This window comes from Oryctolagus cuniculus, chromosome 19, assembly GCF_051225735.1.
Source record: "Oryctolagus cuniculus isolate XC-2025 breed Fujian yellow rabbit chromosome 19, ASM5122573v1, whole genome shotgun sequence".
NCBI lineage: Eukaryota > Metazoa > Chordata > Mammalia > Lagomorpha > Leporidae > Oryctolagus > Oryctolagus cuniculus.
The window spans coordinates 6763340-6832085 of NC_142885.1; the positions used below are offsets into that span (position 1 = coordinate 6763340).

Genomic DNA, 68746 nt, shown 5'->3' on the forward strand with positions numbered 1-68746 from the left:
CTGCTGCCTACCTACCAGCCACAGGGGCGCCATCTTGGTCATCAGATGGACCATGGAGGCTCTGTACAAGTACAGTCCAGTGGCTGGCGCTGGGGCGCAGCGGGTGAAGCCACAGACTGCAGTATCAGCACCCCATACGGGTGCTCCATCTCCCATCCAGCTCCCTGCTAATGCACCTGGAAAAGCACCAGTGACAGCCCAAGTCCCTCGGCCCCTGCAGCCATGTGAGACTGGAAGCAGCTCCTAGCTTCAACCTGGCACAGCCCTAGCTGTTGTGAGCACTTGGGGACAAACCAGTGGATGGATGATCTCTCTGCCTCTCATTCTCTAATTCCACCTTTCAACTAAGTCAACCTTGGGGAAAAAAAGAAAGCTCAGTACCACCCACGGCTCAGGCGTCCCTCAGGGGTGTGGGATGTGCCCCACCAGGGTAAGGCAGGCGACGATTGCATTTGCAGGAAGACTGGAACTGGGGATACCGCCTGGGCCTCGTCACGATTCACCAGCTCTGTGTTGTGAGAAGAAATGGTCAGTGTCCAAGCTCTCCCGGCAGGAACTGAGAAGCGAGGCGTAGAGTCTTCTAGAAACGGACTAGTGTGTTCCAAAATACCGGGGAGAAGGGGCAAAGAACAGAATAGCTTGGCATTTATAGAAAATAAAACTGCGCGTGACATCTCCGAGTTGTGTAATGCTGGCACTTTGTAGGCTCAAGCCTACGGTTTAAAAACAAGCGTGGGTGAGAGTTGGGGGCAGCTTGAAGAGTGTAAATAGTACACCTGTTCTCTTTCATCGAAACAGACGTACACAATTCCAAATTATGCTGTTTATCAAAATAGTATTTTTAACTTTTTAAAAATCTGTTTTTTGCTCAGGTGAAGTTTAAACTTCACAGAAACCACTGCCTCGACTGATGAGTCGTCCACTGGAAAGCCACTTGGCACCTTCCTACCTAGACAATTATGTTTCACTATTTATCAACCCCTACCTCAGCACGAACCCGTTAGTGCCTGTTGCCCCCAGCAGTCGAGCAAGAATACTGCCTCTCCACAAATCACTCGAACCCTAACTTGCAGCGAATTGCATAGTTACAGTGAGACTGCACTCAAGGACGTGGGAAGGGCCGTAACCACCCAGCGCCCCACGGCTTCGGAACAAAGGCTTAGTGACCGTGACAGCTCTGCGCTCCCCTGTGCCTGTCCCACGTCACGTCAGAAATATGGCTTTTAGCATGAACGTGGCCCAGACAATATCCTCTGCACATTCATCAAACGGACAGACCTGGCCTGGAGTCCCTGATACGGAAATACAATCGGAATCCAAAATAAATATTAAATATCTATAAATCTTCTTTCCTGTATAAACCGTCTCGTGTCCAGCGAGCCGAGGCATTCACGGCACACTCTGTGCAAGGCCGGAGCAAGGTGAACCCGGCTCACGGACGCTGCTCCCCCGGGGACCCTGCTGGACGTCACGTCCCACTGCGTTCTCCGTGCAAGGCTGGACCAAGGGAAACCCAGTGCAGGGCGCCACTCCCCCGGGACCCGGACCCTGCTGGACCCCGCGTGGGTGCCGCCTTCACAGGCCTCCCGCGGCAAGCCCGCTCGCGCTCCCGCGCCCGTGGATCCGCCGATGGCTGTTGAAGGCAGAGCGGTGGTGGAACCGCTTCCCGCACTCGCCGCACGCGTAGGGCTTCTCGCCCGAGTGCGTGCGGTAGTGCACGGTGAGGTAGGACTTCTGCGAGAAGACCTTGCCGCAGGCGCTGCACTCGTACGGCTTCTCGCCCGAGTGGCTGCGGTAGTGCACCGTGAGGTTGGACATGCGGGAGAAGACCTTGCCGCAGGCGCTGCACGCGTACGGCTTCTCGCCCGAGTGGATGCGGTGGTGGATGGTGAGGTAGGACTTCTGCGAGAAGAACTTGCCGCACTGGTGGCACTCGAAGGGCTTCTCGCCCGTGTGCACGCGCTGGTGCCGGAAGAGCGAGGAGTTGTGCGAGAAGCTCTTGCCGCACTCGCGGCACCCGTACGGCTTCTCCTCCACGCGCGCCCCGCGGAGCGCGCCGCCGCACGCCGGCTCGGAGCAGGGCCGCCCGCACGCGCCGCACTCGGGCGCCCGGCCCTCGGCGTGCAGCTTCTGGTGCCTGAGGAAGGCCGAGCTCAGGTTGAAGGTCTTGCCGCACTCGGCGCACGCGTACGGCTTCTCCTCCAGGTGGCTGCGGTAGTGGATGGTGAGGTAGGACACGCGCGAGAAGCGCTTGCCGCACTCGCTGCACGTGTACGGCTTCTCGCCCGTGTGCGTGCGCTGGTGCGTGATGAGCGTGGACTTGCGGTAGTAGGCCTTGCCGCACTGCTCGCACTGGTACAGCTTCTCGCCCGTGTGCGTGCGCTGGTGGTCGCTGAGCGCCGACCTGCGGGAGAAGGACTTGCCGCACTCGCCGCACGGGTAGGGCCGCTCCCCCGAGTGGTTGCGCAGGTGCAGCGTGAGGTGCGTCTTCTGGCAGAAGGTCCTGCCGCACTGGCTGCAGGCGTAGGGCTTCTCCCCCGAGTGCGTGCGCAGGTGCTGCGTGAGGTGCAGCTTCTGGCAGAAGGTCCTGCCGCACTCCGCGCACTTGTAGGGCTTCTCCTGCAGGTGCGACCGGCGGTGCACCGTGAGCGTGCCCTTCTGGCTGAAGCGCTTGCCGCACACGCCGCACGCGTACGGCTTCTCGCCCGTGTGCGCCCGCTGGTGGATGATGAACTTGGACTTCTTGCAGAAGGACTTCCCGCACTCGGCGCACTCGAAGGGCTTCCCCTCGGCCGGCGCCCGCGGGAACGCGCCGAAGCCGCGCACGCCGAGCAGGTCCGGGCCGGCGCCGCCCCACGCGCCTGCCTTCTCCACCGCGCACGCCCTCCCGTGCGTCAGGAACACGGCGTCACCGTCCAGGGCTCCCAAGTACTCGAAGGGCTTCTCCAAGAGGCCAGCTGCCTGCAGGACGCGGTCGTCCTCGGGCGCACTGGCGGCCCAGGGCGCACCGCCGCCGGCACATGCACTCTCACGGCCCTCGCATGCGCCCGGGCGCGCTCCCGCATAGCGGCCATCACTGCTGATTAATTCCGAAGCAGACGTGAAGTCCTCTCCGCAGGAGACACGCTCGCGGCCCGCCACACTCGAGGGGGCCGGGTCGCTGCTTCCGCCGGGAGCCCCGCCAGCCGCGTTCTCCGCCTCTCCAGGCAGCCGCGCGCTGCGGGCGCCCCCCGCCGCTCGGACTCTCTCTGCCGGGGCACCAGCCTTCCAGGCCTCTTCTACAAAGAAAAAAATGAAATGACCTCGTGAGCCTGGAAGCACGCATGCCGAGGGCAGACCCAGGTGAGGCCAGGCTCCGCCGGCACGGAGAGGCTGGGCCGAGACCCGGCAGCAGGGGAAGGGGGACGCGAACTCGCACCGCACACAAACACCCTTGTTAACAGACAGGCGCAGGAGTGTGCGGAGGAGGGAGGTACGGCTCACTGCGCTGCAAAGCCCGCTGAAACCTGGGGGCCTCTCACAGGTCACCTCCACCAGGGCCAGGCAGCTCTGCGGGCCACGCCTACAGCAAGGGCTCCCCCCCACCTCCAGCCCAGACCTTCCCACAGTCCTGGTCTCCCTCTGGGCGTAAACCCAACTGCAGGCCCCTCGTCCTCCTGCTCAGACCCTCGCCCACGCCCCCGGGGGAGAGAAACAGGCACACACACACACACACACACAACGGAGAAGCAGCAGATCAGACCGGGCCATGCGTCTAGCACAGGGCCAGGTGGTGGAGGGGCGGCGGCCATATTTCGTGCTGGGGCCGGCCGGTTCTGCAGCTCCCACCTGCACCAGGTCGCCCGGCGTCTAGGAGCCTGAAGGCGGGGCAGCTCCAGCACTCTTCTCGGCTTCCCCACGCCACGGCACCACCCGTCTGCAGTGGGTCCCAGGGAAGAACCAGCTACAGTGTGGATGCCCATTCGCTGACCGCACGAGACTTTCCACTCCGAAATGACACCTCCTACACCCAGCCCGAGCCCATCACAGCGCCCTCACTCACCTTCAACACCAAGAGCACCACCCTGCCGGGAGCTATCAAACACCCAGCGCCGCCCCCACGACCTGAGCCTCTCCCACCTGGACCCTGGGTCACGCCCGCTGCTCGCACCCACTGACCCCCAGTGCAATGCCGGTGTTGCTGACACGTGGGACCACCAGCACAAGCAGGACGCTCACAGTACTGCCCTCGCAGACCTGGACCACTGGCCCTGGAAGCTGACGGCCAGCCTTGCTGACGGGCGGCTTTGCACCGCTGAGCAAACTTCCCGGGTCCCCGACACTCTCCCCTCCACTCCAGCACGGCTCTAACACACGGGGGTATAACACACATTAGGCACAAATGCCCAGGGAGGGTGACTGCGCCAGGCCCTCATCTCCCGACCGACCCACGCACCAGGAAGGTTCCTGCCCGCCCCAAGTCTCTCCGAGTACACGCGAGAACAGCAGCTCCCCTCACGAACCACACAGGTGCTCGGGGCTCCCAGCTCTCCCCGTCCCTGTCCCTCACCCCAAGGCTCGCCACCCGTGCCTCCTCGGCAGAGAACACGGCCGTCTCCGCTGAGCTGGCTCCCCGGTGACAAGCCCACAGCAGCCCGCCCCATTCCACTCCGCCGGATCACAGAGGAGTCTCGGCGCGGAGCCCCGCCCTGGCCCCGCAGTCACCGGGCAGACAGGGACAGAGGCGGTGGACAGTGAGGGCGACAGCCGGGAGCAGACACTTCCGCGCTCAAGTAGAAAGGCCAAGGTTCTGAAGATCTGTTACACGGGAATCTATTACACGCTGGAACACGGGCGAGGTGGTGAGTTACGTGTGTTTATTTTAAATTTTCCTTTAGGTTTTTCTTGGAGAGGCACCGACCAGAGACCTCCCATGTACTGGCTCACTCCCCAAACGCCTCCAACAGCCAAAGCCAGGAGCCCCGAACACCCAGGGCTCCCCCAAGGGCGGCAGGGACCCCAGAACCTGAGCCACCTCCTGCTGCCTCCTGGGAGCTCCTTCACAAGTGAGCGGCCAGGACGGGAACCGGGCACCCCGGTGTGTGACACGAGTGTCGCAAGCGACAACATGACTGCTGTGTCACACGCCAGCTCCAGCTGCACTTTTTTTTTTTTTAACCACATTTTAAGCCAAACAACTGGATGAAAGGGCAGGAGGGGGGCACGTGCTCCCTGGGCACGCAAAGTGCACACGAAGCAGGGGCAGTGATCACCCAGGGGGACCAGAGGGAGGGGGACGCGAGCCTGAGGAAACAGGGGCCTCGTCGCCAGGCCTGGAAGCCACAGAACAGTCGGGCTCATCGTGGCCACAGCAGGCCACCGAGCACCAAACCTGGCAGTGTGCAGACCGGAGTCTCACACCGATGGCAGGAGAGGGAGATCACGTGGACAACCTGTGAGGCCTTCACACAGACACAATCTGGGAGGAGACCGGCACAGGCGGATGCGGGGAGAAGGCAGGCCCACAGGCACCGAGAGAGACACGGGAGCGGGCCGTCCCCGTGCCGCCGCCAAACAGCCCGCAGACCACAGGCGAGAGGGGTGGGGGTGCTCTGAAGTCCGCAGCAAGCCCCCGGCGGTTCAGCCACCGCCTGCCACGCCAGCATCCCCTATCCGAGCAACGGTTCGAGTCCCGGCTGCTCTGCTGCGGATCTGGCTCCCTGCCGATGCAGCTCGGAAGACAGCAGATGCCTCAAGAGCGTGGCCCTGCCACCCATGTGGGAGACCCGGACGGAGTTCCTGGCTCCTCACGCTGGCCTGATCCAGCCATCTGGGGAGTGAACCAGGAGCTGGAAGATTTCTGTCTTTCCCTCTGTCACTCAGCCTTTTAAATAAACAAAATAAGGGCCGGTGCTGTGGCACAGAGAGTTTACGCCCTGGCCTGAAGCACCAGCATCCCATATGGGCGCGGGTTCGAGACCCAGCTGCTCCACTTCCGATCTAGCTCTCTGCTATGGCTGAAAACAAAGCAAGTCTCTGGCAACAGCACGAACAGGTCAAGGACTGAACGGGTCCCCGGCACTGCTAAGAACGGAAAATCCCCACCGCTGTAAACTGCGGAGGGACGTGGGAAGGCATGGCCCAGGCGTCCCGCTTGTCCCTCCACCCCAAGCACCCCAGGGACTCACCAGCATGGCTCCGACACGGCAGCTCGCCTTCCGGCACCCACGGCTCCTCCCCCTGCTCCAACTTCACGATCACGCGTGGTTTGGAGATGTCACCGCCTGTTTGCGAGAAGCGGAGGCCTTGGGTCAGGGTGCCTAAGACGGCGCTGCCCTCCACCCATGCAGTCCCCGGCCGCATCCTCACCCACGGCCACCAGGTGGCTGTAGTTCTCCAGCATCACCTCCCGGTACGTCCGCCTCTGCGCCGGCTCCAGCTGCCGCCACTCCTCCTGCGTGAAGCCCACGGCCACGTCCTTGAACGACACCGGCCCCTGCAACGGCACCGAGGTGGGAAGCGGGGGACGGGGAGAGACGCACGGGGACAGGACGTGGCCACGCTCGGTGGGTGGGCAGCCGTCCACACTGTCCCGATTCGTGTTACAGAGGGCGAAGGGGAACAGGCACCCTGCCAGCAAGAACTCCGCCTCGGCGCTCTTCCCGGTGCCGGACACAGACGGACAAAGCCGCCGGCGCTCCAGCCTGGTGACCGGACAGAAGCTGCGAGCCGGGCAGTGCCCGATGGGAACGCCCGCAGGTGGTAGTGCAGTGACGTGCAGGGGGGAAATGTGTGCAGGGAGACATGAGTCTGCCGGCAGACCAGCCTGCACAGACTCGGGTAACCTAACTCCCGGCAGAGGAGCCGCGGGTTCTCCGGTGCCAAGGCTGGAAGGCGACGCCAAGGCCCCCGGCCACCACCCTGGCCATGGCACCACAGCCTGGCACACAGGAGGTGCACAACTGGAACCTCTGTGATGAGGGTGCCTGCAGGAAGCACCTGTCCAGGACAAGCAGTAGACAAGGTGGGGAGCCAGGACACAGGTGCACCCAGGCTGCACCAGGACATGCAGTCAACGGCATCCGTATTGGACATGGGCTTTTTTAAAAAAATAATAAAAGCTTTTATTTATTTATTTGTGATGTAGAGTTCAAGGGGGGGAGGGAGAGGGAGGGAGAGAGAGGGAGAAAGGGGGGAGAGAGAGGGGGAGAGGGGGAGAGAGGGAGGAAGAGAAAGGGAGAAAGAGGAGAAGAGAGGGAGAGAGAGGGAGGAAGAGAAAGGGAGAAAGAGGGGGAGAGAGGGGGAGGGGGAGGGAGGGAAAGAGGGAGGGGGAGAGAATGAGGTCTTCCACCCGCTGGTTCACTCCCTAAATGGCCACAACAGCCGGAGCTGTGCCGATCTGAAGCCAGGACCTTCCTCTGGGTCTCCCACGCAGGTGCAGAGCCAAGCGCTTGGGCATCTTCTACTGCTTTCCTGGGCCATCTGCTCCTAGTTTTGGCCGGGCCCCACCCTGGGTGTCACAGGCACATGGAGGGTGTGAACTCAGGGATGGGCGCTCACTCGCTCGCTTCAAACACATCAAATAAATGAATAAATGTAAATTTAAAAGGAGACACATAGAGACGGATTTCCTTCAAAGTCAAGAAGCTCCCTGAACCCCACAGGAACGTGAGACCAGCAGGGGTCAGAGCAGGTCCCTGAGGTGCCGGAAGACCCGCGCTCAGCTGACCACAGCTGAATCACCAGTCCAGGGAAGCGCAAGAACCGAGGCCGAGAGCGGGAACACGGGCAAGCCACGAGAAGACTCCCCTTCAGGTCACCTGCCGTGCAGCCCAAGCACACAGCCAACACGGTCACTGTGGCCTGGGAAGGCAGTAGAAGATGGCCCAAGTCCTTGGGCCCCTGCACCCACATGGGAGACCCAGAAGAGGCTCCTGGCTCCTGGATCGGTGCAGCTCCAGCCATTACAGCCATCTGGGGAGTGAACCAGCAGGTGGAAGACTTCTCTCTGTCTCTACCTCTAACTTTTTCAAATAAATAAATAAATTTTTTTAAAAAAAGGTAAACATAAAAAAAAAAGTCTGCTTAGATCACGGTATTTCAGTCCCTGAAAATTCTCTGCACCGGCTTCTCCGGGGGCGGCAGGCTCTGTGTCACACAAGGCAGAGCCACGTGTGACAAGGACACACCGTCTGTCGCTGTTCAAGACCATCCACTATTCCAGCGGCTGCGGCCAACAGAGGCGTCCGAGCCCTGGACGTCTTGTTACAGCTGACCAAGAGCAACAGCGCCCCTTCCCGCGGCCAACGCTCGCGCAGGACTGTGGTTGCCCATCAGAGGCAGGGCTGCAGCCCGGGCCCTAAGGCACCGCCCCGCCCACGTCCACGTCCACGTCCACGCCCCCCGCCCCTGCACCCGCCCTGACCAAGGTCCACAGCCCCCGGGAGCTGCATTTTTAAGTGACGCTGTCTTTGTAAACCAGGGCGCCCTATAGCACCCACAACGACGCACTGCAAACGCGCGAAGACACGCAGGAAGTGGGCGGCTCACCTGCGCCGTGTTCATCTTGTGCAGCCTGCAGCCGGTGAGCCTGGGGGAGGAGAGGCCGGCGCTGAGCTCAGGGGTCATGCACAGGCAGCCATCTCCCGCCCAGAGAGGGGAAGCCGCACCGGGAGACGCACAGACCCTCACCATCGGGCGCGAACCCCCACGGACTTTCCCAAACAGGTGCAAACGTTAAATACGAGTGGCAAAGGCGGTGCTGCCCGGCCCACGGGCCCTCCACCCGGCACCAGGCAGGTGCAGGTGCAGCCCGCCCCGGAAGCGACCCCCCCCAGCCCCGGGACCCCCGCGCCCTCACCTACCCCGCCGGGGGCTCCGCGGGCGGGCGCTGTCGTCGCAGGCGCGCTGCGGGGCCCGGTCTGAGCCTACGGGACAAATCCGAGCGGGGCGTCGCTCCCGGGGCCCAACCTGCCTCCCCTGGGGCGCACCGTCCCGCGGGGCCTCGGGCTCCCGGGTCCCGCCGCCCCTCTGCCCGCCCGGCCCCGCGGGCTCCAGGGCTCGCGCTCCGAGGTCCCCGCCGCAGCCTCCGCCCCGCGCCCGCCCGGCCAGCCCCCCACCCCGCAGGCTCGGCGACTGTCGCCCACCGGAGGACAAACTGAGCAGCAGTGCGAGAAGCGACTCAGGGACGGACAGGAAGCGAGGGCAGCGCGGCGGCGGCGCGCATGCGTGGACACGCACACGGCGGGAGGGGGGCTGCGCGTGCCGGGTCCTAAGGCGAGTCCCCGGCCTCTATTTCCCATAAATCTGTGTGCCACTGGCTTTAGGGAACGTCGTAAATGTGTCTACCCAGTGTAGCCGTTAGGGCTACCCGGCGCTGTGAGCAATGGCCGCCTTGAGCTCTGAACTCAAAGTGCTCCTTAGTAAGGGCACGTCTCTACGGGAGCTTCCAGCCTGTGCCTGGCTTCACGCAGCATCTCCCCTGGTTGCGTCTTGACCCAGTGATGTTTACAAAAATCTAAAAATGGAGACCCCTACATACATGGTGTCAGCGTCAAGTTCCTGGCTGAATGTGGCTACAGCTGGGGACAACGTCGTCATGGGGGGAAACTGGGTCTGGGGTGCACGGAAGCGCCGTGCTCTGCCATAGCGATTTCCTGTGAGCGCATAGGCAAGTAAACCACGGGGCTTCCGTGGCCTCCGTGGCCTCCCATGTGCCATGGCCTCCAGTGACTCCCATGGTTTCTAGTGGCCTCCAGTGACTCCCGTGGTTTCTAGTGGCCTCCAGTGGCCTCTATGGCCTCCTGTGACCCTCCCATGGTCTCCCCCATGGCCTCCAGTGGCCTCTGCGGCCTCCCATGTGCCATGGATTCCAGTGTCACCTGTAGACTCCAGTGGACTCCCATGGTCTCCACTACAGCCTCCAGTGGCCTCCGTGGCCTTCTGTGACATCCCTATGGTTTCTCAGTGGCCTCCCATAGACTCCAGTGCCTCTGGTAGTTTCTAGTGGCCTCCATGGCTGCCTGTGACCCTCCCATGGTCTCCCCATGGCCTTCACTGGACTCCAGCACCTCCCGTGGTTTCTAGTGGCCTCCATGTCCACCTGTGACCCTCCCATGGCCCCCAGTGGACTCCAGTGGACTCCATGGCCGCCTGTGACCCTCCCATGGCCCCCAGTGGCCTCCAGTGGACTCCATGGCCGCCTGTGACCCTCCCATGGCCCCCAGTGGCCTCCAGTGGACTCCATGGCCTCCTGTGACCCTCCCATGGCCCCCAGTGGCCTCCAGTGGACTCCATGGCCGCCTGTGACCCTCCCATGGCCCCCAGTGGACTCCAGTGGCCTCCATGGCCGCCTGTGACCCTCCCATGGCCTCCAGTGGACTCCAGTGGCCTCCATGGCCGCCTGTGACCCTCCCATGGCCTCCAGTGGACTCCAGTGCCCTCCATGGCCGCCTGTGACCCTCCCATGGCCTCCAGTGGACTCCAGTGGTCTCCATGTCCACCTGTGACCCTCCCATGGCCCCCAGTGGCCTCCAGTGGACTCCATGGCCTCCTGTGACCCTCCCATGGCCCCCAGTGGCCTCCAGTGGACTCCATGGCCGCCTGTGACCCTCCCATGGCCTCCAGTGGACTCCAGTGGCCTCCATGGCCGCCTGTGACCCTCCCATGGCCTCCAGTGGACTCCAGTGGCCTCTGTGGCCCGGGCATCCCTCCCTTTTTCAGCTGACCAGTCTCCTCCTCCCGGCTCTGGCAGCTTCATCACCTACTCCTCAGCTGGGCCAGTCCTCAGCCCAGGCTTCTCGCCTTCTCTCCCCACTCTCCCCTGTGCCTGTGGCCTGGCCGCCTGCTTCCTCGCCTGCTGTTGCCTGCGTCCTGGGTCCGGGCTGACCCTTCCCATTCATCTCTTCCCTCCCTCAGCTGCCCTTCTTCCCCCCACCTGCCCTGTGAGACCCAGAGCTTCCCAGGTGCCCTTGAGTTGTTTGCAAGCCTTGCCCACTGTCCGTTTCTAGCTGGTTCCCAATCCCTGTGCGCTCTCAGTCCCTCCCCTTCATCCTGCTTCCCAGTGCTGATGCTGTGCCCTTTTTTTTTTTAAGATTTATTTATTTACTTGAAAGTCAGAGATACAGAGAGAGAGAGAGAAAGAGAGAGAGAGAGAGAGGTCTTCCATCCACTGGTTCACTCCCCAGATGGCTGCAATGGCCAGAGCTGTGGTGATCCAAAGCCAGGAGCCAGGAGCTTCTTCCGGGTCTCCCACATGGGTGCAGGGGCCTGAGGACTTGGGCCATCTTCCACTGCTTTCCCAGGCCACAGCAGAGAGCTGGATTGGAAGTGGAGCAGCCGGGACTTGAACCGGTGCGCATATGGGATGCCAACACTGCAGGCAGAGGCCCCACCTGCTACGCCACAGCACCTTAATCTGTGTTCCTATGCCAGGAGGGAGCCAGATACTGGAGGGGAGGGGAGGGGGAGGAAAGGAAGAGGAGGATGGAGAGGGGAAGGGAGAGAGGGAGGAAACAGGGCCAGTGTTGTGGGGCAGAGGACGAGGCCGTGGTGTGAGGACGGCGTCCTGCACAGGAGCACCAGTTGGAGTCCCGGCTGCTCTTGCTTCTGACCCAGCTAACGTGTCTGGGAAGGCGGCAGAGTGGCCCACATACCCAGCCCCTCCCGCCAACATGGGAGCCAGGGATGAAGCTCCCGGCCCCCGTCTGTGGCCTGACTCAGACTGGCTGTGGCAGTCATCTGGGGGGCAAACCAGCGGATGGAAGATCCTCTTCTCTCTCTGTCTCTCCCTCTCTCTCTCTCTCGTTCTGCTTTTCAAACAAATACACCTTCGAGAAAAGGAAAAGGGGTTTATTTAGCCCCATCTCTGGAGATCCAAAAGCGTGGCCCTGGTGGTTTTGTCGTGGCTGGGTGGGACACTGCAGAGAAGTGGGAAGGAAGCCAGCCTCGTGCTGAAGGCGCCAGCCCCGGGACAGCCTTGCTCTCTAGGAACCCCGAGAGCCGCTCACCCCTGGAGACCAGCGACCCTCCGCAGGGGTTCCCCCTCCCAAACTTCCATCACCCAACACGGCCACGCTGGGGACCAAGCCTGGGAACCCCTGGGGGTGACGCACTCAAACCACGTCCACACCCCAGCCGGCCTTCAGCATGGATGCTCGGGGCCCCGGCAGCCCTGTGGCTCCTCTGGGTCTGTCGTCGGCAGCTCTTCCACTCATCCACTGCTCTCCCTGGGTCAGAGCTGCGCCCTCCCGGCCAGACGCTTCCCATCACAGGCTGCTCCCGGGCCCCGGGTCTGGCTGGATGTCATTTCTGGTTCCTGCAGGGGAGGAACCAGGGGACCCGGCGGGGAGGCCAGCCCCAATAGAAAGAGCAGCCGCGTGGCTAGACGGTGACAGCCCAAACGCGATCCGGGAATGGGTAGGGCCAGAGACTGAGTTCAAGTTCGTGGGCAATGGCTGCATCATCATGGAACCCTGATAAAAGGAATCTGACCCTGGCCGAGCGTCCCCAGGACACAGGAACTCCACGCTGGACTGTGTCTTCCTTGGGCTGGGCCTGACCCATGTCCTCTTCTGCTAGGATACAATGGCCGTGTTAGGTGCCGTGCGAGTTGTTCTACAGAATCCGCAAACCTGAGGGGGGGTGGGGCGCCCCCTTTGGAGGCGGTGGATCAGGAACCTGCCACCTGGGAGCCTGCACCTGCCGTTGGCATCTGACCGCCACCTAGGGGGGGCCTGTGGCCATCGTCTGGGACACGTGACCTAACTCCGGATGGCTGGCGGCAGAACCGTATTGCAGAGCTTGTCCCCTGCCCGCCTCCCTGCTTTTTTTTTTTTTTTTTTTTTTTTAGATTTATTTATATAAAAGGTAGAACAAGAGAGATCTTCTATCCTTCACTCCCCAGATGGTTGCAACAGCCAGGGTTGGCCCAGGCCAAAGCCAGGATTCTAGAATTCCATCCAGGTCGCCCAGGCGGGTGGGCGGGCTCTCGGGTATCTGTCTGGTGCGTTCGCAGGAAGCTAGGTTGGAAGCAGAGCAGTTAGGACTCAAACCAGCACAGCACCGGGGCTGGTTGGCTTCTGCCCGTTGCTCCGCTGGGCCGCCTGTCCCAGCCCTTGACCCTGGCTCTCACTCTTCTCCCTAGCCCAGCCGCATCTCATCAGTGAGCCCACGGCCCCGTTGTTTGCCCCTCTTTAGTTCTGTTTGCTTCTGGCTGATGCTTTGCTTCCCGCTGCTCCCCACACCCCACTTCTCTGATTCTCCCAAGATCCTTTGCTCCAGGAATTCAGCATCCACGCCACGCAGCCTCAGCTCCTCCTGTTGTCTCGTTTTGCCCAGAGACCGCTCCAGCACCCTGGTTCCTGTTTCACCGCGTGTTGTCGATTCTCCTTCTACTTTACAAAGCTGGAGTCCCGGATTGTGGAAAGGCCTCTGGGATTCGAACATCAGTCGGCCTGTGGGACCACGCCCTGGCCCTTGGACCGCGCCTAGGAATCCACCTCCCGCCCAGCCACCTTGGCTTTATCCAGAGCACTTCGGTTCTCTAAGCCCTCGTGCGGTTTTCCCTCCTCAACCTCTCCCCCTCTTCCACCACTTTTTCTGCATGAAAAACAACTCAGAGTTATTCCTTGGAGTGAATCAATGTGGTCCGAGAACCACAACCTCAATAGGCATCAAGACCATCTGGCAGGGGCCGGCTCTGCCTGTGGCCGTCAGCATCCCATTCGGGCAGCGGTTTGAGTCCCGGCCACTCCACTTCCGATCCTGCTCTCTGCTATGGCCTGGGAGATCCAGGGAGAAGCTCCTGGCTCCTGGCTCCGGATCGGCTCAGCTCCAGCTGTTGTGGCCATTTGGGGAGTGAAGCAGAGGATGGACAGAAGACCCCCTCCCTCTCTCTCTGTCTGTCTCTCTCTGTGACTCTACCTCTCAAATAAATAATCTTTTTTTTTTTTTTTTAAGAAAAAGATAATCTGACAGCAGACAAGTGATCGGGATGAAAATGGTCACACACGCCGTGAGGAAGACTCCATTTTTATTACATTTTCCCCAAGAGATACACTGTGCCTTCCTCCTCAAAATTTGTAACCCACGTCCTCTTTCAGGTTACAAGGCGAGTTAAATATGACAACCGAATTCTTACAATTCAATAACAAAGACTACATCTCCACTAAAAAAATCATTCAAAACTTTGGCTGCATTATTATTGAGCTATAGGTAGATTCTATAGGTATAAAAGATTAAAAAAAACTCTTAAAATGAACAAAAATTATATTTATGTAATTATAAGTTATAACAGCATCAGAAAACCGTATAGGGGCAGTATGTCTTCAGAACTATGACTACTTCAAAGCTACTAACAATATAAAGTTTATAATAACTCTATGGCCAACGTTTTAAAAATAAATACAATGTATAGACTCTTATTAAGCACTCTATTACAATCTTATGGCTCTAATTTAATATTTTAAATGTAATTATCTTCCAATATGAGCCCACATGGTCTGCCATCAAGTGGCTTTAGCCTGTGGCGATCTCAAAAAATTAGAAAAACAAATGAAACAGGGCCTCGGGCTGCTACCTCAGGGAGATCTGAACTCAGCAACGGGGAAGTGGAGGGGGTGTCTCAGGCAGGAGGGAGCTGGATGGAAAACCCTGGCTTCTCACTGTCCCACAGACCCCCGGGAGTGCCCACCGCCCCCAGGAGCAGCTCGTGGTAAGTCCGACTCCTAGAAGAGTCTGGGTTTCTCAGGACGTCTGCACAGCAGGCTCCTGTCTTCCTCTCCCACGATGTCGTTGGTGTCTTGCTTCTTGCTGAGTGACCGCCTCCCCGAGGCCCTCGGGTCTGGAAGCAGAGACGAGGTTGGACGTGACTCGCACTCACCTGGCCCTTCCTTCGAAACCTGCTCGGGAGCCGTCCTCGCCCCCGACCCCAGCCATCTCTGACCGTGCCCCAGGCCAGGCCCAGCAGGCCCCGCGGCAGAGCTAGGGCCCGAGGCGGCTTGCAATGTCCCGGACCAGGAGACCGGGTGCCCGGTCCCTAATCCTACATCGAAAGCTGAGCCGCACCGCTTGGTCCCCAACTTAGGTGACCACACAAGGTATAAAGCGCATCTCTGCTTGACCCCGCCCCTCCCACACAGATCACTCCAGTGAGTCAGGGTGAGCAGCCACACCGCACTTCCTATCCTGACCTTCCCTCATTCTGGCAAATTCCGTGACCATATGAGCACTTCGAAAAGTTGGCGGAAAGATGCGATTCACTACGTTTATTGGGAGCCCTCGCTTCCGGCGACCCGGGCACAGCTTGCTCCGCCGTGTGCATTTTGCCACGGACTTTTTGCAGCCCCTGAGGAAGCTGGGGTGTCACCGAGCTACAGTTGTGCCGGAAGGGACACTGCTCCAGACGGGCACCCGCTGAGGGCTCAGCCGCACGTTGGAAGGCTCCGGAGTTACTATCCTCCAGCGCCGGACGTGCAAACCGCCCCGTCTAACAATGTCCCCGCTGTTGCAGAGAAATCTCTGTGCTTGGCGCCCGAGGCTGGCCCGGAGTTTTAAAGAGAACAAGAAAACCTCCGAGGGGAACTGGACGTGTGTAGCTAAGGGCTCCCCGCTTCGCCCAGAGCCAGCTGCTTTGGGTTCTAAGCCAGCGCCCCTGCTCCCGCGTGTCACCAAGGCTGCGTCCCTGTCCGGCTGTCACTCTGCAGTGGCCAGGCTGGCGGGGGAGGGCCGGCTTCTCTCACAGTGAGCACAGGGCCAAGGGGGCAGGTTCCCCCCCAGGTGGAGGGCTCCCCCAGAGCCCCGTGCCAGCCGCAGGGCCCCCAGACACACTTACCTTCTGCCCGGTGGCCTCTGGCCTCGGCGCGGCACTTTAGGGAATGAGGGTGCGATCTCGCCTCCACACCCACAGCTCCGGGTCGTAGGCCTGGATCTGGAAAGACGAGAGCCCCTGAGAGTCCCCTCCCTGCCGGTGCCCGGCCCCGCCCCTCTGCCCTGGGCCCCGCCCTGGCCACGCCCGCACCCACCTCCTCGCACTCCTCACGGGTGACCCTCGTCTGCCAGCCCATGGAGCGGATGAACTGGAGCCGCAGTTTATGGAAGAGCGGACGCTGGGCGCGGCTCTGCCCGTACAGGAAGGCAAAGATGGCCTGCTTGGAGGCCTGGTTGTCCTCCTCCATGTCGCTGGCCACGTAGCTGTGGAAGGAACCCCAGCTCTCAGTGGAGGCCACTGAAGGGCGGGGGCTGCCCCTGACCGAGGGGTGATGAGGAGGCTGCTCCCGCCACGCCCTCAGCACCTCGTCCCCCTTCACCTTGCTAAGGTGCACACCTGCCTCCCCCCACCACATCCTGGGCCGAGGCAGACCCTGGTTTATTCTGGGTTTGCTCTGCAGCCCCACAGCTGCTCCGGGGCTGGGCGTGGCCCAGTGCACTGGCTCAGCAGGCACCTGTCAGTCACCGGAGTCCTCTGGCACACAGGACAGACCCCACAGCGTGGGTGACTGACAACCGGAAGCCATCCTGACCGCCTCCCAGGCTCACATGGGCGGGGAAGAGGATGGCACCGAGCATCTTAAGGTGGCGGTGGCCTGGTGACCAGCAGCCGCCTCCCACCGTGCCCAACGGCACCGGGGCCCCGCAAGTGGGGAGACCAGAAACCGCCAGCCCTGTGAACACAGCTGGCGGCAGCAGGAAGGCTCTGGGGTTCGAGCTGACTCTGAGGACCGAGGTGTGCAGGGGCCTGGATGGAAAACCAGACACACACACGTGCAGGACTGGCCTTGAAGGGAGGAAGGGGGTACCGGGGGCTCAGAGGTTTGGCGGCAGAGAGACGCGGTCACATCCAGGCTGGAGGGAGAGGGACTGAGCCGTGGGGAAGGGGCCCTGGGCCTGGGGCGGTGCTTGGGGGTGTGTGTGGGGCTGGTTTGGGGGCGGGGCGGGGTCCCAGGGACAGGGGGCCTGGAGTGTGCTCTCTCTCCCTCCTCCCAGGACAGTGTGTTTCCTCTTATTCTCTGTAGCTTTTTAAATTTTTTTTCTTAAATTTACTTATTTTCATTTTACTGGAGAGGCAGAGAGACAGTACTCATCCACCTGCCGCCAACCCCTCCCCGAATGCCCGCGAGGGCCAGGGCCGGGCCAGGCCGAGAGGCGGGGAAGCCGGCTACTTACAGAGCGATGAAGAAATGGAGGCGCTGGTACTGCCAGGAGAAGAGGCCGGCCCGGCTGAAGTAGGCCACGACCATGGCCAGCAGGTACTGCCGGAGAGGGGAAGAGGGAGAGAGGGGAGCGGCCGTCACAGCCTGAGGCGAGACCCAAGGCTGCCACCCAGCTCGCCAGGGTCACCTGGGGCTGGGGCTTCCCCAGAGCTGGGGGCCAGGGCCCAGGGCCTTGAGCAGAGGCCGGGGCTGCCGTGGGCTCTGAGAGGCGGGGATGTGGGAGGCGGGGGGGGGGTTCCGGCTGCAGACGTCCAAGGCCCTGCCTCGCGCGCCGGGCCGCCCGTCCCAGCCACCTCACCTTGTCAGACACCCTCAGGTTTTTGTCCCAGGCCAGGAACCGCTTCACCACAGGGTCCTCTGTGAAGGGAGGGCAGGTGTGTTAGGTGGAGAAGCGGGGTGCGGGTGCTGGGGAGCGGTGGGGCCACGCTCCACCTGGGAGAACCCGGGTGAGGCGAGAGGAGTGCTGGGTGCAGGCTCAGGGCGCAGGCACCAGGCGTGAGGGCCCCGCGGGGGGCCCCCCCAGTGTGCGCCCGTGGTCCCGGCATCCCCGGTCCAGGAGACCCATACGCGTCCAAGGGGCTGGCCGGACCCAGGGGTTCTCCCCCTGGGGGCAGCCCCTTCCCGAGCCCAGCCGGGGCCAACAAGGACCAGCTCTAGGCCCTCCAGGGAGGGTCAGCTCACGGAATACCAGCTTTTTTTTTTTTTTCCCTCGCTATTGGAAAAGTGTGGCTACTGCGAGTTCTCTCTGCACGGCCCCCAGGGGTCCCTCCCTACCTAGCAGCCTGGCGAAGACCGCGTGGTGCTCGGGCAGCACCGGCGACGCACGCCGTCTCTTCAGCCTCATCTTGAGCCCACAGAGCCAGTCCACGCCCCAGGTCTCCGGGGGCCCGGGGGCCGGCCCTGGCAGCAGCAGGGAGGCCAGGCGCCCCTGCAGCACCGGCATCAGCTCGCCCTCCGAATCCAGCGCCTCGGCCGACTCCGGGAAGGCTGCCGACCACGCTCTCTTTCCGTTGCAAGCAGGACTCTGCGGCCCGGAGCTGGGATCCACCCATGGGGCTGCGTGAAGAAGCCAGGCGCCGGAGTGAGGCCACTGTCGCGGCCTCCCCAGCCTCTGGCCTCTCGCCCTCGTTCACCTTGCCACGTGCCCTCTGCCCGCCCACTCCTGCCCCTGCCTCGGCCTTGAACCGCAGCCCCCAGTCCCCGTTCCTTGCTCTGCTGTGGGTGCCCCCTCCGCCCCCTCCGCCCCCGGCCTCCTGCCTCCTCTTCCTCTCCCTCCACCCTACTCGGCTCTCCTGCCTTCTGTGCCCCCCTCCCCTCCAGGGAACCCCCTCCAATTCCCACTCGCTCCCCGCCTCACCTGATGGTCCTGGGGCCTCATGGTCTAACACCACCTCCGGGGGGCACCCCAAGGAGCTGGGCTGGGGGCTCTGGGCCTCGGCCTGGACGTGTGGTTCACAACCGGCCATGACTTTCTCAAGTGTGCTGTTGCCTCTCACGGCCCCCCGACCCTTCCCCTGGAATCCGGCTGAACCCAGCTCTCGGAAGATGCTGCCCTCCACGGCTGCCGAGCGCCCACGGAGTGTGGCTCTGCCAATCGGCGAGGGCGGAAGCCTCTGATGTCACCAGCCATTCCGACCTGGCGACAGGTTGGAGGGAGAATGGTGTAACTGCCATATTGATGTGACACTCGTCCTGGAGATCCGTTCTCGCTGGCCGCTGACCCAGCCTCCGACCGTTGTCCACAAGTACGCGCCGGGGCTCGGGGACCCCCTGCCCTCTCCCCAGCAGGTGCCGGGGTCTCTCCGGTCTCCGCGTGACACATGGGGGACTCTTCCTCTCTCTGTACACTCCCGTGGCAGATGCAGGGTTAAGAGGAAGTGCTGAGACCTCACAAGGACGAGACGGATATGGACCAGAGAGCTCGGGGCACGGCCTGCCGGAGGGGGCAGCTGGTTCAAAACACTCAACCTGATGAGGCTGTGCCGCTGGAGCGCCGTTACGCCCGGCACCGAGCACTTCGGGCAAGCGAATCTTCCGCCCTCAGACATCTCTGAGCTGGAGAGATATTCCGAGGGCCTAGGATCAGAGCAAACCATCCCTGCACACACACACACACACACGTACGCTTCCTGCAGTGTCTACAACTCCTCTCCTAGCGCCCACTTCTCAATTGCAGTTAAGAATCTCAAGGCCACACAGCACAGGTGGGGGTGCATCTGTCACCCCGCCCCACCGACGTCACTGCCCCAATGTACCCGGCCAATAAAACACCTTCCGTGCGGAGAGACCAAACGGCACAGGCTCCCACTGGAGACAGACGGGGGGTCTCCCAGGCTCTCGTCGCCTGGGTGTGTGAGTCTGGCTTCCCCCTTCTTTTAAAAATTGCCAGGAGGCTGGCGCCGCGGCTCACTAGGCTAATCCTCTGCCTTGTGGCGCCGACACATCGGGTTCTAGTCCCGGTTGGGGTGCCGGATTCTGTCCCGGTTGCCCCTCTTCCAGGCCAGCTCTCTGCTGTGGCCAGGAAGTGCAGTGGAGGATGGCCCAAGTGCTTGGGCCCTGTACCCCATGGGAGACCAGGAGAAGCACCTGGCTCTTGCCATCGGATCAGCGTGGTGCGCCGGCCACAGCGCGCCAGCCGTGGCGGCCATTGGAGGGTGAACCAACGGCAAAGGAAGACCTTTCTCTCTGTCCCTCTCTCTTACTGTCCACTCTGCCTGTCAAAAAAAAAAATTAAAAAAAAATCGCCAGAAAACAGACATAATATCCAGGGCCTCTCCCCCTGTGGAGCCACCTGGCGCCTATCCTTTGCGTTGGGCTCATTTTGCTTAGGACAACGTCCCCGAGCGTCCTCCACCTCACGGCCTGTGTTTCTTAAGGCTGCATGGCACCCTGCTGGATGGAGACGCGGCAACTGGTTTGCCCGTTCACCTGCTCGTGGCAATGGGGCTGGCACCACGTCTCAGCCTTAAGTCTCGCTTTTGATCTGCTGCTGGGGTTTGGTGAGGAAAAGCACCCCTGTAGGGCCAGCGCTGTGGCTCAGTGGGCTGCACTGCCAACGGCAGCCCTGGCATCCCACCCACGTGCTGGCTCCAGTCCCGTCTCTTCCACTTCCCATCCAGCTCCCTGCTGACGGCCTGGGCAAGCCGTGGAGGATGGCAGTGCCTGGGCACTGGGAGGGCTCATAAAGGAAGCAGAGGGACAAGGGCGGGAGCAACGGGAGGTGGGGCTCCTCTGGCCCACGGCTCCCCAGCCCCAGTGCTGATACACAGTCGCGGTGCTGATCCTCAGTCCCGGTGCTGATCTTCAGTCCTGGTGTTGATGCACAGTCCTGGTGCTGATGCAAAGTCGTGGTGGTGATGCACAGTCCTGGTGCTGATGCACAGTCCCGGTGCTGATGCACAGTCGTGGTGCTGATCCTCAGTCCCGGTGCTGATCTTCAGTCCTGGTGCTGATTCTCAGTCCTGGTGTTGATGCACAGTCCTGGTGCTGATGCAAAGTCGTGGTGGTGATGCACAGTCCTGGTGCTGATGCACAGTCCCGGTGCTGATGCACAGTCGTGGTGCTGATGCACAGTCATGGTGCTGATCCACAGTCCTGGTGGTGCTGATGCACAGTCATGGTGCTGATGCACAGTCCCGGTGCTGATCCTCAGTCCTCATGCTGATCTGTGGTTGTGGTGCTGATCCTCAGTCCTGGTGCTGATGCACAGTCATGGTGCTGATGCACAGTCCTGGTGCTGATGCACAGTCATGGTGCTGATGCACAGTCCTCATGCTGATCTGTGGTTGTGGTGCTGATCCTCAGTCCTGGTGCTGATGCACAGTCGTGGTGCTGATTCTCAGTCCCAGTGCCCACATGCCTGGGTCCAGTCCAGGTCCTGGCCCGCAGCCTTCCCTGCGCTCTGCCAGGGTCCACTCATTCTGACGTTTCTGCTGCCTTCCTCTGGGAGGCGTGGTCTCTGTGTCTTGAGGGGACCCTCCCCTTCTGCACCTCCAAACACGGCCCGAGACCCTGCGAGGAGGAAGGGTGTGAGGCACGGTAGGTGCTCTGTGGGGGGCACAGTGGAGAGGTCCTGGGCGCCAAGCCCAAAGTCCTGGCCCGTGGTTCTTCCCTGGAGCAACCCTGGGTCTTCAGTCTCCCATCCTCCCTCCCCTCGCCCCCCAAGATGCTCCTGGTGGATCCCCAAATCAGGTTACAGACAGCGTCTCCCCCAGCGTGCCTGCTGACGCTCTCAGCCCTGGCCCCTCATTTCTGGGCCCCCTTCGGCAGGGCTGTCCCATTTTCTCGGCTGAGGAAGGGCAGTGGGCCCCGGCATCCCCGTCTCAGGTGTGCAGGATGGGAGCTGGGAGCCGCAGGGCAGGAGCTGGGGTCGTCCAGCCGCTGCGACGCCGACAGTCGGCTCCCATGCCACGCTGCCCTGGTCAGCCCGCACACCCCCGACCTCGGCGAACGGGAGAAAACCGAGACCGGGACGCGGGAGAGGGAAAGCAGTGGTTGTGTCGCCAGCTGGCCGTTCCCCTCCCGTTCCCCCTGCAGGAGCGCTCTAAGACCTTTCCCAGCCGGCACCGCGGCTCACTGGGCTAATCCTCCGCCTGCGGCGCCGGCACACCGGGTTCTAGTCCCGGTCGGGGCGCCGGATTCTGTCCCGGTTGCCCCTCTTCCAGGCCAGCTCTCTGCTGTGGCCCGGGAGTGCAGTGGAGGATGGCCCAAGTGCTTGGGCCCTGCACCCCATGGGAGACCAGGAGAAGCACCTGGCTCCTGGCTTCGGATCAGCGCGGTGCGCCGGCCACAGCAGTCCGAAGCCAGGAGTTTCCTTCGGGTCTCACACGTGGGTTCAGGGACCCAAGGACTTGGGCCACCTTCTACTGCTTTCCCAGGCCACAGCAGAGAGCTGGATTGCAAGTGGAGCAGCTGGGACTAGAACTGGTGCCCATATGGGATGCCGGCGCTTCAGGCCAGGGCGTTAACCCACTGCACCACAGCACTGGTCCCGAGACAGGGTCTTTCTTTAACAAACAATTGTTTTATCACCCACATGGGAGACCCAGATGGAGAGGAGAAAGGGTGTTCACAGAGGGCATGGGAATCCAACATGGCTGCCGTTCTCATGGAAAGAAGACGCGGGGACGCAGAGACAGAGCAAAGAGACGCTGGGGTGAGACGCTGGGGTGAGACGGCGACCCGTGAGCCAAGCACTGATTCTCTTCCATGCCCTCAGAAGGGGCCAGACTGAACTCAGGCCGTTGGCTGACTGTCCAGGACAGTGCAGCGGTCACCCCAGGGGCTAATCTGCCATTGCAGCCTAGGAAACCAACCTGCCTGCATTTTGCATGAGAAAGATCCAGGTTGGACAATGCCTCCTCCTGGCGTCTGGCTGTCTTCCTCCTCTTCCAGGAAGCCCGGGGCACTGGGACCGATCAGAAGCAGGGGCTGTCTCTTCCATCCGCGCTGCCGCCGCGTCCTGGCCATCCCAGGTGTGCGAATGCTGCAAACTGGTTAGGGCACTTGAAGAAAGGAACCACGCGTAAGATCTTAAGACCTGGAACCCCATCGGGGTCTCTCACATGGTGGCAGGGATCCAACTACCTGAGCCATCTTCACTGCCTCCCAGGGTCCCCACGGGCAGGAAGCTAAAGGATCCACGCTTAATGGCGCCGGTTATCTATATGAAATTGGCACACCGTGGAGAACGAGGCGAGAGTTCAGGCGTGGGCAAAGCCTCTTTAAGGACGTGGTCAAAACATAACTGTGCAGAGATCTGAACACAATAAAGAAACACACACACACAAATGTCACCAGAAGTTAAAACGATAGACGGTAAACTAGAAAAAATCCTTGTATCTCATACGAAAGAGAAATTCTGCTGCATATGCAATGACCTTAATGGACCGGAGGTAAAAGGTGGGGACTGTCTCTGGCTGTGGGGGAGTAACAGGGTCGGGGCTTCCTACCCTGGCTTCAGCAAGTTTAGAAAGTGGGGAAAACACACTTGGACTCCTGAGACAAAGGCCAGTCCTGACAGGGCCCAGCTCATTGCTGGAAGAGGAGTGTCGCGGCCACTGGCCAGGAGGGGAGTCCTGGGGAGCCGGCAGGTTCCTCCAGCAGAAGGGACAGTGTAGAGTGGCCACGGAGGCACGGCAGCTGGAAGCCACAGGCAGAGGACAGGCGGAGCAGGTGCAGCTGGGTGTGGTCAGTGCCCGGTGCGCGGCAAGCATGGGGCTGGGGCCCAGGCACGCCCTCTCCACGCGCCCCTGTCCAGGAAAAGCACCGGGAGACATGCCCCCTGGAGGGGGGAGGTGCTGTCACTCACTTTAATTGAGTAGGCAGGAGCTCAGGTGGTGTGGGCAGCAAGGACTGGGAGGACCCTTCCTGACCACACAGGGCACCCAACAGCCTCTCTGTTTATGGGCTCTTCGCACGGCCACAGGCGGCAGAACCACAGGGAACCAAGGCTGGGCTGGGTGCCCATTCACCAGCACAATCCCGTATGTACCACTGAGGCAGCGGCGTCTACACAGCCACGGCGTCTACACAGCCACGGCACAGTCCCCTGATGGATGAGGCTACGTGGACCAGCGTGGCAATTTAACCCAAGGCAGTGCCACTGTCTTCATCACCATCACTTTTCCAATTTTATTTGAAAGGTAGATAGAGACAGAGACAGCGACAGAGAGAGATCTTCCATGCACTGCTTTTCTGTTCAAATGCCTACAACAGCCAAGCCAGGAACTCAATCCAGGTCCCCCGTGTGGATGGCAGGGACCCAGACACTTCAGCTATCGCTGCTGCCTCCCCTGGTGGGTGCCAGCAGGAAGCTCGAATCGGGAGCGGAGCTGGGACATGAACCCAGGCACTTCAGTATGGACGGCTCCAGGCGGCCCAGGCAGCGTGTTAAGGACTGTGGCAAGCGCCTGCCCCGCCCGTCACGGGGATCCCCGCACTGGTATCGTGACAGTGTCCTACAGAGGCGTGAGACTTCCGCGAGCGAAGTTATGGAAGAAAACCCCCAAATTTTCAACCCAAGCATGCACTAGGACTCTGAGCGCTAAAATTCTCTCTCTCTCTCTCTATCGCTCGCTCGCTCGCTCATTGTAGCTATCTTTTCCAGCCACCTGCTAAACAAACAGTAAATCTCAGTGCATTGAAAGGAAACTTGGTTGTAATCTGTGTATGCCTATGACGCTGGCATCCGGGTGCTGGTTCGAGTCCCGGCTGCTCCATTTCCAGCCCGGCTCTCTGCTGTGGCCTGGGAAAGCAGTGGAGGATGAACCAAGTGCTTGGGCCCCAGCACCCACGTGGGAGACCCAGAAGAAGCTCCTGGCTCCACATTGGCCCACCTGTTGCAGCCATATGGGGAGTGAACCAGCAGACAGAAGATCTCTCTCTCTCTCTTTCTCTTTCTCGCTCTCCCTTTCTAATAAAATAAATCTTTAAAAAAAAGAGAGAGAAGAAGATTTGCTTAGGAAAACTCTGGCTCCTGGCAGTGGGTGCAAGGTTTGTCCCCGAAGGCTCCCGTGCCGGAGGCTTGGTGGTGGCATGGAGGCGGGGGCCTGGGAGGAGGTGAGTGGGTCCTGGGGCTCCGGCTGATCTGGAGGCGTGGGGGAGGGGGAGCTGCTCTAAGACCAGGAGCGCCCTCTGCGTGTGGCCAGCTCCCTCCCTGCTTCTCTGCCACTGGTGGGGGGGAAGGGGGGGCAGGCCAGCACGCTGGGGCCAGGCTGCTGGGACCTTTCAGCCATGAGAATCGCAAGCCAAAGAAACCTTGTTCCTTTTCTTGCCTTTTTTTTTTTTTTTAAGATTTATTTATTTATTTGAAAAGCAGAGTGGGGGGGAGCTGTTCCATTGCCTGCTTCACTCCTCAAATGTCTGCGACAACCAAGGCTGGGCAGGCAGCAGCCAGGGGCCTGGGACGCAGGGGCCCAAGTACCCGGGCCATCGCCTGCTGCTTCCCAGGGTGCACAGCAGCAGGAGGCCAGAGGCAGGACTTGAACCCAGGCCCTCTGATGGCTGCACCTTCCCCTCTGCACCAGGACCTGCGTGGAGTTCCCGGCTCCCGACTTTGGCCTGACCCAGTGCTGGCCGTTGCAGAAATCCGGGGATTGAATCAGCAGATGGAAGACCTCTCTCATCCGTTTCTCTTTCTCTTTCAAAGAAAATGAAAATAAATACATTTTAAAAATGGCTAATTCATGAAAAAACTGTATCGTATAAAGCAAGTAGTTAAAGCAAGACAACTTGCTTACTGGAAGTCCATTTTACACCTTTGATTCTTTAAAAACTTTTTTTTTTTTTTTGACAGGCAGAGTGGACAGTGAGAGAGACAGAGAGAAAGGTCTTCCTTTGCCGTTGGTTCACCCTCCAATGGCCACCGCGGCCAGCGCGCTGTGGCCGGCGCACCGCGCTGATCCGATGGCAGGAGCCAGGTGCTTCTCCTGGTCTCCCATGGGGTGCAGGGCCCAAGCACTTGGGCCATCCTCCACTGCCCTCCCGGGCCACAGCAGAGAGCTGGCCTGGAAGAGGGGCAACCAGGACAGAATCCGGCGCCCCGACCGGGACTAGAACCTGGTGTGCCGGTGCCACAAGGCGGAGGATTAGCCTAGTGAGCCGCGGCGCCGGCTAAAAACTTTTTAAATTAATTTTTATTCATGGGGCTGGTGCTGTGGCACATTAGGCTGGGCCTCTGCTTGTGGTGCCGGCATCTGACATGGGCGCTGGTTCAAGTCCCGGCTGCTCCACTTCTGATCCAGCTCTCTGCTGTGGCCTGGGAAAGCAGTAGAAGATGGCCCAAGTCCTTGGGCCCCTGCACCCACGTAGGAGACCCAGAAGAAGCTCCTGGCTCCTGGCTTCGGATCGGCCCAGCTCTGGCCGCTGCAGCCATTTCAGGAGTGAACCAACGGATGGAAGACCTCTGTCTGTTACTCTGCCTCTCAGATAAATGCATAAAAATATTTTAAAACATCGTTTTTATTTGAGAGTCAAAGAGAGACAGACGGACAGAGTGAGCTTTGCCATCCCACTGGGTCTCCCCGGATGCCCGCAACAGCCGAGGCTGGGCTCAGCGGCAGTCAGGAGCAGGACCTCCCCGCTGGAGACAGGCAGAGCCAAGCACCTGAGCCATTCCCACGGCCTCCCAGGCTTTGGGCCGGCCGAGGGCTGCAGTCGGGAGCTGTGGGTGATCCTGTGAGACGGCCTGCCCTGCCCACGCAGGAGCCAGAGCAGGGGATGGAACTCCCGTACTCCAACCCGGAACGATGTAGGCATCTTATCCGCGAGGCAAAACGCCTGCTCCTTCACCTCACGCGTAACCAGGTTAGCAACTGGAGCCCTGCGCAAGCAGCTACGTGCAGGCCATGTCTGTGCCTCTCATCGTGAGTGTTTAGACACTCAGCATTTCTTTTTCAGCCAAATAAACAATGTGGCATTTCTGCGGGTTCCTCCTTTACAAAGCACAGTGGAGATGGATCGCCCACCTGCTGTTTCTCTTTGTTTCTTGTTAAGATTTATTTGTTTATTTGAAAGGCAGAGAGATACAGAGAGAGGGAGAGACAGAGAGAGAGGTCTTCCAACCACTGGAATAATGGCCACAGCCAGAGCTGGGCTGATCCGAAGCCAGGAGCGTCCTCCAGGTCTCCCACGCGGGTGCAGGGGCCCAAGGACTTGGGCCATCTTCCACTGCTTTCCCAGGTCACAGCAGGGAGCTGGATGGGAAGTGGAGCAGCCAGGGCTCAAACTGGCGCCCATATGGGATGCTGGCACGCAGGCGAAGGCTTAGCTCACTATGCCAACGTGGCTGATGCAGTATGGGCAGGAGGAACAGGTGACTAAAGAGAAATAAAACAAAATTTTATAGTGGTCACAGATCATGACAGGTCCATTTCCCCGGCATTCTTTAAATCTCACTACAGTCTGTGTCTGCCTGTTGGCCGAGCAAGCCCAACGGGTTCTGATAACAGAAGTTTTGATGCGTTTTTCCCAAACCCACTTGAAGTCGCGGGAGCTAAGATGGACGCCATCCATGGATGTGAAGTGTTAGCAGCGTAACAGTGCGCTCCCGTAGGGAAACGTGGCAAGGTGCGCTAACGACCCCCTGGATTGCTAACTAACACTAACGGAGAGGGAACTTCTGCCGTGAGAACCGGAGGAAGAACCAGCGACCAACGCTGCTGCGGGACGTAAGGTTCAAGATAAAATCCAGTGTGTGTGTGTGGGGGGGGGTGTTTGGTGACGTGGTTGTGACACTGCTTGGACACTGATATCGGATCAGAGCGCCCGGTTCCTCCATGCTTCCAGTCCAGCTCCCTGCTAATGCACCCGGAAGGCCGAAGAGGATGGGCCAAATCCTTGGGCCCCTGCAACCCCCGTGGGAGACCTGGATGGAGTCCCTGGCTCCTGGATTCAGCCTGGTCCAGCCCAAGCTGTCGTGGGTATGTGGGGCGTGAACTCTCCCCCTCGCCCTCCCACCCATCCTCCTCCTCCCTCTCTCTGTGTTACTCTGCCTTTCAAATCAATCTGAGAGAGAGAGAGAGAGGATCAATGGCTCACGCCGATGTACATCCCGTATCGGAGTGTCTGGTTCCGGTCCGGCTGTTTCCAATGCACCCCGGGGGGGGGGCAGCAGGCAACGGTTCAAGTGCTTGGGTCCCTGCCACCCACATGGGAGACCCAGGTGCAGCTCCTGGTTCCTGCGGGAGATTTGTGGAGTGAAGCAGTGGACGGAAAAAATCTCTCTCTCTCTCTGTGTCTTGTCTCTCTGGACTTCAAATAAAATGAAAACAAAAAAATGTCTTATTTTAAAAAAAATCAAGTAAAGCTACGTGCTATGAATTACAACAAGCACAGAAGTATTTGACCCTGAATGAGCAGCTCGCGGGCACAACTCCACAAAGGAATGTGTTACGAGGTGCAGCTCGGACTGAAGTTGGAAAACGGACACAGTAGAAAAATGTAACAGCGAGTGAAAGAACATAAAACAAAAGCTCTATAATAACGGAGGGTGTAGGCTCCTTGCAAGCAGGACACAAAACCAACGCAGGGACGGAAACTAGCATCGCGAGGAGACACCATGTCACGTGCGTGAGGACCGCTCGTGCTAGCCACGCGGGGAGACCACAACTCCCTGGCAGGCCAGGGGGCCACGTAACGCACCGTGGCCGCTCTGTGATGGCCTCCGATTCCCGAGTGATCCGGCGACTCTGCCCCTGGCTGGACACACACCACCACGGAGAAGAAACTCGAACAATCAAGCGTCTGCAAACCAAGAGGTGAAAACAGCGCCAAGGACCATCAAGTGGAGTGGGAACCCAGCACGCAGGACACGCATAGCTGGCTGCTGGCTGGCACACGCCAGTGTGCGTCCCTCTGCACGCATGCACACGTGTCAACCCCACATGCACCCAGAGAGCTTGAGGCCCAGAGAGCTTCCCAGGTGCACACTAATAACTGACAGCTGCCAGACAAGCCCGGGGGTCCGGACAGGGCCCTCGCTCTCCCCCAGGGAGAAGCCGGGAAGCACGGAGCCCAGTTTGCTTGCTTTCCCCGTGGCTCCCGTTAGCCTGACCCCCGGCGGGCCCCGTTCCAGCTCCTGAGGAAGGACCCAGGCCCCACAGCGTCCAGCGTCCTGTGGTGGGGGGCGGCTGGCTCAGGGAGGCTCCTGCTCCCCCCATGCAGGGGGCAGCGCAGCTGCTGGGTCTGGAGAGGGCGACGCCAGTCAGCACCGACCCGGAACCGGAACCACGCGTCTCTGCGGATGGACGAGGAGAGTGGATTTCAGAGGCCCCACAGATGCCCACCCCGCCGTGGAAGGTGCCCTGCTGGGAGCCCTGGAGCCTGACTTTGCCCCTGTGGTTAAGAGCGGATCCCAGGCTGGCGCCGTGGCTCACTAGGCTAATCCTCCACCTAGCGGCGCCGGCACACCGGGTTCTAGTCCCGGTCGGGGCGCCGGATTCTATCCCGGTTGCTCCTCTTCCAGGCCAGCTCTCTGCTGTGGCCAGGGAGGGCAGTGGAGGATGGCCCAAGTGCTTGGGCCCTGCACCCCATGGGAGACCAGGAGAAGTACCTGGCTCCTGCCATCGGATCAGCACAGTGCGCCGGCCGTGGCGGCCATTGGAAGGTGAACCAACGGCAAAGGAAGACCTTTCTCTCTGTCTCTCTCTCTCACTGTCCACTCTGCCTGTCAAAAAAAAAAAAAAAAAAAAAGCGTATCCCTCTCAGGCGCGTGGGCTCACACGGTTCTGCGCTGTGCTTTCTTGCACAAGTCCTCTTGGTTTGGACGTGCAGCTATGACCTAGGTGGGCTTCTGATTTGCATATTTTTATGAGTGCAGCTTTATGTCGAGACAGATGGCGCTCTTCACGTCCAGTCTGCATTTCTAGTTTTTGCTTGCTTTTATCATCTTCTTGGTCATCGTTTTCATTGTATGGATTAAAAATAAATTTAAAAAGAGATTAGCCGGTCCTTGTTACCAGAAGGTAGAGAGTTTTTCTCCACTTCCTTGGCATAGCGGCATAGCTGCAATGCTGGCATCCCATATAGGCGCCGGTTCGAGTCCCGGCTGCTCCTCTTCTGATCCAGCTCCCTGCTAATGCACCTGGGAAAGCTGTGGAAGATGGCCCAGGTGCTTGGGCCCCTGCACCCACGTGGGAGACCTGGAAGAAGCTCCTGGCTTCGGATCAACACAGCCCAGCCATTGTGGCCATCTGGGGAGTGCACCAGCGGATGGAGGACCTCCCTCTCTCTCTCTCTCAAATAAATAAATCTTGAAAACAAGATTTTTTCCTTGAAAAAACTTCTATGCCCTTTCAGTGTGCGCCTAAATCTTCAAGAAGGCACTGCAGCTCAGCTGGGTCCCTCAAGGAGCTCAGAGCCAAGTCTCTGCATGCAAACCCCCGCTGTCCCCCACCCCCGCTGCCTGGGCACCTGTCTGCGAGCTGAAGCTCCCCGCGGGACGCGGGGGTGGCCCACGACCTGCTTCCCCTCTGTGTGCAGGTCACTCCCTCCTGGGATGGCCAGCTGCATGGCCAGCTGACTGTGGGCAGCCTGCGTCGGGTCCCTCCGCCTGGGCCACCCCGGGAGGCCTTGACCAGCGTTCCCCAGAAGGCCTGGTTCATTTTCTGCATTCGTGGAGCAGGATTTTTTTTTTCTCTCTCCACCGGCTTTTTAGAAACAAGCGGGGTAGGACGCTGTGGGGGTCATCTCACCCCCCTACACACACACAGGTAAGGGGTGAGGGTGACGGGTCAGGCTGGCGGGGGCTGAGCGCGTGTTGTCCCATATGCGCGGCTCGTGTTCCCGGGACGAGGCTGGCGCGCCCACACCCACACCGAGCGCCCTCGCTCCAGCCTCGTCCCGGGGAACCCGCCGCACCCTCTTCTTCGCTTCCGGCGGTCGCAGTCTCCTCTCTAACCCCGAGGGTCTCAGGGCCAGGACAGGGTGGAGCCCCGGGACCCTGCACGCGGCGCGCACTTGGCCCTACGAGGGAGGGCAAGCAACCGCGAAACCGAGGTCAGGGCTCCCTCCGGGCGGCCGTGCCTCCCAACGCGGCTCTTCGCCGCTAGATGAGGTACGACATTTGTTAGACAGCCCCTAAACCGGGTGGCGCGCGGACTGATGGGAAACGGAGTCCAGGTCCTCGTCCTGGGGCCCGCGGTGGGCCCAGGGACGCGACTTCCGGTGAACTCCTGCGCATGTGCAGCTGGCCGTGTGTGCGTGTTCGCGCAGGCGCACTGCCGCCGCACTGCTCTCGCTTCCTGTCCGTTCCTGGGTCACCGCTCGCCCTAGTTCCCAGGCTTTGGCCTCCGGTGGGCGACAATCGCGGAGCCTGCGGGGTTGGAGGCTGAGCGGGTGGGCGCGGGGCTGTGCCGGCCAGGGCTGTGGGGCGCCGGGCGGAGGCTCCGGCGGGCACCTCGGAGTTCGCGGGGCCGGGCCCGGGGGTCCGGGCGGGCAGAGGGGCGGCGGGACCAGGGAGCCCGAGGCCCCGCGGGACGGTGCGCCCCAGGGGGGCAGCTTAGGCCCCGGGAGCGACGCCCCGCTGGAAGCTGCCCCTCGGGAGAGCCGCGGCCTCGGGCCCCGCAGCGCGCCTGCGACGACAGCGCCCGCCCGCGGAGCCCCCGGCGGGGTAGGTGAGGGCGCGGGGGCCGTCCCCGCCAGTGCGGGCAGGGGGCGGGTCGCTTCCAGCGCGGACGCGGGGCGGGCTGCACCTGCTGGGCGCTCGGCGGAGGACCCCGAGGCCTGGCTAGCAGGGGGAGCCGGGGCCTCCCCTCCTGCAGCTCCTCCCCCCACCCTGCGGTCCTCGACATCGCTCCGCGCCGGTCCGCGCCTGGGTCCCCGCGGTCACCGCTGGCCGGCGAGCGCTGTGGCTCGCGCGTTGGTTGGTTCGGAGGAGACCCTGTTGAGCAGCGTGTGCTCGGTGCAGACTTGTGTCTGTCGCTGACCGTACGAGTTAATTCAGAGCAGTTAGAATGGCAGGAACACAGGCGGGCGCTGCGGCGCGGCGTGGTTGCCATCCCATGGTCACTGTCTCCGTGGGATCCGTCCCCTGGCGCCGCCCGCGCGTGACTGGCACGCCTCCTGTGCACTGAGGCCCCAGGGGTGGTCCTTTGTGGAGCTTTGGGGATCCTGCCTGGACGCCCCTGCTAACCTCATCCCTGCCTGCCTTCCCCAGGTCCGCCCGCCCTGCCTCAGCCCTGCACGGTTTCCCGGGAAGCAGCAGAAAATGAGCAAATCCCTGGTGAGTGTCCTGCGAGCCGCAGACCCTAGGAGACGGAGCGGGGTTCGGACTTGAGAGTGGGGGAAGTGGAAACAGATATGCGATCTGCTCAGACAGGAGCGCCCCTCTGTTCGGGGGTGGGCGGCGTGGTCCGTACAGGGTTCTTGGAGCCAGCGCGCGAGTGTCTCAGAGCAGGCGTGGGCACTGCGGTCAGCTGAGTGACGCTGCCCCGAGCAGGGGCGTCCTTGCCTTCTCTGGTGTGACGGAACAGGTCCCTCGTGTCCGCGAGGACCCAGGCTGTGGTTTCCCTGGTGACTACAGCGTCGCTGTCCATACAGACCCTGTTCCACCGCTCCATCCAGGGATCGGTGCTGTCCCTGCTGCTCCCCGAACCCGTGGCAGAGGCTGCCGGGGACCTAGGCACGCACCCCGTGGGCGCACTGGAGCTGGCGCTAGTCCCGGCCCTGGCCTGCTGGGTGGAGCCTCCCCTCTCGGTTTCTGGGACGCTCTCCCTGCAGTGCTGAATTGATGGTTCTTCCGCCTTCTCCGTGTGTGTCTTTCACCCTTGGCTCATGACCTTTTTAACTTTGAAAAAAAATTATGTATTTGAGAGACAGAGCTCCTCCCATCGGTTGGTTCAAGAACCGGGGCTGGGCCAGGCCTAAGCTGGGAACCAGGAATGCAGTCAAGGTCTCCCACAGGGACAGCAGGACTTGAGTCTCACCGCCGCCCCCCAGGGGACGCATCAGCAGGCGGCTGGAATCGGAGTGGAGCCGGGACTCGAGCCCAGACAATCCAGGAAGCAGGGTGGCATCCCGGCTGCCATCTTGGCTGCTAGGAAAGTGCCTGCCCCTCACAACCCTTCTCATGCCTTTTGCGCTGGGAGCCACTGGCTGTATTCTGCGCTGGGTCTCCTATGGAGATGAGACCCTTGGCACAATGTCTATATTCGGGCCATCTCTGTGGTCAGTGGGGTAAGCCGTGGCCTGCAGCACCAGCATCCCACATGGTGCCAGTTTGAGTCCCGGCTGCTCCACTTCCGATCCAGCTCCCTGCTAATGCGCCTGGGAAAGCAGCAGAGGGTGGCCCAGGTCCCTGGGTCCCTGCACCCACTTAGAAGACCCGGAAGAGGCTCCTGGCTTCAGCCTGGCCCAGCCCTGGTCTTTGCAGCCATTTGGGGAGTGAACCAGCAGATGGAAGATCTCTGTCCTCTTCCTGTCTCTGCCTTTCAAGTCAGTAATGGTTAAAAAGAAAGAACAGAGCGTGTCCATGTTCTCAGGAAGATGGCTGAGGACCCCTTGGTGGGAAAGTCTTAACTATAAGCAGATTGTAGAAGATCCGTGGAAGAGGAGGGTGTGCTGTTTCTAAGTGTGCTTTGGTGAAGAGCGTGTCCCTGGAGTATTTTTAACACGAGAGATTCTAGTTTCAAATTGAGATTGTGCCGGGTTCACCTGCTGCAGCCATAGATGGAGTGGTGGCTTTACTGCACGTGACCGTGTCTGCATCCACTCCTGACGGTGCCGCTCTGTCTCAAGCTGTCCGTTGCCTGCTGTGCAGACTGTGGGACACGCCTGTGGAGTAGCTGAAAGCAGGCTTACTTTTGTAATGCATGAGGGCGTTGTGGTCCCTCCGCAGGGCACAGCAGTGCAGTGTGGGAGCACCCAGGCCCGATGCTGGTTATCGGGAGGGAGGACAGTCGTGCTGGGGATGCCAGGGCCTCCAGAAGCTGTCCTGTTGCTCATCGAGACGGCCTTGGGGGGGGCGGGGGGGCTGCCCGGGGCAGGCCCTCTTCTCCAGCACGGGGCCATCTCAGGCACCTCAGCCCACCCAGGCTGGCCATGCCGACACTGGGAACCAGAGGAGAGCCATGCGGCGCCTGGGAGAGTCCCACCAGCAGGCTCCACAGATAAAACCTCGAATCTGAAGTCCTTCCGACCACTCCCACCTCCACCTTCCGTTGAAATCATCAGAACCTTTTTGCTTTGCTTTCTGTAATCCTTTCTTTTTAATTGCTTGAAACATAGTCACATTACCTGTGTGTCCTGACGTGGAAAGTGGTGAGGGGCACAGTAGGTATCACTGATAAGCACGTATTGTATGTCCAAAAAACCAAGGTCAGCACGCTCCGTGGGCTCGCCTGCTTAATTCCGATACTCTGCCCTGGCACAGACCGGCCTCGGGTTTAAGTCCGAGGGGGACAGTTGCAGTGTCCGGAGTGAGCATTGCCAATGCACCAGTTGATGCAAGAGGTGCAGCTTGTGCAGGTCGGGGTTCTGCCCTGCTCAGGGGCTCGGCGTCTCCAGGGGCAGCAGCTGGGAAGGAAGGGCCCTCAGGGTCCCAGCTGTGCCGTCGTCACATGGCAGGCTGGGGGCCTGCCCGCCACGAAACACCCGGTCATGGGTGCCTGGCCTGCTCAGAGCTTTGGTGCTTGTGGCAAGTCCTGCAGACCGGCTCCCGGAGGGACAGGTTGGAGCAGCAGCTGAGTCCCAGATATACTGACTTGGAGGCCTGGGCCCGTGGTAGCTGTCTGGGAGGTGTTGGTATAGAAGAGGGAAATGCAGGTGGCCACAAAGCCAGGTGGGCGCACCATCAAAGCAGCAAGAGAGCCCAGGCAAGACAGGCAGACTGAGCACCAGCACCCTCCAGCTTCAGCCCGACAGGCGGGGGAGCCAGCGGAGGGCACTGAGCAAGAGTGGACGCAAAGTGGAGAGTGTTCAGAGGAGCAGGCTGCACCTGGAGCCGTGTGCGGCAACACAAAACAAGTCATACAAGGCCACTGTCCACGAGCGTGGCCACGTCCTGTCCCCGTGCGTCTCTCCCCGTCCCCCGCTTCCCACCTCGGTGCCGTTGCAGGGGCCGGTGTCGTTCAAGGACGTGGCCGTGGGCTTCACGCAGGAGGAGTGGCGGCAGCTGGAGCCGGCGCAGAGGCGGACGTACCGGGAGGTGATGCTGGAGAACTACAGCCACCTGGTGGCCGTGGGTGAGGACGCCACCTTCTCGATGCTAAATACGTGGTGTTTCCCTCGCACTCACAACTTCACTGAGGTTCTGGTGGGCACCAGGCAGTGCTTTTGGTCTTGACCTTCCTAGTGGAAGGTTCCAATTTTGCTAAAGCACAAACAGCTCACCCTCAAAGAAGCCAAAGCGGCCAGCTCAAGTTCTCTCGTTTCTCATTCACAGGCTGTCACTTCATCAAACCGGATGTCATCACCAAGTTGGAGCGAGGAGAAGAGCCATGGATAGAAGGAGGGTTCCTGCCGCAGGGCTGTGCAGGTGGTCAGTGCGTGGACAGGGTTCCTGCCGCAGGGCTGTGCGGGTGGTCAGGGCGTGGACAGGGTTCCTGCCGCAGGGCTGTGCGGGTGGTCAGGGCGTGGACAGGGTTCCTGCCGCAGGGCTGTGCGGGTGGTCAGGGCGTGGACAGGGTTCCTGCCGCAGGGCTGTGCGGGTGGTCAGTGCGTGGACAGGGTTCCTGCCGCAGGGCTGTGCGGGTGGTCAGTGCGTGGACAGGGTTCCTGCCGCAGGGCTGTGCAGGTGGTCAGAGCGTGGACAGGGTTCCTGCCGCAGGGCTGTGCAGGTGGTCAGAGCGTGGACAGGGTTCCTGCCGCAGGGCTGTGCGGGTGGTCAGTGCGTGGACAGGGTTCCTGCCGCAGGGCTGTGCGGGTGGACAGGGCGTGGACAGGGTTCCTGCCGCAGGGCTGTGCAGGTGGTCAGTGCGTGGACAGGGTTCCTGCCGCAGTGCCGTGCAGGTGTGTTAGTGGAGACGCTGAGGGGCCTGGGAACGTGGTGCTTTCCGGAACGCTGTGACGGCCTCTGACCCTGAGACCCTGACGAGGGCGACGAGGATGGCTTTGGCACCTGAACCTCCCTCCAGAGACGTCGTCCTCCCCATCACGAGAGCTGTTCTGGAGCTTTGCCGGGCTGTGCACTCCCCAGAACCCATACCTGCTTCCCCCGAAACCTCAGTTCCTGTGCTCTTCCCTCGCGTGTTCAGTAATTTTGTACCGCAGATTCCTTCGGTTCTTAGGTGTCAGAAACCTGCCACTAAGACATTAACTTCCGTGATTCTTATCACCTTCCATTTCTCTTGTCTGCTGTGAAATGCTTGACTTGATCTGCCTCCTCTTCCACTGTTTGCCTCTTCCTTCAATCGCTGACCCTGCCTGACCTGAGCTCAGGGAGCCCCTTCCCCTTTGCTGACATCCAGCCCTTCCCACGTCTGGTGACAGCTCAAGCAGTGCTCCCTCTTTCCAAGTGGTCCTTTCTTCTTGTCTTTTATTTGAGGGCTAAGCAAGGCCAGAGCCAGGAGCCCAGAGCTGCTCTGGGTCTCCCATGTGGGTGCGGCCCTAACCACTGGGGCCATCCTCTGCTGCTTTCCCAGGCTCACAAGCAGGCAGCTGGATTGGAAGTGGAGCAGCTGAGTCTTGAAGTGGTGCACGTGTGGGATGCCGGTATCCCCTGCTGTGCCACAGTGCCGGCCCCCATTTCTGTTCTATGCCCACTGCTCAGGTGCTCAGTAGGTATCACAGGGAAACGTTTGGTTTCTTTACCGTCCCGTGCCGTCCACATGCTGTCTGCTGTGACTTCCTCTCCTCGGAGTTTCTCAGAAAGCTCCTGCAGCCTCAAGTCTGTTGGGATTTTGTTCGTTTATTTGAGTGGCAGAAACATGCGAGCTCCTATCTACTGATCCACAACAGCCAGGGGCTGGACTGCGGCAGCTGGAGATGCACTGCAGGTCTCCCACGTGGGTGGCAGGAGCCCGATTACTCGAGCCATCATTGGAGCCTCCCAGGGTCTTCATTAGCAGCAAACAAACTGGAGTCAGACTCTGGAGCTGAGTATCAGACCCAAACACTGCAGTGTGGGACAAGGCAGCCTTTTTTCCTTGAAGGTTTATTTATTTATTTATTTGAAAGCATTGTATAAAGTGGGAGAGACAGAGAAAGAGAGAGATCTTCCATCCGCTGCGCTTCACTCCCCAGATAACTGTAATGGCTGGAGCGGGGCTAGGCCAAAGCCAGGAGCTTCTTCCTGGTGTCCCATGTCAGTGCAGAGGCCCAAGGACTCGGGCTGTCTTCTGCGTTCCCAGGCCATTAGCAGGAAGCTGGATCAGAAGTGGAGCAGCCGAGACTTGAGCCGGCACACGGGATGCTGGCAGCTCGGGTGGCATCTTGACCCTAGGCCAAACGCCTGCCACCATTCTGCAGCCTATGCCCTGGTCTAGTATTCTCTCTGATAGCTTCTCTGATTCTGACGTCTGAAAACTGAGGACGAACGCCTCACGTGGCAGGCAGGCTCCTTTCCTGTCTCCCCTGATGAGCTTTCACTCTGGAGTCACTAAAGCAGCTGCCTCTCCGCAGGCGTGACTGCGCTCTGGGCATCGCTGGATTCTGTTCTGTGCGAAATGCCTTAATTTCTCCTCTGCTCGGCTGCCCTGGACTTGATGCAGGCAGGAAGAGTTTTCTGGCATGGCTGGATTGCCGTGGATTCCAGTGTATCTGTCACTGGCTTCACAGGGGTTCACGGTGGCCTCCCCGGGTTACGTAGGATCTTGTCCTTTAAGGATCGCCACCATCCTGGCCCTGCGATGCCTGAAAATGTAATTTTTGGCCCACGCTTCTCACGCCTTCTCTTCCTGCGGTTGCTGTCCCGCCCGCCTTCCCGCCCACGGGGTGGGGCTTGCTCCCGGAGGGCAGTGCTCCAGCTGAGCTCCGTCAGCTCCTCCCTGTCGTTACTCAGCCCCCGGAGGGCAGTGCTCCAGCTGAGCTCGGTCAGCTCCTCCCTGTCGTTACTCAGCCCCCGGAGGGCAGTGCTCCAGCTGAGCTCCGTCAGCTCCTCCCTGTCACTACTCAGCCCCCGGAGGGCTGTGCTCCAGCTGAGCTCGGTCAGCTCCTCCCTGTCGTTACTCAGCCCCCGGAGGGCAGTGCTCCAGCTGAGCTCGGTCAGCTCCTCCCTGTCCTTACTCAGCCCCCGGAGGGCAGTGCTCCAGCTCAGCTCCGTCAGCTCCTCCCTGTCATTACTCAGCGTCAGTTCCCCTGATGCCTTTAGAAAAGCTTGTCTGATCCAGTCGTCTGTCACTTTCTAGGATGCAGGTTTTCAAGAGCATATTCTCCTCCCTTGATGTGTATGCCACGTAGAGCACGCGTTCACGTCTAATTATCTGTGGTGCCAGGTAGATGACAGAATGTTCTCGGCTATCCATTTAGAAGTAATTTATGGGCAGTTTTTTTTTTTTTTTTTAAACTGTGCATCCCTATATACTTTCCAAGTGCTAGAGAAATGTCCCTGTCACTCAGATTAAGGACAGGTGCTCTGATTTCTGTTCAAGGCTTTGAAGGAAATAGCTTCTACAGTCAGACTTTCTAGAGATGGGTTTTGGTTAAGAGCAGAGTGCACGCGGTACTCAGTGTTACATGCGCTGATGTCCCACCACAAGGCTGAATCACTTTGTGCTAAAATGACCGTATGGACAGTAATTATTTTCAACTGTGGGGGTAATGTTGCTAATTGAATTTAAAGCATGCTCCTTTTGAAGGGCAGTTTTGAATAGTGATGGCAGGAAACCATGCTGTGAAATGAGCAGAGACTTGTGAGTGCCGGGGCCCTGGGACCTTTATTAGGTACCACAGGGCCCTCAGCAAACGGTGGTGGTGCCTGAGGTTCCGCGTGTCTCTGCCACCTGTGCGAGACAAGGGACAGCGGCAAGTGCTGCTCCACCTGCTCCAGAACTAGTCCCTCTTTGGAGAAGTGTTAGGATGAGCCACCTTGTTCAACAAGCAGCTTGATTTTCCTACAGCCAAGTATTCTTGGGAGCCCACGTCAGTCCTAGCTTGGCGTCACCTTGTGAATCCAGGCGGTAAAAATTACTGTGTTATCAGACTTCTTTTTCTTATTTTGTTTGTTGCTGTTTTGCCATGGATTCAGAGTAACTAGGTTTTGGAGACTAAAGCTGGCATGATTCAATTAATGTGGCTGACAGTGAATACAGGTTTATCCAAAATTTCTAAGATAAGTAAAAATGTCACTGTTTCAGAAGCAGGTTGAGGCATCTGATTCTTAAGGTTGGCACACTAAATGGGACTCAGGAGTGGGAAGCACCTTCCGAATCAGGGGGTGGCACAGTCAGGGACAGGACTGATTTAAGGAAATGGGAAGAATCACTGCTAAACTTCCCAGGAAGGTATTGTGGGCCAAGCACTGCTCTGAGCACTGGAACCTACAACAACCCGAGGTGGGTGCTGGCACCTGCATTTGATTACAGAGGGCTGAGAAGTGGCTCGCCTCGTCTCCTCCCCAGAATTCACGCTACATTGTCCAAATAGGAACAAGAGCCATTTCACACTCAGAATGAATTCAGCATTCAATCCAAACATCATTAACCTGTGTGAGAAAGGTTCGGCCAGTTCTGTGCGCAGCAGGTTAAGCCGCTACTGTCAACACCTGCACTTGGTATCTGAATGCCTGTTGAAGTCCCAGCTGCTCCACTTCTGAGCCAGCTCCCTCCAATGTCCTGGGAAGGCAGGGGATAATGACCCAGGTGTCTGGCCCGGCCACCCCGTGGGAGACAGGATGGAATTCCTGGTTTCCTCCTGACCCAGACCTGACTTTCGTGGCCATATGGGGTATGAACCAGGAATGGTGGTATCTCTCTTCTCTCCTTATTACTGTGTCTTTTAAATAAATGAAATTTTTAAGAAGTTAAAAAGGATATGTAAGAGATCTCTAACTCTGGGAAGGACTGTGTACTCTGTGGACTGTTCTGTACTTCCTGTTGGACACGCTGGTTCCTGCACACTCCTTCCACTGAAGCAGAGCTAGGGCTCTTCCTCTAATTATGAGGAAATGTAGGTTACTGTGTGAGACAGGAAAAAAAGTAAAACAGTTTGCAGGAAATGCACACTGGTGAAAATCCTACCCTAAAAAATCTTAGTCTAAGGTGATAACTTCTTAGATGGCAATCCAGTTCTTCCAATTAGATACGAAATAAGGTATAAAGTGCCAGTCTGACTCTGGAATGCACCCTACTTGGGTGTATCTTCGACCCTCCTCGCCAGCAGCACTGCTTGTCCCCCTCTTGGTTTACCCTGTGTGTTGTGCGTCCTTTCATCTCTCCCTTGTCAGCCATTTAGCCAACATCTTTGGTCAACCGGTCGTTGCTTCATGTTTGTATTTTGCCTTCTATGCCCTATTTTGATCAAAGTATTATAAAGTAGTAGAGAGTAAAGGTACTTGGCTTTTTGTCAGTCTGTTTCTGCTTTCCCCACCATTGGAGGAGTGTGTGTGTGTGTATGTGTGTGTGTGTTATTCTGAACAAAAAGAATGAGGGGAAGAGTACACTTGGAATGATTTTCATCTGCCCCTGAAGCTATGCTATAGCCTACAATAAGCTGCTGTGTAGGGAGATAACAATACTTGTTTCATTTTGCCTTTTTCTAGATGAAGTCTGGCAGGCTGCTGATCTGATAGAGAGAGTCCAGGAAGGCGAAGACCAATGTTCAAGGCCAAGTGTGTTCACCAGCAGCAGGGCCCTGGCTGGGGACGGGGGTCGTGTTCCCGGTAAGACTGCCGATGCGGAAGTGCAGCCTGTTTCTTCACGAAGTGTGGCCTCCGACTGTGACGCGTGTGACAGGAGTCTAACGTGCATCTCAGAATTTATCAGTAGTGACGGCAGCTATGCAAGGATGAAGCCTGACGAATGCAGTGGGTGTGGGAAATCAGTCCTCCACATTAAGCAAGAGAGAACTCCGTCAGGAGGTGAATCCTATGATTTTAACCAGAATGGGGAAGGCTGCACTCTAAATGAAGAAAGTATTTGCCAGAAAGTTCGTGTTTTGGAGAAACCCTTTGAATACACTGAAAGCCAGAAAGCCTTCCAGAAGGATCCAGCGTTTGTTAGTCACGTGGCAGAGAAGTCCTACAGCTGGGGTGAACCTGAGATGGCCTTTCTCCGAATCCCAGACCTCAGCGTGCATCAGAGCGCTCATCTGGAGATGAAGCCCTATGAATGCCGTGAGTGCGGAAAATCTTTCTGTAAAAAGTCGAAATTTGTTATCCATCAGAGGACTCACACAGGAGAGAAACCTTACAAGTGTAACCAGTGTGGGAAGTCCTTCTGCCAGAAGGGAACCCTGACTGTACACCAGAGAACACATACGGGGGAGAAGCCTTACGAATGCAACGAATGCGGGAAGAACTTCTACCAGAAGCTGCACCTCATTCAGCATCTGAGGACACACTCGGGGGAGAAGCCCTACGAATGCAGCTACTGTGGGAAGGCCTTCTGCCAGAAGACGCACCTCACACAGCACCAGAGGACGCATTCAGGAGAGAGACCCTATGTGTGTCACGACTGCGGGAAAACCTTCTCCCAGAAGTCAGCGCTGAACGATCACCAGAAAATCCACACAGGCGTGAAACTCTACAAGTGCAGCGAGTGTGGGAAATGCTTCTGCCGCAAGTCCACCCTCACGACTCACCTGAGGACACACACGGGCGAGAAGCCCTATGAGTGCAACGAGTGTGGGAAGTTCTTCTCTCGCTTGTCCTATCTCACTGTGCACTACAGGACCCATTCAGGAGAGAAACCCTACGAATGTAATGACTGTGGGAAAACCTTCTACCTAAACTCAGCCCTCATGAGACATCAGAGAGTACACACCGGAGAGAAGCCCTATGAATGTAATGAGTGTGGCAAGTTGTTCTCCCAGCTCTCATACCTCACCATACACCACAGAACCCACTCAGGAGTGAAACCCTACGAATGCAGTGAATGTGGAAAAACCTTCTACCAGAATTCAGCCCTCTGTAGACATCGGAGAATACACAGAGGAGAGAAGCCCTACGAATGTTACGTATGTGGGAAATTCTTCTCCCAGATGTCCTACCTCACCATTCATCATAGAATTCATTCAGGAGAGAAACCCTATGAATGCAGTGAATGTGGGAAAACCTTCTGCCAGAATTCAGCCCTCAACAGACACCAGAGAACACATACAGGAGAAAAAGCCTACGAATGTTACGAGTGTGGGAAATGCTTCTCTCAGATGTCCTATCTCACTATCCATCACCGGATTCATTCAGGAGAGAAACCTTTTGAATGTAACGAGTGTGGGAAAGCCTTCTCACGGATGTCCTACCTCACTGTGCATTACAGAACTCACTCAGGAGAAAAACCCTACGAATGTACTGAGTGTGGCAAAAAATTCTACCACAAGTCGGCATTCAACAGCCATCAGAGGATTCACAGAAGAGCGAACGTGAACGTCATTGACGTGGCAAGGCTTCTCTGACGTCAGAGAACCCTTTCCCTGAAATGAGTAAGAACTGCTGCCTGAAGACAAACAGCATTGCACAGTCCACTCTCCAGGCCTGTGGGCTCCACACCCATGAATGCAACCAACCAAAAATAGAAAGCAAAAAGACTTCCATTTGTACTGGGCACATAAAGATGTTTTCCTTGTCATTATTCCCTGAGCAGTACAGTATAAAAGCTGTTTCCATAGCATTTACATTGTATTAGATACTGAAAGTGAGAGATGATTAAAATATATGGGAGGATTCTGCAACTTACATGCCATTATCAGCCAAGGGACTTGAGGTCTGCGGGTCTGCAGTCCACGGGGGATTGTGGAGCCAATCCCCATGGATGCCAAGTGGTGATGCACGTGGACAGCTCACTCAGATGCGAGCTTCATCAGTCTCCCCTGTAAGCCCACAGGGTGGGGACTGCCCGACTCATTGACACTAGGTTATTATTTAGAAATATTTTGAATGCATATCCATTTCACCTTAGGTTTAAATTCCTTTCCATACCAGGGAATTCATAACAACAGGAAATCTTTCAGTTTAACTTTCACATAGTCTTTTTGGAAACTGTTAATAGCTAAGAGACATGTTTCTGATACAGCAAATGTTTTATAAAAACAGCTGAAAAACAAAAAGGATACCCGCTGTGAATACGTATACTCTTGGTGTAAATAGAAGCGTAAAGTGATCAGGAGTGCCACTTAGAGCATTAAGATCGCATGTAAACAGTTTGCAAGGGCATTTCTGTTTGTCTCTTAGTGTCTTACAGGTATTTAGGTTCAGTTTGAATCATGTTTGAAAAAGCACTGTATCCTTACTGCTTTGTAATACATCTGGTAAGATCCATTCTAAATAGCAGCACCATGTTAATATCTTACTAGGCATTGCCACTGAGGTCGCACTTGATAGCTATAAAGTACGCTTTTCCTTGTACTCTCCTGGCGTTTATCAGTGCATCTGATCATTGTTATTGAAATGTAGCATCCACAAAGAAGCCAGTGTTTTTATAACGTTTTCAACTGTGTGTGAGTCAGCAAGAGGGGTAGAAATCTGTGTGTAAAGTAGGTAGAAAACTGCACAGATACTTCTGAGTTGAGCAGAAGTCTCCTGGGGTGAGAGTTCACTCTGTACTAAACACAAGTACTTACAAGAGTTCCATCGTTGCTCCCTTACTGTGTTTTGTTTCAATGCTTACATGCAGAGCACAGGTGCTGTGAAACAGTTTGACTGCATTTCTGTTTGACACGTGCTGTGTGCAGACATTCCGCTCTGCTGCTTTCCGTGACCAGATGAATTGAGAACATGCTACTGAGGCTTTGGGGCGGCCCCTGAGGAGACTCCCCCAGTTCCTCCACCTTACTCCTTCTGGCAGAGTTGGTGAGCCCTGTCCCTTCGCGGGTGTGGTTAGTTTCCATCGGTAACGGTAAGCCTGGTTGCCCGCACTTGGTTTAGCCTGGTCCTAGGGCCCAGTTCCAGACTCAGAAATAAAGGGGATACTGGACACGTTATTTCCGAAAAGTTGTTCAGAGGACCACGGAGGAAGTGGAGTCTCGCGTGAGCGTCGCTCCTCTGGATGAGGGATCTGGGCATGTCCTTCATCAGTGGATTCTCGTTCAGGCATGGCCTCACAGAAGGACTGCAGGAACCTAGGACCTGAGTGTCATCAAGCCACCAGATACCAGCCAGCCTGTGCTGGTCCACCCCCGCCTGCTGCTGTGGTGAGACGAAGCTGCTTTTTGACCCAAGCTGATTTAGGATGCTTAGTTACTAATCACTGAAGACATCAACGATGCAGCTATGCTTTGTAGGAGTTACGCATTTCAGAAGTGGATTCTAAAGAAGTCATTTATTTTGAAGTGTCAATACAGAGATTTATCTTATTTTCTGTAAATGTTTATGTAAACTGAGCATTAGAAATCAAATGTGTGCACTTCCTCTGTCATCATTGACCTGTGAAATAACCTTTGAACCTGACATAAGGTGTACCTCCCTTTTCTAATACATGCAATAAATTTTGAGGTAATTTATATTATTCCTGGATCACTGTTGCAGTATTAATTGTCAGTATATGAGGTGAAGCAAGTACCTAATTTTGTTTCCTTCCAAGTGATTACCTTATCGCCTGTATCATTTGAGTAGTTCACCTCTTAGCTGAATGCCATGATTGCCCTGTGTTTAAATCACACCCGGCTCCTGGTTGTGTTTCTCCTTATTTTGAATATGCTGAAGTATGCTGTGAAACAGGAGTAAAAAGTCTGGTAGATCGTATGTGTGTATGTAGGAACCAGAAATACATAGTATGTTTGTCAAAATGAAATCCACACAGGTTTCCTGCACTGGTGTGATAGCTTAATTACACAATATACATTCCAAGTAAAATGAAACGATGTTAACAGTGGGACCGCAACCTACCTGAAGCCAAAGACTCACCCTTTCTCCCTTCTACCCTTGCAGTGTGCCTGCCTGTGCTGTCCAGTCAGGCTGTCCCGGTAAGAGTGTGCAAGTCACATGACTGCTGCCTGGTTCATCAGCAGCTCTGTAGAATGCCTTTGGTTAGGAAAGATGACACCTACAAGGAAATGCATTTTTTAAATTATGTTGATGTAGTCTTATGACATAGATTGCTACATAAAAATAAATTGCTCTTGCCGAGGTGAACTGAACCCAGTGAGCTAGTGTGGGCCTGGCTGGCTTGCACAGCCCAGATCTGGAGATGTCATGAAGGCCATAGCAGTGCGGGAATCCACAGAACTAAAGACATGGGCTGGGGGATATAAAGTGGGCTACTTAATGGGCAAGGTAGTGGCACACACGTACTGAGGAAACTCCCACTCTTTCCAGAATCTTTCTCCCTGTACTGTTGCTGTCCACTGTGGTATCATAGTCATGTGGCACACTGGTATATAGGCACTGCCTGTGATATGCCGGCATCCCATATGGGTGCCAGTGTGAGTCCCAGCTGCTCCACTTCCAACCCAGCTCCCTGCTAATGTGCCTGGGAAAGCAGCAGAGGATGGCCCAAGAACTCGGGCCCCTGTAGAATACATGGAAGATCCAGAGAAGTTCCTGGTTCCTGGTTTTGGCCCAGCCCAGCCCAGCCCTGGTCATTGTGGCCTTCAGGGGAGTGAACCAGTGGATAGAAGATCAGTCTATACACATAACTGACTTCAAATAAGTATTTTAAAAATCAATTTAAAAATTTTAAGTAAGCTTATCATAATTAACAATCGTAACAAATAATGTTAGTGTTTTTAAACGTATTGGTAAAAGCACTAGTCAAATCCCTAATAGGATATGTGATGCTTTAAGATTTATTTGGGGGCTGGCTCCATGGCTCAGTGGGTTAATCCTTTGCCTGCAGTGCTGGCATCCCATATGGACGTCGGTTTGAATCCCAGCTGCCCCTTTTCTGATCCAGCTCTCTGCTATGGCCTGGGAAAGCAGTGGAAGATGGCCCAAGTGCTTGGGTCCCTGCACCAATGTGGGAGACTGGGAAGAAGCTCCTGGCTCCTGGCTTTGGATCGGCGCAGCTCTGGCTATTGGCAGCCATCTGAGGAGTGAACCAACAGAAGGAAGACCTTTCTCTCTGTCTCTCCCTCTTGATACCTATAACTCTACCTGTCAAATAAATAAAATCTTTTTTAAAAAAAAAGATTTATCTCTTTGAAAGGCAGAGTTACAGAAACAGGGGGAAAGACAGAAATCTTTCATCTGCTAGTTCACTGTCCAAATGGCTCCAACAGCAGGAGCTGGGCCAGGCCAAAACCAGGAGCCAGCAACTTCTCTGGTTCTCCCATGTGAGTGCAGGGGCCCAAGCACCTGGGCCATCTTCTACTGCTTTCCCAGGCGCATTAGCAGGTAACTAGGTCATAAGTGAAGCAGTCAGGACTTGAACTCGTTCCCATATGGGAAGCTAGTGCTGCAGGCCAGGAGCCAGGAGCTGCTTCCAGGTCTCCCACGTGGGTGCAGGGGCCCAAGCACTTGGGCCATCTTCCATTGCTTCCCCAGGCGATATCAGAGAGCTGGATTGGAAGAGGAGCAGCCAGGACTAGAACCAGTGCCCATATGGGATGCTGGCACCGCAGGCAGAGGATTAACCTACTGCACCACCGCGCTGGCCCCAATACTTTAATCTTTTTAAAGATGTGCCCAGATCTTGGTTTCTAAAGCCTATTCCCCACCAAAAGACCCTTGTACATAAAGAGCTTGTGTCAAGGCTGAACAAGAAAATACAAGCACACAGGGCATCTGTAATGGTAGACACAGAAGTGCACAAAACTGATGGGTCGTCACGTCAGAAATGGTGCAGCGGGTAAATTAGGACTCATTTCCCCAGCAGAAGCGAGCCATGAGAGCTGACAGGATTGAGCTCCGGGATGTGAGCCTTAGATCCCCAGGAGAGGGCTTGGTGAGGAAGTGGGGGCAGCAGCTGTATGAGCTGCCCACCTCCACCTCCTGTTGCCTGCACCTGGACGAGCACAGCAGGTACAGGGTGCTGAGGGCAGGGGTAGGAAGTGCAGCTGTGGGCTGCACCGGTTGGCTGCTGTCGTGAGACTGGTGCAGGAGTCCCCTGTGTTTGCTAGACAGAGCAGTCACTGGCCTCACGTGGCTTCCCAGGAAGCTTGTGCCCAGGGCATTTAAAAGTGCAGGTATGGGCTACAGCAGCCTCGGGAAGAGAATAACGGAGATGGCAGCAGACAACCCCAAACCTGGAAAGGGCAGGAGAGACATGGGGGATACGGGTTTTTCAACGCTTTCATGTTTGCCAGGAGGTCTACATGTCCAGAGTGGGCCAGGCTCAGGAAGTGCCCGTGCTCCCCCTCGAACCCGCCCTCATGCTCCACGTGAGCGGAGTTAACGGCTGAGGTGGCGTTCGGCACAGCCCGCTGAGCATGGAGGAAGCCCCTACGCAGCCAGTTAGGAAAGATGGAGAGCACGTTTTTATCTCCTGTACCAGCTAGAGTGGATGATCACAGCCCCACATTCCTGTGTTGAAAACCTTCCCCTGAAGGGATGGCATTAGAAATGGAGGCCTTGGGGTGGTGACCTGGTCTCAAAGGTGGGGCCCTCACGCGTGGGATTAGTGCCCTTAGAAAAGGAGCCCCCAGAGAACTCTCACTCCCCTTCTGCCAGTGGACACAGCAGGAAGCCAGTGGTCCCCAGCCCAGAACAGGGCTCTCATCTGGACGCAGCTGCTCACCCCTTGGCCTTCAGGACCTTAAGTAGTGAGTTTCTGGGGGCCACCGCCTACAGTGCCAGCATCCCATGTGGGCACTGGTTCAGGTCCCGGCTGCTCTACTTCCAGTCCGGCTCTCTGCTATGGCCTGGGAAAGCAGTAGAGGGTGGCCCAGGTTCTTGGGCCCCTGCACCCACGTGGGAGACCTGGAAGAGGCTCCAGGCTCCTGACTCCTGGCTTTGGATCAGCACAGCTCTGGCAGGTGTGGCCGGTTGGGAGTGAACCAGCAGATGGAAGACCTGTCTTTCTGCCTCTCCTTCTCTCTCGTGTAACTCTTTCAAATAAATAAATTAAAAATTAAAAAAAAAAAAGTTCTGCTGTTTACGAGCGGCTAACAGCAGCCAGAACTGACAAAGACAGAAGTGCGGGTGTGGCCCTCAGGCCCACAGCTGCAGGCTGCGCTCCACGAACACGTCTGTACATGTTGTATGTGCGGTGTTCCTCTACAGCAGTGTTTTTAAACCTGTTTTCCTACTTCAACCCTAAATAATAAATGCACTTCACTTTGCCTCCCAAGGTAATGCACACACACTCGTTCGTTCAACGTCTTGCTGAGCACTCGCCATATACCAAGCTGTTTCAGGAGCTGGGGACAGAGCACCAAGCAGGATGGACCCAAGTCCCTGCCCTCGCAGGAGGAGACACGGAGCGGAGCACACAGTGTGGCAGAAAAGGGCCGGGACAGCTGCCGGAGGGGGCGGGTCCATTCTACACAGGGCCACCAAGCAGGCTCCTCGGAAGGGGGACACTGGGCAAGGAACCGGATGAGGTGGGGAGTGAGCTGCGGGGCGTCTGGAGGAAAGAGCACCCGACGTAGTTCAGGGAACAGCACACATACTCATGCTGCACCAGGGATTTCCCACTCTGAACTATTTCCTTTAAAAATAAAAAAAAAGTATCCCCATTTAGTGGATTAATTTCACCATCTGGCTTGGTGAGTCACCAAGCCCTGCACGTTGAGAGCAATGTTCTTGGGAAGGGTGTGGGCAGCACTGGGGGAGGAACCTTACAAATCTGCAGCTGTTCCAGCTCAGAACACCTGGCCAAGAGGACTCTCAGGAGGCCCAGTGCACTGCGCACACACCCTGCCCCGAGCCAAGGTGTGGGAGTTCTCTGGGATCCCTTTTCTGAGGGCACCGCCTCGGGACCTGATCACCTCCCAAAGCACCCGCTTCCAAATACCAGCACAGGAGGATGAGGGTTTCGACATATAAATTTGGGGTGGGGGGACAAGAACATTCAGCCCATTATAATATCCATCAAAAAGAGAGCCAAAACAAATGGCTACACATTAATAAGATGGAATACCATACAACTGGAAATAAACTGGAATAAAATATTTTAGTATCAATAAACATCAAAAGCATACTTTGAGGTTAAAAACTAGGTACCAGGCCGGCGCCGCGGCTCACTAGGCTAATCCTCCGCCTTGCAGCGCTGGCACACCGGGTTCTAGTCCCGGTTGGGGTGCCGGATTCTGTCCCGGTTGTCCCTCTTCCAGGCCAGCTCTCTGCTGTGGCCCGGGAGTGCAGTGGAGGATGGCCCAGGTGCTTGGGCCCTGCACCCCATGGGAGACCAGGAGAAGCACCTGGCTCCTGCCATCAGATCAGTGTGGTGCGCTGGCTGCAGCGGCCATTGGAGGGTGAACCAACAGCAAAAGGAAGACCTTTCTCTGGCCATTGTGGCCATTTAGGGATTGGACCAGTGGATGGAAGACCTCTCTCTGCCTCTGTCTCTAATTCTTTCAAAAAAAAAAAAAAATCTTAAAAAAAAAAAAGGCACAGCCTGACTGAGTGCGTGTGGGCAGACACACATGGCTGTCCACATTCGTCCACACACACACCACGCTGCACACAGTGCCCTGCCCCACCTGAAACACTCCCGGCAGCAGAAACTTCGCCCCTGTCCAAGGGGAAGATCTTCCCTGTGGCTGAGGACACTCACTTCATGTCCAAGGGCTGGCAAACTCGGGCCTTCCAGAGCCTCCACCTCACCCACGGCCACTGAGGACCTCATGAGGTCACTGGGCCCACACACTTAACTCTGGGTCCAAATAGGGCTCCGAAGAAAACAGAACCCATTCCCCAGCACCCTACGGGCTTCCTAGGACAGAAGACAGGACTGGAGTCTGGAGGCCGTTCAGGACCTGAAGAGTGCCAAGAGTCCCATCGGAGCAGTCGCTGCTTCTCGGGATGTGACAAGCCCGTCCTCACAGTGTGCCTGTGACTACGTACCCAGCACTCCGACTCCACAAGGCTGTTCTGGAGCTTGTTGAATCCTGGGTCCCAGGAGGGGGGCGGGGAGCAGGTGAGGGTGCCATGGAAAAGTGCAATGGAGGGTCTGCTTAGGAAGCCCGAGTGGTACCTGGAGGAAACGGATGGGGCTCCAGGACCCACAAGGCCAGGGTGGGAGGAGTGCACAGCCACACCTGGCCACCTGCCCTTCACCCTCCAGGGTCTTTCCCTCAGAAATCCCTGCAGGTAGACTAGTCATTTAGTCAGCTAGCTCAACAATGCAGTCAGTAGAGGTTGTAGGGGCAGCTAGTCACGGCCTCATTCAGTCCTGTCACCGGCTGCTTAGGCCAAAGGGCACTTGATGGAGAAGTGGAATCAGCTACGACATGGCTGACCAGCCACCCGCTGGGGCGAGAGCAGAAAACAGGCAACTCACGGCTACTTTTCCAAGCAGAGGCTGTTGTCTGCCAGTCCCCCGCGGCAAGGGGTTGAGTGGGGCTGCCATCACTTGCTGGGTTATGTGGCAGAGAAGCCAGTGTGTCCTTGGCATCCTCTCCTTCTCCCTTAACGAGCAAATCAGCTTTGCAAGCCTCACAGTGGACAACTCTGAAGACACAGGTGGAAATGAACAGAAGGCCAAGGAAGCCACTCTGAGCGAGAGCACTGATTGTGGATTTTGTATCACACATCTGTTCCATTTACCTTTACCTTTGTTACTGGAAGACTCAAACAACAGAGGAGGCAAACAGTGAATGCTCCCAACCTCTACCAAGAAAAAAAATCCCCTCATTTCACCCGGAAGCTATTCAGTAAGCAAGTGGGTGCAAAACCATCCCCTTCCACGGCATTCAGGTGAGGCCAAGAGCTAGAAAGGCGACAACCAGAGAGGTGGTGGCAGACACGGACCCCGGAATGGCCCTCAATACGTGAGGACTATGAAAGCAGCCAATGGCTAATCCCAGGGAGGGTGGGGCACTGCAGACTGAGCCTCCAGTCTCTGGTCACCAGAGGAAGGACCAAGCAAACTGGATGGAGTGGGCCCCCCTCAGTTGGCAGTTAATTGAGACTAAATTCCACCCAATTCCAAGGCTTTGGAGAACAAGGCCTGGCAAGTGCATTCCAAGGGTCATTTCTGAGAACTAACAAGAGAAAAATGAGGTTTAAAATGGGCATTTGGCCTAGCGATTAAGACAGGTGCTAGAGTGCCTGGGTTTAGTATCTGACTTTGGCTTCTTGCTAATGAATGCCCTTGGGAGGCAGCAGTAATGGCTCAAGTACTTGGGTACCCATCACCCATGTGGGAGGCCCAGATCATGGTCCCAACTCCTGGCTTCATCCTGGTCCAGTCCTGGACATTGCAGGCATGTAGGGAGTGAACTAGCAGACGGGAAAGCTCTCTCAAATTGTGCTCTTCAACACAAGGAAAAACATCATAAAACTTTTAAAACATGATCTTTGGAATAATTCTAAAGTGGTTCAGAACTACTTTAAAACAGAACAAAAATGAGAGAGAATTAAGAGTACATACAAGCTATGAGACAGCACCTAACACTGTGAAGAAGACCAAAAATAACCAAACTGTTGGCAACTACAAGGGCAGCAGGGTCTTCTAGGATGGTCTCCTACCAGAAAATCCTACGACTGTCCTTGGTCTCTCAGAAACCAAATGTCCCTTCCTGGAAGAACCAAGCTGGGAGAGGACAAGTGGGAGATGGGTGCACAGTAATGGCCAACCTTGGGGACAGAGATGTTTTTCTAGAAGAGTGTACAAAGAGCACTGAACCCACAAAAGCCAAAGCCACTACAGTCATTTACTACAAGATAAAGACGACAGCCATCCTCCCTTCTCTGCTAGGAATATGCTCCAAGACCCCTGCTGAATGCTTGGAACAAGATCATACCAAACCTTGTATTTTCACCACACTATACCTATGACAAAGCTTAATTTACAAACTAGGCACAGTAATTAACAATTAAAAAAAAAACTGTGATAATATACCATAATGTGTTATTTAAAATCTAAAATTTTTCTGGAATTTTCCATTTAATATTTTCAGATTGCTGTTACATGAAACTGCAGAAAGCAAAACCACAGATAGAAGATAAAAATGGATTCATTAAATCGTTTAAACACAACTAGAAGTTCATTGGGAAAATAAAGATTAGAGCCTTACATCACACCAAACCTTGGAAAAAAAATAAAAAGGGAAATGTCAATGAGTAATTCATTTTTTTTAACATTTAACATATTACTAAACCAATCCACTAGTCACTCCCCCACCTAAACACATCCAGCTTGTCCAGACATTGGTGACACCTTCAGCCTGAAGGTTCAAATGACAGTAACTTTGATGTAGGAAAACGGTGTGTCATCTCGAGTAATTTCTTATAGACCCAGCTTGATTCTTCTTCACTGTCTCCTCCTGGAGTTGTGCCTGATTTCATTACCAGTTTTCACCCAAACCCATTAGGGAATGGGTGGTTTTACTTTCAGGTTTTGGACAGGAATCTCTCAATCCTGAAAGTCTCATGAGAAGACACCTAGGAAGAATGTCTAGCAAACTCACCGTGATGGCAGAGAAAAGAAGAAAGCCATTTAATTTTTTTAAAAGGAGTGGTATGTAAACAGAGTAATATATGAGTATGTCCCTGAATTGTGTTCCTTTCAAACAAGATGTGATGGCATTTCTTCATTACATGAAGATTAGAGGACAGAGTAGCCAATCAACCATCTTCTTGCCCCGAGACTGCCGTATCAACACTTTTTAGGAAGATGTATCCCTCCTCAAAGTCAGGATACCTTACAGTGCCCAGCCACAGAGCAGCCTCAACTCCAGCAGGCTTAAGCAGTGAGAAAAGTCAAGGACTTCAAGTCTTCCAGAGACAGAGCAGCACCCGGGCCAGCTCTGCACTGTCAGTGCCAACCGTTTCCACCGCAGCTTGCCAGGCTCAGCCTTCCGCCCCAAGTCCCAAGATGCAACCAGTGGGCAAACTCAGATGACCAGTGCCATTCTGACCGTGTCTGCTGATCAATGTGGAAACCTCTCCCCAAACAGAATACTTCATTAGCCACCCTACGGCTGGCGCTGGGCCACAAGCCAAGGGCAAACCCTGGGTAAGGAAGGGAACACCAGGCCTCATGAAGGCGCTGCAGCATGAAGGCACAGAGAGCAGGCTGCCAAGCTGCTGCAAGGAAGTCCAGGTGAAAAGGGAGAAGGAATCAGGGCCCAACATGGGTCACCCATATGCAAGGAATTCCTGGGTTCCCATCACTTGGGCTTCACACTGCCACTGCAGCACAGTGAGCTACACCAGCAGTGTTTCTATACAATACACTATTTTCATTGTCAGAGTGTAACGAACACTCTTTGCAATTCATTAACACAAGATTGTATTAATAATGGAGTATCTTCTTATGTTCTGCACATGTTCTTATTAACCTGGCTAAATCCTAGATTTCTTTTTTTTTTAATTTTATTTATTTTTATTTTTATTTTTTGACAGGCAGAGTGGACAGTGAGAGAGAGAGACAGAGAGAAAGGTCTGCCTTTTGCCGTTGGTTCACCCTCCAATGGCTGCCGCAGCCGGCGCGCTGCAGCCGGCGCACCGTGCTGATCTGATGGCAGGAGCCAGGAGCCAGGTGCTTTTCCTGGTCTCCCATGGGGTGCAGGGCCCAAGCACCTGGGCCATCCTCCACTGCACTCCCGGGCCACAGCAGAGAGCTGGCCTGGAAGAGGGGCAACCGGGACAGAATCCGGCGCCCCGACCGGGACTAGAACCTGGTGTGCCGGCGCCGCTAGGCGGTAAATCCTAGATTTCAATAGAACATTTTTTTAAAAGGCATTGTTGGCTTGCTTAATGGGCAATTAGTAACAAGGGGCATAATTTTTGTACATACCAAGAAACAGTAAGATAGTGGTATGGTATTTCCTCATTTTATTACAGAATTTCTCAAAAAGATATTTTTTAAAAAATGAACCTAAGTTCAACACTTGCTACAATTCTGCCATTTTTGCTTCTTCTTATGTATACATTTTCCCAAAACCACTTCGAAGCTGCAAATATGAAAACTCAGATTCAGCCCGTGTGTCCTAGAAAGGCACTAACGTTTGTAACTTCAATAAACAAACTTAAGTGACCCTAGTTATCTAATATTGTCTAATATCCATTACTTTTTCAAATTCCTCCAACTGCCCCCAAAATATGTATATATCGATGTCTTTTTGAGCCATGTATATTTTATATTCAATCAAGGTTCAGGCTAGCTTTTCATTTTAAAAACAATGACAGGAGCTGGTGCTGTGGCACTGTGGGTTGGAGCCCTGGCCTGCAGTACAAGCTTCCCATATGGGTACCAGTTCAAGTCCCAGCTGCTCCAATTCTGATCCAGCTCTCTGCTGATGTGCCTGGGAAGATAGCGGAGGATGGCCCACCCGTGTGGGAGACCTAGAGGAGGCTCCTGGCTCCTGACTTTGGATCAGCTCAGCTCCAGCCATTTGGGGAGTAAGCTGGTAAACAGAAGAGCTCTCCTTCTCTCTGTGTCTACCTCTCTTTCCCTGTAACTCTGTCAAATAAACAAAATAAATCTTAAAAAAAAAAATAAAAACAACACTGACTTTTAGAAGAGACAGGCCAGTTGTTATGTAAATATCCTACATCCTAGTTTTGTCTGATTTGCTTTCCCAAATGAAATTATTGCTCTACTGTATTTTCTGAAAATTAAGTGAAGTCAGAACACTTGATTAGGTTAATATGAAATAACTTGGCAGGAACGCTTAACCATGCAACAAACTATTCTGTACTGCATCTCAAAAGGCACATAATGTCACTACCACTAAGAATGCTACATTTGATCACACAGGTAAACAGTGGGGTCAATCATTTATAAAGGTAGCCCTTAAATTACAGGAAAATATCTGTGGGTGACACTGTGGCACTACATGAGTATCGTGCTTCTGTTTCACCTAATGGCTTTAGCATACATTAATGAGTCTTGTCTAAATGCAGGTTTTTTTTTTTTAAAGATTTTATTTGAGAGGCAGAGTTACAGAGAAAGACAGACAGACAGACAGAGGTCTTTCATCCACTGGTTCACTCCTGAAATGGCCTCAAGGGCCAGAGCTGGGCTGACCCGAAGCCAGGAGCTTCTTCCAGGTTTCCAGATCCTCTACTGCTTTCCCAGGACATAGCAGAGAGCTGGATAGGAAGAGCAGCAGCCAGGACAGGAACCAGTGCCCACACGGGATGCCAGCAGAGGCTTAGCCCACTATGCCACTGTGTTGGCCCCAGCGGTGATTTGTCAAATTTTATCACTCTTTCCACACGTATTAGCAGGCACTGCAACAGCTTCCACAAGGAGAGTTGGACTACTCCTACTAAAAGAACAGGGTGGAGCAAGAGTTATGCTGCAGTGGGTTAAGCCACCACTTGAGACACCTGCGTCCCATACTGGAATGCGTGGCTCAAGTCCCGGCTACTCCGTGCCTCTGATCCACCTTCCTGCTAATGCACCTGGAGGGCTCTGTAACTTGGGTTATACTAGAGACCAACATAGACCTGGCTCCAACGTGGCCTAGCTCTGGCTGTTTTTGGCATTTGGGGAGTGAACCAGCAGATGGAAACTCTTTCTCACCCTCTGCCTTTCAAATAAATTTAAACTTAAAAAAAAAAATCAGTAAAAACCTTATTCTCTCCACTCAACCAGTGTAAGGAATCTGTGCAAGATTTGCCTCCCAAGTTGAAATTACTGTAGGCCCTCTTTTTTGCATCATTGTGGACTCAGATTTTGGTTTATTCAAAATAGGTACAATCGGATAGTCATTATTTTATTATTAAATCACCTCAAATTTGGCCAACTTTGAAGCCTCTTTCAACTCTATGTCCACTCACACATCACCCTTCTTTGGCTTCTGGTCCAGAGGCCCCAGGCTCACTTCGGTCACTTCACAACCTGGATCAGCTATTTCACCAAGGAGTTACTGAAAATGTAGGAGAGGCTGGCACTATGGTGAAGCGGGTAAAGCCACCACCTGCAGTGCCAGCATCCCATATGGGCACTGGTTTGAGTCCTGGCTGCTCCACTTCCAATTCAGCTCCTTGCTAATGCGCCTGGCAAAGCAGCAACAGCAGCAGATGGCCCAAGTGCTTGGCCCCTGCACCCGTATGGGAGACCCAGAGGAAGCTCCTGGCTCCTGGTTTCGGATCTGCATAGCTCTAGTCACTGAAGCAATCTGGGGAGTGAACCAGAGGATTGACAACCTCTCTCTCACTCTCTGTAACTCTAATAAATAAATAAATTTAAAAAAAAAAGAAAATGTAGGAGACTGAATATGCTTATCATTACGGGGGTGCTGTTTCTAGGCCCTCTCAGTGAACAGACCAGGAAATCTATACATATTTTAAATAATGATATTTCAATTCATATTTATCATTATGGAGAACTGGACCTGAATAATTTTTACAGTCACCGCTTAAACTGAGAATTTTAGGTTCCTAGTTAATTGCAAATTTCTTTTTGTTTATCCTACTTGACAAAACAGCTTCAAAATCACAGCAATATTACTAACATAGAAGTTAATGAGTGACTTCTAACAAATTTTTTTGTCCTGAGAAACATCCCACTGAGGATGTAGTCATAACACTATGTCCAAAAGTCAACTGAAAGAATTACCTTTTCTGTGTGATTGTTATTTTTTAACTTCAATTTCAAAACCTGCTTTTTGGCCCCAAAGGATATTGGGGAGGAGACCCAGCCATGAAACGTGTGGCTGCTAGAAAGCTGAAGCGATGTCACAAGTCTTACCAGTTTTGGAGCACCCAGCCACGTGGGACCAGAGAAGTCCACACTTAATTTCTGGGGCTATCTATCAGGTGCCTTCCTTGCCAGCTCCTCTGCCTACTCTCCCACATGTGGCTGACTGTGGCCATGTCTCAGGAACAGAAGAGTGAGTTCGGTGCTCCTGAGAAGGACCAGAAGACTCTCAGTATGACCTACCATTCCATGGCTGCCCAGGCCTTTGTAGCAGAGGAAGAGAGAGCCTCTTTCTCTGCTCCTTCAGGTCCTGTTAGTGTGGGTGCTCTCCTAGGCTCTCCTGTACCTTGCAGTTCCCAAATACCTCTGGGATGTCCATCCTCTAGCTCCCCAGTTGCAGGTGTTTCTGATCCAAGCTCTGATGTAGTTGTGGAAGATGGGACTAATATAATCTTCAAGGAGGCAGCTTCTGTTCAGACCTCAGTCATAGATCCACTGTCCCTGGAGATAAATCAGTTTGTGAAGTTCTTTCTTGAGAAATATAGAAAGCAAGAGACCATTACACAGGCAGACATGCTGAAGGTTGTCAACAAAAAGTATAAGGAGCATTTCCCAGAGATCTTCAGGAGAACTTCAGAGCATGTTGAACTGGTCTTTGGCCTTTACTTGAAGGTAGATAAATGCAATAGTCACTCCTATGTCCTTGTCAGCAAGCTAAGCCTCTCCACTGAGGGTAGGCTGAGTGGTATGAGGGAATTTCCTAAGACGGGACTAGTGATGACACTCCTGGGCGTGATCTTTATGAAGGGCAACCGTGTCACAGAGAAGGAGATGTGGGAGTTTTGAATGCACTGGGGATATATGCTGGGAGGAGGCACTTAATCTTTGGGGAGCCCTGGAAGCTCATCACCAAAGATTTGGTGCATGAACAGTACCTGGAGTACCGTCAGGTTTTGAATACTGATCCTCCAACTTATGGTTTCTCTGGGGTCCCAGAGCCCATGGTGAAACTAGCAAGATGAAAGTCCTTGAGTTTTTGGTCAAGATCAATGATACTGTCCCTCATTGCTTTCGTCGTCTCTATGATGAGGCTTTAAGAGATGAGCAAGTGAGAGCAGTAGAAGAAGCTGCACATAGGACTATAGTTGTTGCCAGCTCGAGGGTAAGTTCTCAAGTGAAGTACCCCAGATCCTCCCACATCTAAATAGACTGAGGTAGATTTTTCATTTTGTTTGAAGAGGGTAATCAAATCTCTAAGTGGTGCAAACTAGTGAAGGGAGGAGGCAAAATATATATATATATATATATGGTCTGTTTTTTCCTGTGTTACGTAAATAACTTGAAGTTATATTTCTTCTGTTATTTTTCAAATGTTACCCCTTTTAATTGAGAACTTATATTGATTCACAATCTAAGTTTCTTAATGTCATGGATCACAACTTATTGCTGTTTGTCATGTTTAAGACTACATTTTGGTGTTTTTGAATAAGTTAAAAAGCCTTATGTTTCTTTGTTTTTGTAAGATACAGTAACAAAGCAGTGGGATAGGAATGTTCCTGAAAATGTGAAAGGACTACACAATGATAATATTGAGAAAAAACTAAAATGATATGTAAGATGGTAAATTTTTTACTTGCCTTATTCCACTGAATATTTCATTAGTGTGAATAAAAAATATCCAGTTAAAAAAAAAACCTGCTTTTCTTTTAATATGTAAAATAATTCAAAGTCAAAACTTCCTAAAAAGTATTCAAGGCTGCTTTGCTTCCATTCCTAGTCAGATCACCAAGTATGTTCCCGTCTCCACAGATTTTCACTTTCTGGTATGTATTTTATAATTCTAGGTTGTACTTTGTAGTTTACTCTTATTTGCATAAATATGCAAAATATAAACTTAGTTCCCTAAATTCTTACACAAAATGTAACACACTATATACTCTGCTTCTCTCATTAAACACTGTATTCTGGCACAGTACGTCAAGTTTGTCAAACAAACACGTCACCTATGTATATTGTACTATTAAGATACAAAGAGGGGCCAGAGCTGTGGCATAGTGGGTAAAGCCGTTGCCTGCAGTGCCGGCATCCCATATGGGTAATGGTTCGAGACCTGGCTGCTCCACTTCCGATTCAGCTCTGCTATGGCCTGGGAAAGCAGCAGAAGATGGTCCAAGTCCTTGGGATCCTCTAGCCACATGGGACACCTATAAGAGGCTTCTGGCTTCGGACTGGCCCAGATCAGGCAATTGAAGCCATTTGGGAAGTAAACCAGCGGATGGAAGATCTCTCTCTCTCCACCTGCCTCTCTGTAACTCTGCCTTTCAAATAAATATTTTTAAAAAATAAAAAGAAACACTGGTGGCATTTAGTGTGGAAAAATATGCCATAAGTTATTAAGCTATGGAGATATAAGTCCTGCAAACTATGCTGAGTTCCATTATACAAATCAAACCTACACACACACGTGAGTTGCCTCCTAACACACAGAACCCCAGCTTACTTCAGGTGCTCTTCAAGTGCCTGTCAGCTTCCTGCTGCAACTTGCTTTTCAAAAGGTTCATCTTGAGTCGTATTGTCAAAGTTTGGTACCACATCTGAAACACAAGCTCTAGTATTATATATCTCCTGATTCTTTGCTTATGTAAGATTTTTTTCAAGAAAGCTTTCAAGCATATAAACACTTATATCAATTATTTATATCAAACATTTATATCAATTACGTGGTGTACAGTAACCTGTCCCCTTATAAATGCTTTAATACTGCCTTTCCCCCATGATTTTTCTGATAAATGAATCTTATTTGATGGTGGATACTATCAAATGTAGCAGGATGGGGGCCAGCACTGAGGTACAGCGAGTTAACGCCCTGAAGCGTTGGCATCCCATATAGGCGCCGGTTCGAGTCCCGTCTGCTCTACTTCCACTCTGGCTCTCTGTTATGGCCTGGGAAAACAGAAGATGACCCAAATCCTTGGGCCCCTGTACCCACATGGGAGACCCAGAAGAAGCTCCTAGCTCCTGATCGGCGCAGCTCCAGCCAATGTGGCCAATTGGGGAGTGTACCATCGGATGGAAGACCTCTCTCTCTCTCTGCCTCTCCTGTGTAACTCTTTCAAATAAATAAATAAATCCTTCAAAAAAATGTAGCAGGATTTTCTCAGGGCCCTCTCCCCACATGAATTCTGATATTTGCATCCTGAGTCCTCTAATTCCAACAACTTGCATTTTTCTGATGCCAATTTACACCAAAATGGTTCTCACACAATTACATTCATAAAGTATCTCCTGTGACTTCTCTGTGGTATGACAAAATTTGACTTGACACCAGACTATCCCCATCTGTAACGATTTATGGTATTACTCGTGTATGAATTATCTGATGACTAGAGAGAGCTGACTTTGTGGAGAAAGTTTTCCAGCATTCAGTACATTCATGGGGTTTCTCCCCTGTGTGTGTCCACTGATGTGATTTGAGGGCTGACTTCTTACAAAAGGACTTCCCACACCTATTACAATCATATGGCTTCTCTCCTGTGTGAGTCCTCTGATGACTGATGAGATTTGACTTCACATAAAACGTCTTTCCACATTCACTACACCCAAAGGGGTTTTTCCCTGTGTGAGTTCTCTGATGCACAGTGAGGTGTGACTTCATACAGAAGGATTTGTCACATTCATTACACTTATAAGGCTTTTCTTCTGTGTGAGTTCTCTGGTGTATGGTTAAGGCTGACCTGTAGCAGAAGGATTTCCCACACTTCGTACATTCATGGGGTTTCTCCCCAGTGTGTGTTCTCTGATGTTCAATGAGGTGAGACTTCTGGAAGAAGGTTTTCTTGCATTCTTTACATTCATAGGGCTTCTCACCTGTATGTGTTCGCTGATGTTTGGTGAGGTGGGATTTCTGGAAGAAGGCCTTCCCACATTCTTTACATCCATAGGGTTTCTCCCCTGTGTGTATTCTTTGATGCTGACTGAGGGCTGACTTCATATAGAAGGATTTCCCACACTCATTACATTTATAGGGCTTCTCACCTGTGTGAGTTCTCTGATGTACAGTTAGGGTTGATTTATGACGAAAGGTTTTATGACATTCAAAACATTCATAGGGTTTCTCTTTTGAATGTGTTCTCTGATGATCAGTGAGGTTTGATTTCATAGAAAAAGCTTTTCCACACTCATTACAAACATGGGGTTTCTTTCCAGTGTGATTTCTTTGATGAATATTGAGAAGTGATTTCACATAGAATGACTTCTCACATTCATTGCATTTAAAGGGTTTCTCTCCAGTGTGAGTTCTCTGATGTATAACTAGAGTTGATTTCATATGGAAGGACTTCCCACACTCATTACATTCATGTGGCTTCTCTCCTGTGTGAGTCCTCTGATGTTTGGTGAGGGCTGACTTCTTATAGAAAGACTTCTTGCATTCACTGCATCCATAGGGTTTCTCCCCTGTGTGAGTCCTCTGATGCACAACAAGGTCTGATTTCATAGAGAACGACTTGCCACACTCACTACATTCATAGGGTTTTTCCCCTGTGTGAATTTTCTGATGTTTAGTGAGATTCGACTTCACACAAAAAGATTTCCCACATTCATTACAGTCATATGGTTTTTTCCCTGTGTGAGTTCTCTGATGGTGATTGAAGTTTGATTGTGCATAGAAAGATTTTCCACACTCATTACATTGATAGGGTTTCTCTCCTGTGTGAATTCTTTGGTGGACTCGTAGGGCTGAGCTATGACGGAAATGTTTCTCACACTCATCACATATGTGATGCTTCTTTCCTGACTGTGTTCTTTGGTGATCCATGAGGACTGTCTTCACAGGGGCTTTAACACATTCCTTATGTCCTCTGGGTTTTTTTCCTAGTGGATTTCTCTGAGAATCACTCATTTGTGATTCCTGAGAGGTTTTCTCACATTTATCACTTTCACACAGCTTCTCTCTTGTGTGTGTCCTCTGATGCTGAGTGAGAAGAGACTTCTGGCAAAAAGATTTTTCACAATGACTACATTCAAAGGCTTTTTCTCTTGTATCAGTCCTAAGAGGCTGAGTGAGGTCTGACTCCTTGACAACATTCTCATTTTCATTAGATTCATGGGTTTTCTCCCCCATGTTGACTTTCTGATGTCTAAGGAGGTTTGAATTCTCCCATTCATTAACTTCAGAGAGATTCTTCCTTGTGTGAGAATCCTGCTGGACTTTGGGAGTCGACCTCTCACAGGCATTCTCCGCAGGTTTCTTACAACCACAGGATGTCTCCTCTCCTTGAATCATCCTACTAGTGGCTTTGGCCACCTCCTCAGGGAAGGCTTCTGCACTTTCATTATCTTCCAAAGATGGTTCCAAACCTTGAACTCCCTGTTGCTTAGTAAGTTCCCTATTATGACATAGAGATTTCCCATTTTGACAATATTCATCAGGCTTCTTCCTGTGATGAGTCTTTTCTTGATAATCAAGAGGCAACACCACCCCACATTCACTAATTTCATCAGAGTTCTTACTTGAATAATTCTTATTGTTAATACTTGATCCTGAAATGTATTTCAAATTCATTCCAGATGAGTCATACTGACAAGGTGTTTTTCTTGAAGAAACTGGGTTTGTGTCCAGATTAAGTGTTTTCCCCAAACCATTCTCTCTCTCAGCCAGCGAGGCGTTGAGTGAAGCACACCACAAATGTTTATCTAGGTTTTCCTGGCTTCTCTTTATCAGGTCATTTAACTTCTGGACTTCTAGAAATGAGAAAAATTAAATATGCTTTTAAAAATATTAACACATTTTTTATATGATTAATTTTTATCACTGATTCTCTATTTTCAGGCCTAGGCCCTTGGTGTGAAATCCCTACATATGTGTATCTCTTCTTGTTTTCGAAAAAATAAAACTGAAAAGCACCTGCTACAGTGGAAAAGGGAAAGGAAAACTAGCAATCAACACACATATATTTGATATTTCAAAAACACGACCTTCAAAACTGAAAAGAGAAGGGGAAATTAAGCATATGGAACAAAGAACTGAGGGCAAAGTATGACTGGGAAACTCACACAATGGAGTAAGCTACAAACACAAAGAGTAATGAAAAGATAAGTTAGAAGACAAGGAGATGTTTAGGAGAAACATTTGTAGGATAAAACAAATTATATTTACATGCCAACAGAAAAATTTATATTGTTTATTCAAGGCAGTTTTAGAAAAATTAAAAGAAAGAATCTTCTGAATTATTCATTCCCAAACACAAGTCGCAAGTCTGACAGATTCCCTATACCCAGCTGCCTGTTTCCCAGTTTTGAACTACTAAAATCAGATATTCTCCAAGAAATGCTCTCTCTCATCTTTTTTCGATCTATGCCCCCTAAATTCCATTTTCTTAAAAACTAGAAAGCAATCACTATATACATTTCATTAAGGCAACTTTGGGGGGGCCGGTGTTATGGCATAGTAAGTTAAGTTGCCACCTGCAATACTGACTAACATCACCTATGAGCACAGTTTGAGTCCTGACTGTTCTACTTCCAATCCAGTTCTCTGCTGAAGCACCCGGAAAAGAAGCTGACTCAAGTACCTGGGCTGCCATTATCCATGTGGGAGACCTGGGTGGAGTTCCAGGCTCTTGGCTTCAGCCTGGCCAGCTTTGGCCATTCTGGCCTTTGGGGGAGTAAACCAGCATATGGAAGATCTCTCTCTCTCTTTCAAATAAATAAATATATTTTTAAAGACTTATTCTATTTATTTGAAAGGCACAGAGACAGAAAGAGAAGAAGAGACAGAAAGATCTTCCATCCACTGGCTTACTCCTCAAATGGCTATAATGGCCAGGGTTGGGCCAGGCTGAAGCCAAGAGCCAGAAGCTTCTGCTAGTTCTCCCACATGTATGCAGGGTGCAAGGACTTGGGCCATCTTCCAATGTTTTATCATGCACACTAGCATGGAGCAGCCAGGACTCAAATTGGAGCCCATATGAAATCCCAGTGTCACGGGTGGCCGCTTTACACACTATGCCACAACACCAGCCCCAGGACTTTTCATTTAATATATCTTACAATTTCATTTATCTCTTCCAACTGCAATCTGTGCTAACATGTTTTATTGTCTCTCTAGTTGCCTTTGAACTGTATCTCCAATTGTATATCTTTTTTTTTTTTTTTTTTTTTTTTTTTTTTTGACAGGCAGAGTGGATAGCGAGAGAGAGACAGAGAGAAAGGTCTTCCCCTTGCTGTTGGTTCACCCTCCAATGGCCGCCACAGCTGGCACTCTGCCGGCCGGCACATCACGCTGATCCGAAGGCAGGAGCCAGGCGCCTCTCCTGGTCTCCCATGGGGTGCAGGGCCCAAGCACTTGGGCCATCCTCCACTGCCTTCCCGGGCCACAGCAGAGAGCTGGCCTGGAAGAGGGGCAACTGGGACAGAATCCGGCGCCCCAACCAGGACTAGAACCCGGTGTGCCGGCGCCGCAAGGTGGAGGATTAGCCTAGTAAGTGCAGCGCTGGACTCTCCAGTTGTATATCTCTGCAAAGATATATCATTGCTGGTCTTCAAGAAGATTATACCAGGAACTTAGAAACTTTTATTCAAAATAGAGTAGACTGCAATGTCCATCTATCTACCCTATTAATCAGAATTTAAAGGAATGTGTAGGTCTATTTACTTAGAAAATACTTTCTGAATAAAAATGTTAGTACTGGAGCTGGCACTGTGGCATAGTAGGCTAAATTTCCGCCTGCGGTGCCAGCATCCCATATGGACACTGGTTCATGTCCCAGCTGCTCCTCTCTGATCCAGCTCTCTGCTTATGGCCTGGGAAAGCAGTGGAAGATGGCCCAAGTGCTTGGGCCCCTGCACCCATGTGGGAGACTCAAAGAAATATCCTGGCTCCTGGCTTCAAATTGGCCCAACTCTGGCCATCACAGCATTTGGGAAGTGAACCAGCAAATGGATGACCTTTCAGTTTCTCCCATTCTCTGTCTGTAATTCTACCTCTCAAATAAATAAAACCTTTACCAAAAAAAAGTCAGTACTACTAGGTGAGCATATCAACTACATGTCACACATGAAAAGAAGAATAAAAATGCAGACTCTGTAGTTGGGGACCAACACCTCTAGTAACAACCATATGCTCAGACGGTTTACTGCAAACAACCACATCAATTTCTTTTAACTCAGCCATCAAGTGAAAAGAAAATGCTAAAAAGGAGAGATTGATGTCAGCTAGAGCAATTAAGTAGCATTTCAAAACAGGTAAAAATTACAAACACAAATTACATGTCAAAATAAGCCAAAAAGGCCTAGTACTGTGGTGCAGTGGATTAAGTTGCTGCTGGTGATGCTGGCATCCCACATGGGAGTGCCGGTTCAAGACCCAGCTGCGCTACTTCTGATCCAGCTTCACGCTAATGCACCTGGGAAGGCAAAGGAAGACAGCCCAAGTACTTGGACCCCTGGACCCCTAACATCCATGTGTGAGACCAGGATAGAATTTCTGGCTCCTACTTTCAGCCTGGCTCAGATCTGGCTGTTGTGACCATTTGGGAAATCAACCAGCAGATAGAAGATTTTGCTCTGCCTTTCAAATTAATAAAATCTTAGGGGCTGGTGCCATGGCACACTAGGTTAATACTCTTCCTGCAGTGCCAGCATTCCATATGGGCACCAGGTTCTGGTCCTGGTTGCTCCTCTTCCAGTCCAGCTCTCTGCGGTGGCCCAGGACAACAGTGGAGGATGGCCCAGGTGCTTGGGCCCCTGCACCCACATGGGAGACCAAGAGGAGGCATCTGGCTCCTGGCTTCAGATCAGCGTAGCTCCAGCTGTTGCGGCCATTTTGGGAGGGTGAACCACCGGATGGAGGACCTTTCTCTCTGTCTCTCTCTCTCACTGTCTATGACTCTGTCAAATAAATAAATAAAAAATCATTTAAAAAACTACATACTCTGAGCACCTTTTATTTTAGATAGAGAAATCTCTCGTCCACTTGTTCAGTCCCCAAATGCCTGCATTGACCCAAGGCCAGGAAATGGACCAGGCTGGGAGCCAGAAACTCAATCAAGTCTCCTGGTGAGGCTGGCAGGAGCTCAACTACTTGAGCCATCCACTACTGCCTCCCACGGTCTACATTAACAGGAAGCTGGAATCAGGAAGCAGAGCCGGCATTGAACCCAGGTACTGTAATGTGGGATGTGCGGCATCTCAATCAGCATCTGCATTCCTGGACTGCCTTTTAAAAGAGCACACCCAGGGGTGGGCAGCAGGGTGCCGTATGTGACGCTGACGTCTGAGATGCCTGCGTCCCACAGTAAAGTGCTAGTTCAAGTTCCAGCTGCTCTACTTCCAATCCAGCTTCCTGCTAACGCATCACAGGAGGCATACCGGCTCAGGTGCTTGAGTCTCTGCCACGCACATGGGAGACCTGGATGGAGCTCAAGTCACCTGGTTCTGCAGTGGAACAGCCTGGCTATTGTGGACACTGGGGGAGTGAACCAACAGATCCAAGATCTCTCTCTCTCTGCCTTTCAAACTGATGATAAACTTTTTTTTTAAAGACACACCCCACTTCCTGTCTCTTTTTAAATAGCCTATTTTAACTTTCTTCATCATCTCGTCACTGCTGGGCATGTAAACTTACTTAGTACCTGCAGCTTGAGTGCTCAGGGCCACTGTTCTGCTCACCATCATATCCCCAACATCAAGGACCTGAGAGACACCAGTAGCCCTGCAGTGAATGTCTGCAGAATTAACTAATCCCGGAGGCAGACAACAAAAAACAAACACTTCATGAAAATGGAGAGGAAATGAATGCTAGAGAGACTAGAACAAAGGTGTCAAATGAAGCAGAGGTCCTGGGTAGAAGAATGGTGAACTTCCCTAACAATTAAGCAGAAAGAAAGCAGCTGAAGCTATGAGTGACAGACGCAAGACTAATTCAGGTTACCCAAGACATCCGGCTGGCTTGCTGCTCTGAGTTATTGCCAAAGGTCTAAGGTCCTCACACAGAAGTTACAGAGATCATCTGAAGGTTCACACCCTTGAGCCAACCCATCTGGGGCCTGACGTCCACTGGCTTCCTTATTTTGCCAGGTAATCACCAACTCACTTGAATAAGCCCAGCCTGCAAATCCTGCATCTAACGTCCATGGCTCTTCTCCTTGCTCTAACTTGAAGATCACATCTGGTTTGGTGATGCAGCATCCTGTGAACAAAATAGAGCGTGAGACTGCCGATGCACACTGAGATAGGACAGCACAGCTTCCGGAGTCCCACAGGTGCCTGATGGAACCTCCTGTTAGAGATGCAAACATGTTCTACACACCATCTCCGACCCCAGAGAGGTATACATTCAACTCCATAAAGGCCCTACAAATCGTAGCAGCTACAAACTAGGAAACACACACCGCTAGGCGCTAAGCAGAGAAAACGCCTCACCCACGGCGACCAGGTGGCTGTAGTTCTCCAGCATCACATCGCGGTACAGGGTCCTCTGAGCACCATCCAGTTGCAGCCACTCCTCCTGGGTGAAGTTCACGGTCACGTCCTTGAAGGACACGGATCCCTGGGCAATACACTCCTGTTCAATCCACCAATCAGCATCAGGCAACATGAAAGAGACATGGGAAACAATTCTAAGAGTTTACCATAAAGGATAGGTAGGTTGCCTATTGTGTATCTTATTCTGTGTTTTGCTGTGTGAAATTAAGAGATCACATGATAGAGATACCTGATTTATTAATTCAAACAAAGAGAAAGTTCTTACCATACATCTGAAACTGCCCTAGTTTAGCAGGAATACCAAACTTTTTTTTTAAAATGTATTTATTTTATTTGAAAGTCAGAGTTACAGAGAGAGTGGAGAGGTGTGTGTGGGGGGGGGTCTTCCATCCGCTGGTTCCCTCCCCAATTGACCACAATGACCAGAGCTGCGCCAATCTGAAACCAGGAGCCAGGAGCTTCCTCCAGGTCTCCCACGCAGGTGCAGGGGCCCAAGGACTTGGGCCATCCTCTACTGCCTTCCCGGACCACAGCAGAGAGCTGGATAGGAAGAGAAGCAACCGGGACTAGAACCGGCGCCCATATGGGATAACGGTGCTTCAGGCCAGGGTGTTAACCCGCTGCGCCACAGCACCAGCTCCAGGAATACCAAACTTAATACCATTGTTATCTACCTTTAAGGAGCTTACATTTTAGTAAGGAGATATATATCATGCATTTATCCTGTACTAAGACATTATGATAGCTATGCTAGAATCATTTACAGTCGGTGTAAAATAATGGTAGAAAATACAGTTCTAATTCATATTAGGTCAGATTTCATTGAATAGAACATTGTATATTATATATATATATATATATATGTCTTCATTAATGTGGACAATTACTTGAGCAAGGATAAAGAGGCATAAAAACCACAGAGCACACAGGAGACTGGTGAAAGGCTGTGACAAGACAGAGCTGCAGCAGTATTCTGCAAGATTTTTCAGCCATCTGGACTTATTCTCCCAGCTTAGCAGTCTCCAAAATACGTCATCATCCTAGCAATACGGTCTTGAACAGCTCCAACTGACTTACTTTTAACTATATACATTTTACCAATTCACATAATAAGCTTAATTTATCTTTTTTCCAGATTAAGGATTAAATGTAGGGACCGGCATTGTAGCCCAGTGGGTAAAGCCGCAACCTGCAGTGCCAGCATCCCCTATGGGCACTGGTTCAAGTCCCAGCTGCTCCTCTTTCAATCCAGCTCTCTGGTGTGGCCTGGGAAAGCAGTAGAAGATTGCCTAAGTGCTTGAGCCCCTGTATCCACATGGGAGCTCCTGGCTCCTGGCTTTGGATTGGCGCAGCTCCAGCCATTGTGGCCATTTGGGGAGTGAACCAGCAGATGGAAGACCTCTCTCTCTGCCTCTGCCTCTCTGTAACTCTGCCTTTCAAATAAATAAATCTTAATTAAAAAAAAACAAAACAGATTAAATGTAGCAACCTACTGTTGACTCCTCTCAGGGCACTGGAGTACCCTGTGTCCTCCCTGGGAGGGGCGGCAGGTGTCACCATGAGGGGCCAACAAGCCATGCACACAATCCCCAGGGCTCACACACGCCTTTGCATTCTGGGAGAAATGCTCTCGACTGTGGTGCTGACCAGAACTTCCCACTGTGACGAAATGTTCCACATCAGCACAGCAGGAAGCCACCAGCCACCCACGGATCGTGGGCACTTGAACTGTGGGAGGGATGACTGACGAAATTTTTAAAATCTTAATTTGCTTATAGTTCATGTGAACATAATTTAAACAGCCACACATAACTATGTGTTACCACATGCACAAAAACACAGAAACAT

General features: G+C 54.1%; 4 protein-coding genes and 1 pseudogene across 11 annotated transcripts in view; 2 read left to right on the top strand and 3 right to left on the bottom strand.

Moving 5' to 3' along the window:
• Positions 1-628: 628 nt before the first annotated feature.
• Positions 629-9253, bottom strand: LOC100343106 (uncharacterized). Of its 3 annotated transcripts, none has more exons than XM_070064345.2 (6): positions 9126-9253; positions 8844-8906; positions 8530-8569; positions 6349-6475; positions 6168-6263; positions 629-3278 (listed from the first exon to the last, which is right to left on the bottom strand). In XM_070064345.2, the coding sequence occupies exons 3-6, from the start codon at positions 8542-8544 to the stop codon at positions 1576-1578; spliced, it is 1941 nt and encodes a 646-aa protein (XP_069920446.2). In that variant the 5' UTR covers positions 8545-8569; positions 8844-8906; positions 9126-9253; the 3' UTR covers positions 629-1575. The 3 variants fall into 3 exon arrangements, with proteins under 3 accessions (XP_069920446.2, XP_069920448.2, XP_069920447.2); XM_070064347.2 differs by having other exon boundaries at positions 8840-8906; XM_070064346.2 differs by lacking the exon at positions 9126-9253 and having other exon boundaries at positions 8844-9119.
• Positions 9254-15795: 6542 nt separating this feature from the next.
• LOC100343361 (speedy protein E4) lies at positions 15796-18655 on the bottom strand. The gene is made up of 6 exons (XM_089321944.1): positions 18547-18655; positions 17964-18245; positions 17488-17546; positions 17143-17228; positions 16002-16170; positions 15796-15907 (listed from the first exon to the last, which is right to left on the bottom strand). The coding sequence occupies exons 1-6, from the start codon at positions 18653-18655 to the stop codon at positions 15848-15850; spliced, it is 765 nt and encodes a 254-aa protein (XP_089178070.1). The 3' UTR covers positions 15796-15847.
• A 12169-nt stretch (positions 18656-30824) lies between these two features.
• ZNF12 (zinc finger protein 12) lies at positions 30825-44224 on the top strand. Of its 6 annotated transcripts, none has more exons than XM_051839054.3 (5): positions 30825-30982; positions 31846-31911; positions 34744-34870; positions 35071-35163; positions 40324-44224. In XM_051839054.3, exons 1-5 carry the CDS (start codon positions 30869-30871, stop codon positions 42174-42176), a joined length of 2253 nt encoding a protein of 750 aa, XP_051695014.2. In that variant the 5' UTR covers positions 30825-30868; the 3' UTR covers positions 42177-44224. The 6 variants fall into 6 exon arrangements, with proteins under 6 accessions (XP_051695014.2, XP_051695012.2, XP_069920442.2 ...); XM_051839052.3 differs by having other exon boundaries at positions 30826-30982; positions 35071-35166; XM_070064341.2 differs by having other exon boundaries at positions 30900-31025; positions 35071-35166.
• Positions 44225-53224: 9000 nt separating this feature from the next.
• LOC149120319 (melanoma-associated antigen B1-like) lies at positions 53225-57819 on the top strand (annotated as a pseudogene).
• Positions 57820-57964: 145 nt separating this feature from the next.
• Positions 57965-68746, bottom strand: part of LOC100343865 (uncharacterized) — a 17600-nt gene continuing 6818 nt past the window's right edge. Inside the window, 4 exon segments of the mRNA XM_089320896.1 lie at positions 57965-59860; positions 59862-62155; positions 66507-66602; positions 66836-66977. Coding sequence (XP_089177022.1) covers positions 59786-59860; positions 59862-62155; positions 66507-66602; positions 66836-66977 — 2607 coding nt within the window. The 3' untranslated portion in view covers positions 57965-59785.

Coding starts and splice junctions, on each gene's coding strand:
- LOC100343106 (XM_070064345.2), bottom strand. Junction 6,264..6,348: donor CAGCCACCTGGTGGCCGTGG/GTGAGGATGCGG, acceptor TCTCGCAAACAG/GCGGTGACATCTCCAAACCA. Junction 3,279..6,167: donor GCCGTGTCGGAGCCATGCTG/GTGAGTCCCTGG, acceptor TTTTCTTTGTAG/AAGAGGCCTGGAAGGCTGGT.
- LOC100343361 (XM_089321944.1), bottom strand. CDS start 18,655: ATGGCCGGTTGTGAACCACACGTCCAGGCCGAGGCCCAGAGCCCCCAG. Junction 18,246..18,546: donor TGAGGCCCCAGGACCATCAG/GTGAGGCGGGGA, acceptor TTCTTCACGCAG/CCCCATGGGTGGATCCCAGC. Junction 16,171..17,142: donor CTCCATTTCTTCATCGCTCT/GTAAGTAGCCGG, acceptor TTCCTTCCACAG/CTACGTGGCCAGCGACATGG.
- ZNF12 (XM_051839052.3), top strand. CDS start 30,869: ATGTGCAGCTGGCCGTGTGTGCGTGTTCGCGCAGGCGCACTGCCGCCG. Junction 31,912..34,743: donor AGAAAATGAGCAAATCCCTG/GTGAGTGTCCTG, acceptor GTGCCGTTGCAG/GGGCCGGTGTCGTTCAAGGA. Junction 34,871..35,070: donor CAGCCACCTGGTGGCCGTGG/GTGAGGACGCCA, acceptor TCTCATTCACAG/GCTGTCACTTCATCAAACCG.